Source organism: Strix uralensis, chromosome 2 (genome assembly GCF_047716275.1).
Source record: "Strix uralensis isolate ZFMK-TIS-50842 chromosome 2, bStrUra1, whole genome shotgun sequence".
Taxonomy (NCBI): Eukaryota; Metazoa; Chordata; class Aves; order Strigiformes; family Strigidae; genus Strix; species Strix uralensis.
In genome coordinates this window covers 1,715,866-1,774,004 of record NC_133973.1, presented here as the reverse complement: position 1 = coordinate 1,774,004, position 58,139 = coordinate 1,715,866, and the positions used below count along the sequence as shown (strand labels likewise).

The window sequence follows — 58,139 nt, the reverse complement described above, 5'->3', positions numbered from 1 at the left end:
CATTAGTTTTGACTCCTGTTGGGTCCCCATCTCCTCTGCGAGGATGCTCTCCCTGCGTGACGGGGTAAATAAGCATCTTCAGCTAAACCCTGGTGCAGCCAGGGAGAAGTGACAAATGCTTTCTTGGTGACAGAAGTGGCCCCATTGTCAGAAATCAGAATAATTTCCTGGTTACAGTAGCCTCCAGATACATTGATCCAACTTCAACCCCCAAATAAAGACACTGGGAGTGATATATTGGCTATTCTGTTTCGGTGACTGAGCACTCGAGAGCAAGAATGCAGCTCCCAGAGGCGCGACACAAGGGCTTGAAGAGGTTGGCTGTATTTTCTTCCACTTAAAACTGGGAGAGGTGAATAGCTGGTGAAAGTGGGGAGGAGATTGATGGCTTTGGAAACTGCAAGGCCCTCTCCCTATGTGGGACAGCTTTGGTACAGACAGTCAGCTTCCAGCCTGACCTTGCCCTCCCTGACCTGTCAGTAACCTCAACCCTGACCTTGGAAGGACCACCCTTCTCCTGGGGGAAGAAGAGTTTAGGGAATACAGGGGAAAATTTGAGTGGTGATCAGGTCAAGATTATTTTATTTTCCAGGAGAAGACAGGCCGTGAGGCATGTAGAAGCTTGATGTCCTTCTCATGCTTTGGTATTCATGGCACAGCAACCTCACGGTGCTCACACAGCATTAGCCCCAAACGTGGTCTGAGACTGACTACCTCATTACTCCTCTGCATGGAGCACCTTCTTGCCTCCTCTGCTGAGTCCCCACCTTCATTGCATTTTGGATGCCATGACAGCAGTCAGACCTCATCCCTGATGGAATTTGTTGAGTCTCTCCTTCTTCAAAAGTCATCAAGATCCCAAACAGGCTCTTTCCAGACCCAAATATTTCAGCAGCATGAGCCCCAAAACCATCTTGTAGCTCTCTGCTTCCCCCTGCAAGGAAATCACCCCCTTCCCTAGGAGCTGCCTCCTGCCTGTTTTCCCCTTCTCAAAACCAGCCATCCTTCACCGTCCTGTTTCTGTAAAATCCTCAGCACACACGGCAGCTGAGGGGGAGGGACAGAGGGGTTGGTGGAAGCCACTCAGATTTCACATTTATTTAATAGCCGTGGCTGTGCTTGTTTGATTTATCTTCACACATACGTTTGACAGATATGGTCTCATAAAATCTCCGCAGAGTAAAAACACGAAAAAGGCCTGCAGCCATACTGTGTTAGCATGCAGTCTGGCTCCAGCTCCAGAGCTAAGCAGAGATCAAGCTCGCTGCAGCTGGCAACACCCCTCAGATGGGAAACCTTTGAGTTTGCAATGCCCAAAACGCAGGGTGCTCCAAGTGTAGCTGGATCTGAGTTCCCCGGGTGGTGGTGTTTGGGTAAAAAATAAAAAAGGTCCTGGTTTCCTCTTATCTTGAAATAGCCCGCTGCACTTTACATAAATTGCTTTGTTCAAATAAACTTACATTTGGGTGGCTAATCTCATCTTTTCCCCTGAATCCTGTGGGTACAGCAGCATTCGGAATATCTCAAGAAAGCTTCTGATTCTTATATCGTTTCCAAAAAAACCTCTCCCAAGTCGCAGCAGTTAAAGAGTAAGCTTGCTTCACCCTTACCTTGCAAGGGCCTTACGAGCTTGCTGTACTTGTATTATTCCTAACATTCCCTTAAAATATTGAGGTCTTATTTAATGAGTCAGATTCATACTGTTGTGGTTTTGATAAATACATTTTCACTGGAGTGGAATCATGCCTTTGTACAATTTGTGCACAAAGCGGCTACTATACAGTTTGGGATATAGGCTCCACAAAAGCACAACCAACTTTAACATATGCATATTTCACGGTGTTTTTTTTTTAAAGGAGAGCACACCTGAAACTCTCATTCCCAGCATCAAGAGAGGCAAAATGAAACAGCTGTAAATGAAGTCACAAGCGTGTTAATGTTGCTCAAAGGTAGGACTCCAGCTGCATTCAGGTGGTGTTTTATTATGCGTATAAATAACAACCCCCCCCCACGTCTCAGAGCTGGCAGCACGGTCTGGAAGAAGGAGCCCAGGGCCAAGAGTGAAAGACCCTGTGTTCCAACCTGCTGCTGCAGTGGCTGCTTCGTTTCTTTATATGTTACTCCCATGTATAAAATAATGTTTTTAATACTCACTCGTCCCACAGAGATAGGATTGCTCTTGCTCTGTTAACAAAAGCGATGTGAAGACCTGTGTATCAGGTCCACAATTATCTTGGCTCGTTAAAACCACTGGAGAAGATTAGTGGGAGAAGTTGCGACTGTTTCTCTGTGGGTAGATAAGATACTTGTGGTTCCCCCTCTCATCAGGGACGATTTTCCCCAGATATAGAAATGTGATCTTTTCTGTTTTAGGTAAGTACCTAAGGAGGATGCAATGAAGGTTTGGAAGCCTCATGTTTTCCTGACTTCAGATAACCTGGTTTTGTTCCTGGATATCTCCTCTGTTGCTGATCTCCTCCCTGTGACACGGGCTCAGTGATCCTCTTGGTGCCATACCCACCCAGTTTTCATGGGCACACTGAGCAGAGTCACCCCAGTCACAATCCATAGGTGCAGCTCAGCGCCTGGCAGGGAGTTAGTTATTTCCCAAAGGTGAGGACTTCCGGGCAGAGGTTCTCTCTCTCATTAGGGACAGTTTTTCCCAGCTATGGAAATGCTGTCTTTTCTGTTTTAAGCAAATAACTAAGAAATCTGCAGACAACCTGCCTTCAGGACACACTCACCAGCTCTCCTGTTTTCCGAAGACACTAGACGAGGATTGCAGATACTGCTTGTCATGGCCTGGCTTTTTCTCCCCCTCTTACTCCGTGCTGGCAGATGAAAAACTTAATTCACCTTCATTAGTAGTTTCAAGGGGTGGAAGGACACACTCCCAGACCAAGGGCCAACTTCATACCACAGACTCCTTTCTGGAGTCTGCACCATTTGAAGAGAAGTCATTTGTAGACAATGTATTAATTACAACAGCTGTTGTTGTACACATCATTACACACCAGTGCCACACACATTGGGCAGTGTCCGGGCTTGGACACTCAAGCCTTGACCTGCAACAAACCAACAGTGAAGAGCCACGGTCTGACATGACTCCTTTCAGAAACAGGCCAGCCTTTGTCAGAGGCAGGACAGGACAAGCTCCCTCAGAAAGCTGTGGGCAACATGGAAAGGCAGGTCCCTGGAGTGCACAAAATGAAATAACCACGTCTGAGATCTGGTTATCACAATGGGGACTGCATCTCCTACGTATAAACGCAGAAAAGGAGTCCACTCTCACACTGGTGACATGGCCCCCGATATGCAGCATTTCTATCCCTTCTTTTTCATTGTGGATAGCTGCAGAGCCGCAAGGAAGGTACTGACAGGCAGTCAAGGAATTCAGCTGCTGGTTGGCTATGCAGGACTTGGGAGCTGGAGGGTGAAAGTGATGCATGGAAATTAAGTTAATTTTAAACCGCAGGCAAGAGAAGAGACTTGCTAGCAGTTACTTAAGAGAAGCTGCTGACTGTTTAAATACCATTAAGAAGATTAATGTCGGCCCGCAGAACCACTGAAAAATTAGGGCTGAAAGGGACCTTGAAAGGTCAGACCAGTCCATCCTGCTAACCCAAGGCAGGATCACCTAAACCTCAGACATCCCTGACAGATGTTGCTTAACTTGATCTTAAAGCTCTCCACTCCCCAGGCAGTCTATTCTTTATTATCCCTGTCATTAGAAAGTTTTTCCTAACATCTAAATTGAGTCTTTCCTGCTGTGACTTAAGCCTTCTTTTTTCTTTTTTTTCCTCTTCTCCATCACAGACAAGGCACAAAGATTATGTCCTTTTATGTGCTTAAAGACTTCAGTTCTCTCCTCCTTTGGGTTAGAGAATTTCAGTTCTTTCAGGCTTCCCCGGTAGGTAACAGTTTCTCGACTTCCGCTCATTCTCTCTGCTCTCTGCTGGGCTGGATCCAATTACCCCACTTCTCCCCTCAACTTATTTTCCATCACCTCAACACCATGACATAGCTGACTCGCATTCAGCTTTTGATCCTTTTTCTGAAGAATTCCTACTTAACCCATCACTCCCTCCTCTGTACTTGGGGAGTTCATATTGCTGCTCAAGTGTACGACCTTCCACTTATCCTTATTCAACTGCCTCCTGTTTCTTCCAGACCATTTCCCCAATTTGCCCACATAGTTTTTAAATCTAATCCTGCCCAACACCACATCTACGGTTTTATTTCATGCGTAAAACATGAGGTCCCTATGTTTATCCTCTATAACAAAAGAAAAAAAAAATTAAGCTGAACTGAATCAGACGTAGGGTGAAACCCCACTCAAAACCACCTTTCACTTGAACAAGAAGTTGCTGGCAGTGGTGCCCTGGGCGAGGTTATTCAAGCAGGTTCCTACAGGAGCGTGTCTTCCCAGCCGGCTTCAGGCATCAAACACCAAACACCTTTGACAGCCGCACGATGTTACTGCAGACTGGCCTCTCCCGCTTCTCACCTCCACCTAAAACCTCCTTTTTGTTTTGCTGTGTCTCTGTCTCGGCTGCCTTTGACCCACGCATCCTCACATTTCCCCTCACTGGGCTGAGGCCAACTGGAGGAGTTTCACTAAGGCCAAATGCCGGGTGCTGCCCTTGGGCCACAACAACCCCCAGCAGTGCTACAGGCTTGGGGAGGAGTGGCTGGAGAGCTGCCAGTCAGAGAGGGACCTGGGGGGGATTGATTGATAATGACCCAGCGGTGTGCCCAGGTGGCCAAGAGGCCAATGGTATCCTGGCTTGTATCAGCAATAGCGTGGCCAGCAGGGACAGGGAAGGGATCTTACCCCTGGACTCGGCACTGGTGAGGCCGCCCCTCGATGAGTGGGTTCAGTTTTGGGCCCCTCACTCCAAAAAGGCCATTGAATGACTCGAGCGTGTCCAGAGAAGGGCAACGGAGCTGGTGCAGGGTCTGGAGCACAGGTCTGATGGGGAGCGGCTGAGGGACCTGGGGGGGTTTAGTCTGGAGAAGAGGAGGCTGAGGGGAGACCTCATGGCCCTCTACAACTCCCTGAAAGGAGGGTGCAGAGAGCGGGAGATGAGTCTCTTGAGCCAAGGACCCAGCGCCAGGACAAGAGGGAATGGCCTCAAGCTGCGCCAGGGCAGGGTCAGACTGGCTCTTAGGAAGGATTTCTTTGCAGAAGGGGTTGTTGGGCGTTGGAATGGGCTGCCCAGGGCAGGGGGGGAGTCCCCATCCCTGGAGGGGTTGAAGAGTCGGGTTGACCCAGCGCTGAGGGATCTGGTGGAGTTGGGAACGGTCAGTGTGAGGTTCACGGTTGGACTGGAGGAGCTTCAAGGGCTCTTCCAACCCAGATGATTCTGGGATTCTGTGATTCACATCTCCCCTCAGCTCAGCCACCTCTTGCCTCCCTACCACTGTCACCTAGACTGGGTCTGCCAGCGGGAAATGCCCACCGGGACCTTCCCAGCACCAGGGCTTGGGGGAGTGCTGTGGGACAGACAAAAAAAAGAAAGAAAATTTTTTAAAAAATGGTAAAAATATCTTTTATTTCCTAGAAGTGGCTAAGGGCAGGGCCTGGGCAATAACGAAGCCCGTACCCCGGTACCGCCAGGCCGGCGGGGGGTTACCGCCCCCCTCCACCTGCTCCCGGCCCGCAACCACCCTCCCGCCTCCCCGGGGCCCGCCGGGCCCTCCCCGGCCCCGGGCTCCGGTCCCGGCCCCGTCGGGCAGCGCGGGCCGTGGCTGCCCCCTGCCGGCGCGGCGAGGCGGCGGTTGCCGGGGCTGCCGGGCCCACAGCCCGTGGGCGCCGCTAGCCCGGGCGGGCGGGCGAGGCTCCCGCCTCAGGCTGCCTCCAGGTGCTGCTCGCAGGCTCCAGGGCGAGGCGTGGAGCTTCGTCGCCCCCGTACCCGGGCGCCTGGCTGGGGGGGAGCCCTCACGCTCAGCGGGTCACCCCTCAGAGTCCCTGCGCTGACACAAAAGGTGTCCCAGCTCCGTCCGGCCTGCCCCTCGCTGGCTTCGGGTGGGCACAGAGCTGACCCGAGGAGGAAACAAGATGGAAGTAAGCTCACCTAGAGAGATCTCCCTCCTCTGCTCCCACCGCCCCTGTCCAGGCTCCTGCCGTGACCAGGAGTAATAATTAGACTCCTTTTCCCGTTTTTCAGTCACGATTCACTGCTGGGATGGGACTAAAGACTGCAGCTGTGCTTTAAGGTACTAGGGGTGGTGTGAAGGGACCCAACTCCAGAGAGCCTGCAAACAAACCGCTTTCTGCAGAGGTGGGAGAATACCAAAAGGTCCCCATGTCCAAAGGCGAGTTTCACCCCAACACAGCACTAATAACTAGAATCAGTTGACTCTCAGCAGGGAAGGCTCTGGTCCATGTGATGAAAGGAACCAGCAGAAGACTGGAAAACAGATCAAATCTTGCCGTGTGCTTGCAGAGGGAAGACTTTCCTCCAAACCAACACCTTTCAGGGGCTCTGAACAGAACAGGATTTGCACAGTCGCTTCTACATCCCTGGAAAGAGCTGCTCTTGGTCCCAGATCTGTTCCACACAGGAGTCTCCCACTCTGCACCCTGGCCTTGTGGTGCCTGTGCCTGCTCTACCCTGCACTCCGTGGCTCCCAGGTAAGGCTTTGCCTCTGCTCCCTCCAAAGGGCTCTCCTTGGCCAGGGAAAGGAGGTGACCAGGCTCTTTTGGCTGTGTTTAAACAGGGGTACGTTTCTAGTAAGCCTGCCCCACAAGCTGTCGTGACTTGCCCTGGTCAGGAGCAGTGGTTGCACTCCAGAGTTGAAGAAAGACTAGATGTCACTCCTGTACAGGGGACAGAGGTTTTACCAGCCCACTCAGGGGCCAGTGCAACCAGTATAGTAGAGAGGAGCAATGGGAACATGGGTCTTCCTGACAGCTCACTAGATCAGGGATAGGCAGGGAAAGTCAGCACCCAGCCCCCCCCCCCCCCCCCCCAATTCTTTTGCCTGCTTATTCTGAAGTGAGGGCGTTTGCTCACCCCCCTCACGGTCACAAGGCAGGAAAAGGGGAAGCCAGTAAAAAGAGCCCACGTGGCACCACAGCAGATGGGCAAGAGACAGAACCTAGAACCACCTTTGCTGTCCAGGTAGTCTGAAGTCTACCTCAGTGCCATACAGATACCTCCTCTCCATACTGCTGCACCCAGGCTCTGAGAAGCATTTTGGGCTTGCACGTTAATCAGAACAGGCTGATCTCAGCTCATTTCTAGCTCTATCTAAACTACCTCACTCAGCAAATGTCCAAGAGCACCTCCTGCCCCCGGCCCCACACTGTGCCCATCTTGCCAGCGAGCGCAGCTGTGGCTTGGCTGCCATTCCCTGCAGCCTGCAAGGAGCCCACCTGCCTGATACGGATGTGCCTCCCAGCAGCACCAGCCATGAGCACATGCAGGAGAGGACCTGGGCAGGCAGGCTGCACCCCCCCTAATTGACTGAAGGAAGAGGAACACTTGAGCTTGCTCCAAAAGGAAGCACAAGCTCCAGCTTCCCCACATTCATTTACTTGCAGAGCTTGCCTAAACCTGCAAGTAGGCGTTAGCTTGCAGACAGGCAGTTTAGAGGAAGCAGAGTTAGGCCAGTGCAAGTCAGCTGGAGGTATTGACCCTTCTGGCGGTTTGGATGCAGACCTTGGGCTCAGTTTAAACATGTCTTTCTTCCCTTCTTCTCTATCTAGAAGAACTGGCCCTTCCCAGCCATTATTTTCTTCAGCATGACTCATTCCAACTACAAGTCCATTGTATCCTTCAACACTTTCTATCCAGGCCCTGCAAAACACACCAGGGAGAACTCCACCAGAGCACCTACACCCCTTCCATACAGGCAATTCCTGGGGAGAAACAGGCATACTATCAAATATCCCATTTTTGGTTTTAACCACACAAAGAATTTACCAAAACATTCTTCATTTTTCTAGAACGTCATACGTTGTAATAGTCCAGTTTAGCTTAGGGCAAAGCTTAAGGCTAATACAAAGAGCAGGAATCTCTGGAGAACAACTGTCTGCCCCTCAAGTGATGACAGCATTAAGGTAACACTAGGTACTTCAGTGATGTGCACCAGAGCGCTCTGGTGGCAAAGCACGGAGAGCACACAGCCAAAAACCAAATCAAGACCCGGCTTCTTAAGCAAGCAGACCGAGCAAGAAGGCCAATGGGATCCTGGCTTGTATCAGCAGTAGCATGGCCAGCAGGGACAGGGAAGGGATCTTACCCCTGGACTCAGCACTGGTAAGGCCGCCCCTCGATGAGTGGGTTCAGTTTTGGGCCCCTCACTCCAAAACGGCCATTGAATGACTCGAGCGTGTCCAGAGAAGGGCAACGGAGCTGGTGCAGGGTCTGGAGCACAGGTCTGATGGGGAGCGGCTGAGGGAACTGGGGGGGTTTAGTCTGGAGAAGAGGAGGCTGAGGGGAGACCTCATGGCCCTCTCCAACTCCCTGAAAGGAGGGTGCAGAGAGGGGGGATGAGTCTCCTGAGCCAAGGACCCAGCGCCAGGACAAGAGGGAATGGCCTCAAGCTGCGCCAGGGCAGGGTCAGACTGGCTCTTAGGAAGGATTTCTTTGCAGAAGGGGTTGTTGGGCGTTGGAATGGGCTGCCCAGGGCAGGGGGGGAGTCCCCATCCCTGGAGGGGTTGAAGAGTCAGGTTGACCCAGTGCTGAGGGATCTGGTGGAGTTGGGAATGGTCAGTGTGAGGTTCATGGTTGGACTGGAGGATCTTCAAGGGCTCTTCCAACTGAGATGATTCTGGGATTCTGTAAGCAGGCTGCCTGACAGCCACCGCTCCAAGGTGACACACATCAGAGCGGTGAGTTTTAAGTGCTTTTAGTGAGTTATCAGGAAGGAGTTAGAGTTTGTAAAATGCATGGTGATGTGATCATGTAACTGAGAGCTCTACTTTCCAAGCCTCTCAGGAATAGAGGTTTTAGGTTAAAAGTTTCCTTGTACTCATTACATAGGGCAAAGTGTGCTCATCAATGACTGCAAACAGTGCCACAGAACAATGACAATGGCAGGTGCAAAGGAGGAAATGCTAGAGGCATGATAGTGCTTCAACATTTATTTTCCCCAGAGACACATAAAAAGAATCAAAACAGTTCTAAAAGCCACAGAGCTTTATAATACTTCACAATACATAAGTACTAACTGCGCTTCCTGCTTAGACTAACCAGCAGGGAGGTCTTTTGTTCAGGCCGTGCATAAAGCTGTTTCATTTACTTCAGGTACAGAACAAGTGAAGGAGAAATTTACAGTAGAGCCATTCCAGTTTGATTTAAGGCCAGGAATTTCTCCTGAGAGGGATGCTCTGCTGTTGAGTGGAAGCCACATTCAACAGATACTGCCCACATCGCGTACAGATGTCTGCAGTCAGCCAGTCTGCCATAGTCCCTGAGCAACGGCACAGAGGCTGTGCTAGGCAACGGGGTTCCAAAATAACAGGTACACTGGAGTGGGAGAGGGAAAAAGAAAAGCAGGAAAGCTGACTCATGTTTCTGTTAGAGGGCATGGTGTTCTTCCACCCTTCCCCTATGCCAAATCCAACACTGCTAAGTGATTTAGCTCAATGCACAAGTTTCAACAGAGCAGTCAGCTCCACTTAGGAAGGCTACTAAACACCAGAACAGCTTCATTTACTGACACCTTCCCTCCACTGACAGTGTGTCAGCCAAAGGTTATGGCCGCATCCTTACACTGTAGGATTTTTTTTTTTTTTGCCATCCTGAAGCATGGCAGTAATGCAGGCACTTGGACCTCTTCTGCAACACCTGCGTTATAAGACAGGCCAAACCACTGCCCCACACAGTTCACTTCGGCAGTGAACACTACCCCTGCTTTTTGGCAACTGAAGTACGAGCCTTTGAACCAGGAACTGCTGTGACTTTATTTTGGTGACATTAAAGTATGGTTTCAGAGAGAAAAGATACCCATTCCCCGGTAGAATATATAACTGATTTGGAAAGAAGAGAACAGATAATGTATGTTTCCAGTCCTAGATATTACACTTATACCCGCAAGGTTTGTCTTTTCCACCCAGAACTGTCAAAAGCTCTTTAAAATAGTTCCTCTTCTGGGGACAAAAAGGAAAAGGTGTCTGTATGTGTGTGGAGGGACTGAGAAACCATTTGTGGCATTACTCTTCCTTCAGTTATACCTGGACCATTAGCATATTTTATTTCTAGTTACAAAGGAGCTATTCCTGGGCTGTAGTGACAGACCCCCAGCTGTGGGGGACAGGCTACAGTGGGGCCTGGAAATTCTCATACAAATGAAGCTGTCACAAGGAACCTTCTATGTCTGGGCTAATATGGACACTTCTGAATCCATGTCAGGAACCTGATAGCTGAAAAGCAAAATGGATTTCAGAGCACCTACATGTCCTCCCTTGTGGTCATCTAAAATCCACAATACTTCAGAGAACTGTAGTCTAGTTAGACCAGTGGTTAAACCAGTCGTTCAGCGTAACACTACACACTGCTGTCTGCATGTTTGTAGGCTTGCAACATACAAGTAAGTGGTAACATCCTTCAAGGTAAAAACAGAACATCGCTGTCCCAGCTTACCCAAAACACTTCCAGTGCTCTATTTCATACAGCAAATCAGAGGTCTTCTGCTCTTGAGTAGCTGGGTCCTCCTCTCTGGAGAGTCTCAAAAGTTTTAGGAAGTGAAGTGGGAGATGTACACACGTTCTGAAGGGCATGGACATCTGCAATCAAAACACGAGTCACCTGAGTTCTCAGGGAAACACATCCCCCTCCTTAGCAGGAAAATTTGCATGGTATGCAACTGATTTCTTGGTGCACTTAGAAGACAGACATTAATGCAGTGAACTTTCTGACCCTTGTATAAATAGAGCACAGAGTAATCCCAACTACTTTACACAGGATGAAAGAAAGAGAAACCAGAGTTGTTTTAGCTGAGTATGACAAGAGATGTCTGTGACACTCTGGCTGCTTTTCCACCTTGTAATATCCCCTCTTCGGTTTTCTTAGAAACAAGCTAGAGGGTAGATTTGAGGTATCAGTGGGATGAAGGAAAGTTTCCTATGACTAGGTGAGGTGCAGGGAAAATAGAAAACGTAAAACACCCATATGCTGTTGTAAGGACTAGACTTGCCTTGACGCAGCAGTCACAGCAGACAACACTAAGAGAGAAAAGTTCCCAGCATTATCATTTGAGTAAAGCTCAGCAGATACCAATACTGCAGCTAAGGATGACTTCCCCACAGAAGGCTTAACTTGTGATTGTGGCACAGTCACTTGATGGGAAAGTGAGCAAGCTTAGAACTCCCCTCTTCAGTTTGTCAGCCCTCCTATTTATCCAGGTTTAAGTCATCTGAAATGTGTCAGCATCCATAGCTTGAAGGCTTTATCTGCAAACGCCTGTTACTTTTCACCCAGCACTACCACCAGACAGTTACTCAATTCCCAGTGGTTGTTTACTTGTTGCTTGTAATCAACTCAGTGCTTCACCACTGCTTCAAATAGACTTAAGTGAGTCTTAATGAGCCTGAAGTTCCTCTTTTCCTCTGCCATGAACAGAAAACCTCTGACAAATAAGTGGATACAAGTAGGTCCAACTCCATTCCCTGTCACAGGGTCTGGAGTTCACTTTTTCAGTCCTCAGCAGAAGATTCTGGTGAGGATCCTCTCCCAGAACCTGCTCAAGCCCTTGACTGAAGTTAAATCCAACCTTTAGAGCAAAATGCAGAGTGATCTCAAAGAAGTTGAATCTAACATTTGCACAGTAAATTTGGTTATTGCTAGCTTAATACTAAGAGTTAAAATTGAGATACCACTTCAGAGGCAAGTTTTTCACATCCTCTGCAGCTGTAGACACTTCAGCCTGGCTTGTGCAGCAAGGCAAAACTGAAGGGCTCAGCAACCTGTTCCTGTCCAGTACCACAACTGTTTGAATACTGAGTATGTTCAGCACTGTTCTTTCATTCTTTTCTCCCTCCCCACTCAGTCCTTTTGTACCAGCTCACCTGCTGCAGAGGTAACAGCTGTAAGGCCACTTAAGAAACATCTGCTTATGGCAGCTGAAACAGATCTGTGGAAAGAAAAGTTACTTGTGAATGCAAATGGGAAATATCTTTGTACCAACAGTATCCACTGCCTGCCAAAGAGCAAGCACATAAACCAACCTTCTAAAGGCTTTAGATCCACATACAATAACAGAGGTCCAATAAAGGATAGCAAAGACACAGGAATTAAAAGCTAAAAAGGCAAAAAAAAATCTTACTTGTAGGCCAGTGTTTTTATGATGCAGAGGTTTGGGGCAGCTGCCAGACAACAGGAGTTTAAAAAAAGGCTCTTGAGCAAACAATAGCTGTATTGTGCAAGAGTGTAACAGTAGCTAGTTAAGAGAGAGGGAAGAAGAGAGACATTCTTTGAGGTAGACTGCTGCAATCCCAAAGAGATTAAGTCAGGGCAAATTTGAATCCAATCCTGAAGCAAAAAATGAGTCATAAGGAAGTTGATGAGTCGCTTGAACTTTATAAAAAAGAACACATTCATAAACAGCTGGCAGTCAGAAGTGATATTATCTTGAGAAGCAGAGCTTGAGAAAGCTAAAAAAACTTCAGCAGCAAGAACACAAAGGGGGTAAGAGAGCCATTTTAGAATAGGCAGAGAGCATGCAAGTTAAAGCAGGGTTGGTAAATGAGGTGAGAAGAAAAGAAGGATTTGGTCTCAGGAGCATCAGATTGTGGAAGTAGCATAGCTCTGCTAGTAGAACCCTTTGGCTCTGTCTATACTGCTCAATAAGTGAGGGCAAGAAGCTGACCCCTAAGCCAAGTAGCACGGACTTCCTCACATCTGCGTTGCAGAGGGCTTGTACTCACGACATCTGCTCTAGAGGGGCTGGTTACAACACCCCCTCTAAAGGGGACTCGGTGAATAAGCCAGCAGTTAAGCAGAGGGGACAGCCAACAGCCCTGTGCTGCGGGTTAGTCCTTGTACCCTTCATCTCCTTTGTGACCACTCAGCAAGGTGGTTTGAGAGTCAGCACAACTCAGGTGTGGGAGCCTGAGTTAAGAGCCTTTGTATCACTGTTTAGCCATATCAAATTCCAAGTAATTACTTTGTGATTTCAGAGCTGGCCAACAGTCACGGCAGTCAGCTCTCCTAGTGTGGAAATAACAGACAGCAAGTATCAAGCAAAGGCTCGTTTACTTTGTAGGCAACTTACACAGCTTGATTAGAAGCCATCAGGGCACAGGTATTATTTTTACAACCTAGGGCTAAACTCAGGTCAGCTGGATGAACAGAGTAGGTTTAGGCAGAGAGCACCTCAGCAGTTGAGCACTGAGGGCCAGGAAGCCAGCCAGCTTTTGAAAAGACAAGGACAGGACAAAGAGAAGGAGAGGAAACATACCTTTGCTCTTGGAAAGACACCATCACTACCTCCTTGGGAGAAGCCTTGCCCTTCCAGCCCCACCATTGCATATCTGGTTCCAATCAGCTCAGCAATGGTTGGTGACGGGCACTTGGTAGGAAAGGCACAGTCCTATCCAAAGACAGAAGTTAAGCATCAGAGAAAGCAGAAACAAGCTGATATTTGGGGAGGTCATCCTCACAACTGGGTCCCAAAAGGCTCGGGAGCATTTGTCCCCAAAACTCAGTTTTGCCAGTGATGGGAGAATCAGTTGACTCCGACGATACTAGTAGAGAAACTACTACAGGGGTTTTAGTGGTTGTTACAGTTTTGAAGCAGCTTTCTGACACCTCGCTAGGGAAGCAGGTCGCTTGGTCACCACAGTAGTTAATACCATTTCCAGAGCCAGTCTGAGGAATTCTACCCTTTGGTACAGACCACAGCACAGACAGCACCCTGGCCCCTCCTAGGTACAGGATCCCTTTCCACAGCACAACACTCTCCTGCCTTCTCTTCCCCAAGACCCACTGGCCCCACACAAATGGCAGCTATGGTCTGGTGGTCAACCAGGAGAGACAACAGTGCTTTTATCCCCAGGTGGGGAGCCCAACCCACCTGCAGCCCCTACCACACTGTTGAACATGGAGTTATGGTCAGTTTAGAGTCTTGCCAGGGGTGGGGCAGGGAGGGATGCAGAAGGAAGGGAGACCAGGGCACAGCACACCTTGTCAGGGCAGAACAGGGCAAGGCCATGATTCAAAGGTTGCACAGAAGCACGCAAAACCCAGCATTGCTGCCCCAACAGTCATTGAGCCTGACGACTTCAGTACAGCATACATTTAAAAGTCACTGATGCTGAGCTACCTACGTTTTGTCAACCACCTGTTCCCTTTACTGAAGCTTACAGGATGTTTGTGAACGTGTCAGAATCTAGAAATAATGAGGGAAGAGGGAGAAAGCAGGACAGGCCCATTGCCAACTACAGTCTGCTTGAGGAAGCCTTGACGGACACTTTCAAGTAATGCAGTGGTATTTTTCTCTTCCTGTATGAGGAACAACTTTATTTCATCATTCAAACTGGGAAGCCTCCACAAGGACCCTACAGCATTCAGTTTTCTTTTAAGCTCTCCAAGCTTACATACATGAGCCTAGTATGGCCTACGATAAAAACCACAGAACGTGCTTACTGCTTGAGGATCTACTGCTTGTGCTACTGTATGAGGATCAAGGTGCAAGCTCTGGTCGTTACCAGATGTATCAGACCAGGCTTGCTAGACTTACAAGTTCCTTGCTTTGAAGACCTCTCTCTAAAGATTTGGACCTTCCTCTGTAAGGAGGCTGCTGCTGTTGGCCAGCATTCAGGACACCATTAGGTTTAATGTCTCCTAGTGTGGGTGCGCTCATGGGAGGATATGTGCTATTTGCAGCGAGACCTGGATAGGAAGAGAGAGTTTTAGGGTGCAGAAAACCAACTGACAGCTTCTACGTACTCACCCCAAAAGCTGAATGCTCAAGAGCACTACAGTGCCTTCCAAAGGTAGCAAGGCTTGCATCCCTCCCCCTCAACGCCCATCAGCTCAGATCACAAAAAACAGGGGTTACAGTAATTATGCTTGTCAGTAGGCCGTGATGAGGCTTCATTAGCACCATTTAGTTTAATAAAATCAAGTGGTGTGCTTTGTATTTGAACATTCAAAACACTCATTTAGCTTTTACTGTGAATTCCAGTTAGGCCTTTGGGGACATGCTATCATTGTTTTGAAGCTGCAGCAGCTAGACAAGCTTCAATCAACTGCAGAGGAATGGTTTTCTAAGGGCACCTCCCCAGACTCGTTACTATGTGTTGGAGCTCCTCCTGTAAAGTGTCTTCAGCTGATCAGAGAGAGCGCGTACAGTGAGCCCAACCTAAGGCTTTGGGAACCCGGCAGGCCACTGTACTTTGTCACCTGGTTTAGATGCGCAGCTAGAAGTACACTGACCTGTGCTGTTGCAGGATACTGCTGATGACCTGGCTGAGGCAAGACAGGTGCTGGAGGGCAGCTTGGGAGTGGTTTTCTGTAGACCAGAGGACAGGATGTTCTTAAGCTGCATACAAGAGACACCAAGCCTCAGAAGTGCTGCAGCTAAACAAAACCCAGGATAGCCAGGGCTGACCAGAAACGTTCAAAGCTCAGCCAAAAGTGGAGCAGAGAGAGAAATCAGTGTGGTACATTCAGCAACTTTATATTTCAAGAGGTAATAGCAAGTTAATTCCCCCTGCAACCAGGAAGCTCCAGCCAAGCTAGTGAAATTTCAAATTCATCTGTTCTCTCTCTCACCCAGGTTCACTTGCAGATACGAGTCCCAAAGTTTCACCTGTTCAGGAACCAATTTCACAAAATACTCCCTATACAACTCTCGAGTACATTGAAACCATTTTCTTGGCTCCAGCTCACATGTAGCAACACTGGAGAACAGTTCAAGAGACCATGCCCCACTAACCCAACTCAAACCCAATGTTGAATCTCAACAGCACCGTTTCTAGCTTCTCTAGAAAAACAAAAAACAAATTTGGTTATATTACTCTCCATATGAAGGTCCTTCTAGTTTAGCAGTAATACATCAACCACAGGGTTCTCAAATGCTGAACATTCCCACAAGTAACATGGACTTGTGCAAATATAGCTAAGATTTTTCTGCTTTTATTAATACATATCCGTTTTTCTCAGTTAAGCAACAGCATTTCAGACAGAAATGTTTACAGAAAACAGATTCCTGTTTGTATGCCAGTGCATCTGTGCTAGACATGATGTGTTAGGGCTTAAGTTCTGTTCCACAGAATTTCTGAATATGCTCAGACTGAATCCCAGAACCAAGCAGTCAAGCTTTTCATGATCAAGCCAGGAATTAAAGAACCTGAAGATTGTATCATGGTTTATTGAAGAATGGTGCTCCCAAAATTGCTCCACAGGCAGAAGAGTGGGAATTCACCAGTGAAGTTAATGATTTATTTTCAGGAAGCAAGTCTTCCTTCCACAAGCTCACATACCACATGAAACACAAATACATCAGCACATCTAGCATCAAATGCCTCGCTGTGAGGTAAGTGTGGGAATAGTTCTGGCCCATATTGGCCAACTCTCATGCATATTAAAACTTCTGCAGGATCTAGTTTTAAGAGACCAGAGCAGACCTTGGTTCTATAGGTTGCAGTTATGCCACCAAAAAAAAGTGTTTAAATATGGTATGAGCTTCTGTAAAGGAAAGGACTTCAGTGAACCTAATAGTACCACATTCGTTCACTTTTGAGAGACAAGATTGCCCACACTAGGATTTGAACCCGACGTTCCAGGCTATGTGTGTGTGCAGATCCAATGCCTGAAGTACTTCTGCCTCTCAGAGCCCTTTCATTTAAAGCCTTACCTGAACGCCTGGTCCCAGCTGCTGTGTTGTAGTGTTCACAATTTTAAACTTGGTACTGGCATCTTGGAGGGTTAAGAAACTATTGCTTGGAGATTTCAAGGCAATATTTGGTGCCACAAGCATTTCTGCAGGGGAGAGGGGGAACAAGCAACCCCATACATACAGACAAGATAAGATACTCTGCTGTGACAAGAAAATGACAAATCTTATACCCACACAGAAAAATTTGAGATTTGACTAGACTTTGTCCTGGTAGTTATATAATCTTTTAGTTTTAGGTGATGGTCAAAATCCTGTTCTCTCACTTCGTGGACAGACAAATTTTAACATCCATAGAAAAAAGGGTAATTTGAAACATCTTTTGAGTCTTAATAAGCCACAAACAGATTTTCTAGGAAGATCTGTTCTCATGCCATACCACCTCTATCACACAAAATTTGCATTCACACCTCCCTTGCATTATACACACTATGGAAGAGATAAGTTGGCTTTCATTTCAAAGGCCATCCATTATTTTTAGTCAACACTGCCTTCACTTGCATGCTTGATAGGTCACTTTGCAGCAGGTACCTTTGGGCCTGCTCCCATTGTCCCTTGCTGCTGCTGACCGAAGCTTCCATGGTCGTTTTATTTCTGCCATGAGCTGTTCATGCCAGCTGGACTCCCTTGGCACACACTCTTCCAGCTTCCTCTCCAGCACCTGCAGGCAAAGCACAGCACCAGAAAGAGCCAGTGGATAGAGCAAGGAGACCAGTGGTCACAAAACCACTCCTTCAGCAATGGCACTGGTTTACAAGTGCCTCTCACTCAAGAGGGCACTGGGCCCTGCACACAAGAGACACATGAGAGAACCTTTAGATATGCGTAGTAGAAAACTTTGGCAACTCTCAAATTTAAAACAGAGAACTCCAGGAGTACTTTCAGGACCACAAAATGTTCCAAATGGAAGAAGCAGTGGAGGAAGTAGGGAGATCAATCATCTTCCTCCTACAGAGATGTCACCTCCCATTTTCCCAACCCCTTGTTTTGACAGGAGAGTCTGCCCAACAGTTAATATGGTTAATATATCTCCATCCCAAATCCAAACTAGTATTAAGACATTAGCTCTATATTCCTAGAAACTGTCCCATCAACTCCAGAATCATCTTGGTTTGCTATCATTAGATGCAGCACCAGGTCACCTACAGACTTTAGGTGAGGCTTGGGAGCAGCTACATCAGCTCTGGGGGTCCTGGGGCTTTGATCACCTGAAAGAGCAGAAATGATGCTTAAGCACTAGTTCTTTCCCTGCTCCTAGTACACCCTCCCATTCAGTGGCACTGTGAATGACACAAGTCAGGATTTGGGGATGGGGAAGGTGGGGAAGGCATAAAAAAAACTGAGTTGGAAAGCGTAGAATGATGAGGTTTACTTATATGGTTTTTGGTAGAGACAAATTTGCTTGTGGCAAACTAGAAGCAATCAGAAATGTTGCACAGCCCTTTGAGGCTTGCACAAGAAGCATACAGCCTTCTAGCCCCAGCAGCTCATGGACTGCTCTGAGCAGCCACTGGAGAACACTGTACTCAGATTTTAATGTCAGGAGTGATCCTGACAAGCACCATGGTCACATCACACCCATCAGTGAGAACTCAGCTCCAGGGAGGAGAGTCACTGAATGGGTTAACACAACTGTAACAAGAACTGTAGCAGCAGGCAGCTGTATGCCTAAGCTAGAGTCCCAGAGACTGGTTTACAGCCCTACATAAACTACGAACAATAGCAAGATAGAATGGCAGGGCAGGTATTCATGTGAGGCAGACTGTCTCCCTCATTGAGCCCCGTGCTTGCTGCGTAGGGGAGAACTGACAAAAAAGTCAAGTTGCACATGCATGTCTTTAGCTGCCTTGTTCTCTTATTCTTACTTTGAGGCTGTGCCATTTACTTTCCAGAACACATAGGAGTGCAGGTAGAACAACACTACAGCTTCCCACACTAGCTGTGCTTTCATTCATTTGCAAATTAAACTACTGTTTGCTAGGGAAGCTTTAAAATAGCTTTGCAGATGGGGAAATCCTCATTTAAGAGCCTTCACAAAGACCTGAGCAGTAGCACTCTATGCTTTCTTCTAGCATTCATGACTACTACTCTTTAAACGTGTTTGTGCTTCTTGTCGACCACAGAAAAAAATTTAAAGAAAAAAGAAAATCAAGACCCAGTTCATCCTGCCACCTTGAGTTACAATTCTGTACTGCACAGTCCGTTGATACACACAGTACATTGCAAGGAACACAAGTAGTTATGATGTATTTTCTCCTTTCCACTACTATTCACTTATATATCAATCAAAATCTCTCCAGAGAAATGTCAAAGCCTTGTCTGAAGGCTGGAGCCACAGTCAAGACAAGCAAGAGCTGGGATTTTATAGAGGTGCATGGTTTAGCTGAGGCTTTTAAACCCCCTGCACTTTAGCAGCGCCAATAATGAGAAAAAAGCCGATGTCTAGTGTGGTATGCAAAGTTTTCACTTTTCAAAATAGCGCTCTTTATTACAAGCAGAGTTGTGTCTCATCTCCTGCCAAGACGTCTGTTTGCAAAGCACGCCAATGCCACAAAGCCTTATGCCAATGTTTTAGATCTGCTCATCATTCCCAGCTCAAGTTGCAGCAAGTGAACAGTGTCACAAGCCTTTAGAGACACCCAAGACATTTTTGTATCTGGTCATCTTCACCAACCATCCACATTGCTGGCAGCCCCTACCACCTGAGTCAGCAGGGCAGCTGCTCCGGGCAGGGGCTCAGCTTCTTTTACCCTGACTAAACTCCTGCAGTAGCTCACATACACTGCCTAGAGGCCTCTGCCTGCGGCTGAGCAAAGGACTTGCTCAAAAGTGCTTTTGCACTTGCATGCATCCCACAGCACCAGGGAAGGCAAGGCAACTAGTAAGAGATGCCAGGCACAGCTCAGCTCAAGGACCCTGGGAGGACACAAGCGTCCAAGGTGGAAGGCATAAGCAGGCAAGGGTCTGTTTCATGAAACTGTTGCGTGCAAGGCAGCGTAATCGCTCCAGGGAAGGGAGTGGCTGGCCCCTGGAGGGACAAAAAGTTTACCACCCAGCTTCATGAAAGCATGGCTACCCCTGACTTAAAAAGACATCCACAGCCTCACTGGAACAGGTTGCCCAGAGAGGTTGTGGATGCCCCATCCTCATCAAGGCCAGGTTGGACGGGGCTTTGAGCAACCTGGGCTAGTGGAAGGCGTCCCTGCCCGTGGCAGGGGAGTTGGGACTAGATGATCTTTAAGGTCCCTTCCAACCCAAACCATTCTATGATTCTACGATACTGAAAATGAAGCACTTGGGTGGACAAAGAGGGCAATCTAATGTTGAGCTGGAGTGAGAGGGAGACCAGACACTTCTGGACTTGGGAGTACCTTTGATAAAGACAGGTTTTGGAGAAGAGGTCTCAACAAATACCGCTTAGAAATGAGGTAGAGCAGGTGGTTTCAAAGTTGTCCGTTGACTCTAGCCACTCACCTTCCGAAAGGTGTACCTCTTGTGCTGAATATCATCCAAAAGTAATTCATAGGGAGAGCAGATACGTTCTGCTGGAGGTGCGGGACGCTGTGGTCGCTCAGCAGCCTTGCGCAGCCTCACACCTTTCTGCAGTTCATGGATGACACTGGGCCACGGGGATGCCTTGGAGAAACCAGTGAGGGCCAAGTCAACAGCTGGCTAGAAGGCCCAGAGCACCATCCCCTCCTTCCATGTAATAGGGCACATTTAGCAACTGAAGTCGTTCAGAAACACAGAAATGTGTCCTTAACGCCCCCTTCAACTCACTTCCAGATCAGGGCACAGTACCAGAGCAGAGAATTGCTTCTCTTTGCAGAAGTTAATTTACAACAAGGAACCTGGGAGCTGGCTCACCAGGCTCATTCCCAAATTTTGTCATTAACTTTATGAATGTACTTCAGCAAAACACAGCTTCTGCTGCCAGGTAGCTAGACCCATTTTCTTGAATACCTACTTCCTGCAAGTGCTCCAGGTGCCAGAGTTTTTTCATGTTATTTGATCCTAGAAAACACTGGGAATGAAACCCTAAATCTTACCATTAAAATCCTCTGAACTCTCAGAAACTAAGGGTTGAAGAGCCCACAGACAAGAGGCAACAAGGGGAAAGGGATCTCCTGCTTTAACCTCCACAGCAGCATACGTTAGCAGTTTCAGCCTGGAGACACAAGCTGATAACTCTGACATCTGCTCATCCTGTTCCTGTGTTAATATCTAAGGATGCTCAGGCATGCTGTATAACCCAACAAAAGTTAAAGACAGGAAAAGAAATAATCAACTCAATGGCATGTTTAGACAACATTGTAATGGAAGCGTTAAGTCGACAGCTTATCTGGATCCCAACGGCAAATTGAGTAAGAACAAGTGATTGTATTATAAACAGTGAAAGGGAAGCAAAACACTTTAGAAAACTGCCTCAGAACAAAGTTTCTGACAGACTCCTCTCCCTTTCCCACTTACAGTATGAAGCATCTTCTCTCAACTCACCCTTCAGATATCTTGGTATAATATCAGAAGAATCTTATGCAAGCTCCGAGTGATGGCTGCCTTCAGGAAGATGGATTTTTTTTGTTGGATTATTTTAGCCTGGCTTTGATACAGTCATACCTCAACTCCAGAGAACTAGAACTGTCAGTGATGATAGACTAGCCATATCTCCTAGGCTGTATTTATTACTGTGTAGAACTCTGGGCAAACTGATCAGTGTTAGAGACCTTTGAAATAGCTTATCCTGAGCCATTTGCACTTCCTAGAGTTGTATTTCACATGGGGACAGAACTTGACTGAAAGATACAACCTGAAGAGAGACTTCTGTACTGTAATAATTGCCACATTAGTTTTGGGACAAGAATTGCCTTCAGCTGGCCATTTCAGAGCATCTTGTACACCCAAAACATTTTTCAGATGTAGGTGACATTATCACTCATACTTTTCTTTCCCAACTGATTGGATCACTGCAATTATTCTACTTGGGCCATCCCATGTATTGTCAAACTCCACATAAACTTCCCACACCTGTGCAATGGGACACAAAATGCTACAGCACTCCAAACCCACAGCATTCAGTTCAACAGAGGAGTGGCAAGACAGCTGTGTTCCTAAGGGGTCTCACTGCTTAGATTTCAAGGTGAAGATTGTCTTGTGACATGTCCAGATAGGCTCTGCTGAAATTGTACAGCCCTGCATGCTATCAGGCCGTGGCCTACGTTTCAGAAGGCCTGTTTTGTAGCAGTCACCATGAAAAAGTCTGGTCCATAGAGAGCATTAGCTACTTAGCACCACTCAAGGCATCAGCTCTAATCTATAGGATCCCGGTGAAGTTGGCATCCTGGTTATTTTAAACTCAAGGGTTTGTCAGAACAATGCAATCAACTGGTGGTTAGGGACTTGGAAACTAGAGGCAGAGGATTTGCAACAGACATCCTGCTTTTGGAATTCATGTCTCCTGAAGGAGCAGAGGCCAAACACACTGGCCTTCAGGCCACACGGCAAAGCCCATGTATTTATTCATGTATTCCCTGCAGAAAAGAGCTATAGCAGTTGATGAGTTTGTGGTTTGAGATAGCTTGCCAGTTTATTTTAATAGATCACAAAATTGAGAATATGCCCAAACACACATTTCACAAACATTTTCATACGAATAGTTTGAGCACGCTTCAAAGCAAGTGCTATTTAGACAAAGGGAGCAAGTCCACAAGTCTCTCGGGGCTTGCCGTTTGTCTCCACAGACTCCAGACTACAGTGCATTTGTTTATGCTGGGCAGAGCTCCAGCCAGAAGAGCTATTTGTTTCTGATTGAGCCCTGACTCCGTAGGGCCTTGAAGAGAATAAGTTGCTTTCTCTGCCCCAAACACAGTCTAAGATCTATGGAAGGACAGAACGGAAAGACAAGAAAGGCAGTGAGCAGAAGGTAGGAGCTACAACTCCAATGTTGCTCACCCTCCTTCACCCCTTTGAGCTGCTGGAGCTGCACAACCACAAATATGGACAGAGCTGCTGGCCTTCAATCCCCTCCAGCCCTGAACCAGCACAGACCCCACATAATAAGAGTGAACTAGTCCACCCCAGTACTACCACCAACAGAACAGTTTTCTGGGAGTTTTCAGTCCAGCTACAAAAAGGGAACAGATTGCTTTTGGCAGGTGTCAGTTCCTGCCAAGAGCTGGAGTTTGGGGCTTATTTGCAGGAACAAACAGCCTGAGTAATTACTTGTGGACACTTACTCCAAAGACTGCCTCCAACTTCATTTTTAGAACCGGTTTAAATTGAACCACAAAGACAACCTTTGTGTAGAATAAATGCCCACATGAGGTTAACACACAAAACAGTTTAACTTCAAGTTCACTCCCCAGCTTGTTTTGCAGACAAGTCTTTAACTGCTTAAGCTCTTGAACAACTTAAATAGTTTTGTTTGTGTTCAAGCTCTGCTTTTCATAGAAGAGTCAGTGGAAAGCCTCAGAGAGCCAAGGTAGACAAAAAACCCCAACTCCCCATAATGAAGCAATTAAATCCCTTACCCCATGTTTTTCCTTCTTCTGAAGGTGATTTTCCACCAAATCTTCCACATCCATTTTTCTCAGACTCTGAGAAGCAAGCACACCTTGCACTGGTCAGTGATTTCCTATCCATCCAGTATAAATTACTAGATTATCCAGTATAAATTACTAATCTGAAAAGCCTAGAGGCCCCAAACACCCAAACTTTCCAAAGCTACAATAAATTACTAATATGGTGCAGAGACAGTAGCCTTTCACATTGTGAAAATAGACCTTCCACTAGGTACTCCATTTCTGGGGCAATGGGAAGGTTACTTTAGAACTAGGTGAGTGTGTGAAGGCAGAGGGAAGAGCAGCTAAGGGGTGAACCCAGATGTACCTCTTTGGAGGTCTGGATGGTGATCATGAGCTTCTGAAGTTCCATATATTCAGTAAAGAGACTCCTACAGGTCATTTCGTAATGGCTGGTAGCCTCAGAAGGCCTGGACAAGTGCTCCTCACAGGCCTGAAAGAAGTGCAGCTATTTAAAAGAGATCTTGAAATGAAAAAAACACCATAGGATGGAATAAAGCAAGATTTAGTTTTCTCAATCCATGGCTAAAACACATCTTCCTCACAGTCCCTTTGGGGGCCAAAAAAAAAAATATCTTTTTTTTGGTTTTGTTTTCTATTGCACACGCAGAGTAACAAAGAAGCAAGATGTCCAATCTTATATGTACAGTAATGTAAGGAGCTGTGTAATTTATATATCTTGTTCTCCATAGGGTGTGCTTTAAAATAAGTACCTGGAAGGGGCAGCCTCCAGCACAGACAAAGCACAAAAAAACCACAGCAGGTGGAGTCACTTGCCCTGATCAGACTGAGGGGTGGGAAGTTTCTCATGCCTTTGATTACGGTTGAGAGAAAACTATGTTTGAGACATTCAAATCCCAGATCTTGCACAACCTGCATACTATGGACAAGTGACTTTTTTGCCTTCTAGGCATCAAATTTGGAGACTCTGTACAGAAGGACTTTGCAGACACAGCTGTGAGAGCCATGCTCAGTCTTCCTTCTTAATTCTTTTTCATAGGCATTTGCACACACCTAAGATGGTTTTGCCTTTTTCCTCTGATGGGAAAACCATGAGCTCCCTCCATGTCCTCCCAACAAGCTACCCAGCTTTTTCCAGAAATGGTCGTGCCCCTTGGTTAACAGCATTGTTCCATGAACTCCTCTAAAGCTGCTCTATTTACTAAGTGGGAAGAAGGAAACCTTGATAACATCCTGCAGAGTGACTGCTGGTTTCACTGCCTCCTCATCCAGTTTCAACATGAGGCACAGCAGTTTCTCCAACGGATCACTCAGTTCTCGCTCCACTTGGCTGTCGATTCCCCAGTCCAAGGCTTCATAGATCACCACTCCCAAGTACTCCAACAGCTGCAGGCAGAGACCAAGGAAGCAGTGCGGCACAAAACATTGTGGAGAACTTTGCAGCTCTCACTTCCCAGCCATACATGTACCCTCGACTGCCCCTCAGGGCTGAGCACATCTCTCAGGATAAGAAGGGCCCAAAAGCTCATCAGGGAGCCTGAGATACTCCCTAAATCAGCTGGTTTAAGATTTTAAAATGGCCTTATCTAGCACCTCTAAGTTATCTGTTATTAAGACAAAAAAGACTGTGGGCTATTCCGCAGTAGGCAGCATCTGCGCACATTGTTTCCCAGGCCCATTGTCTTACTTGAGTTCAGCCCTAGCATTTTGTTTCATTTTCCAGATTGCAGAGGACAGAGTCACTCTCTCAGGGCACACCAAATTTAAGCACCTTGATAGTTTCCAAAGACACCTGTATCTCCTGAGCTGGCCTTCTACTACAGCAGGATTATATCTGCACACATAACGAAGGTGAAGACACAGGCTTACCTTGTCCTCTGACTGCTGAATGCTGCCAACATCTGAAAGGGAAAAAAAGAGGCAAGTGGAAGAAAGATAGGCATTGATAAACAGCTTTTAGAATCCCTGTTAAGAGATAGAAACAGGAAACATTCTTGGTAAAAAGGAAACAAACCCCTCTGACTAAGGTCAGTCCCACCTGGGGAAAGTATGTGTATATTTGGGGACTCCTGGAAAGCAACACAGGATACTCTTCTTACTGTGAGCATTAGTCCCAAAGTAACTGCTGCTGGGTACTATCTTTGTTTGCTAATAGATACCCAACTACAAGGAAGGCACTGGATCTTTGTCTTCACTCTATTACCTGCTCTTGTCCCTGAAGAGCAAGCCTAGCACTGACCTCTGCAGCAGTGCAGCCGAGCAGTGCCTTAGACAAGCTTGTTGCCACTTGCTGCCTGCACATAGTGACAAAAAAGAGAAACTGTGAATCATGATTCAGAGAGTTACTATACAAAGGAAGATTGGAAGACAAACAGAGCAAGACTTATAATAAAGCTTCAGACTATTTATTTCAAATAACAGAACCGATAATAAACTTTCATCCCAGCTATTCCCTAGAACCAAGTGATTCACTAGAGCACTATTAGAAAAATCAGGAGGTTGTACATCTGTATTATCAGTCATCTACAGTCCTTTGAAATGAAGCATAAGCAGTAGAATAGCTTCATGACAACATACCAGGGGGGGGAAGGAAAAATCCCCAATTTATCCCCACATTTCAGCCTGTTACAGGAACAGCCCTTGGCATCCACAGCTACCTGTGCTCTTACCAGACTTGTGGTACACCTTGAAGGAAGCAGTACCATCAGCGTGGATAAAGATGCTTCCAGTACCTTTTATGAATACAGAATGGAGTGGTGGGCACAGCCCCTGGGCCAGCTGCTCCATTCTACAGCAACACTGAAAGCAGACAGCCCAGGCTTGCTCCTCACTTATAGGATGTTCAAAACATCTCAGAATCTCGGCTAGAGAGACCTTTGTGACCATCTGCTCACACCGTGGAGACTCCATTTTCACCTTTGCCCCTCCACTCTTAGCCTAGGAAGCTTAACACCCCCTTGCCAGGACAGGCAAGTGCCAACAGCTGCCTTTTATCTGTTGTGCCTCCTGGTTTTCTCTCACTTCCCTTCCCTACAGGTGTGGTCATTAATGCCAATTTTGCTCTACCTTCTTAAAGGGACACCACTTTAATCTGTATTTGTGTGAGGGTCCTTGAAAGAAAACAGAAAGTATACAACAATAAAGGAATCTAAAGAGAAGACTGCACCAACATCATGCTTAATTTAACTCCATTGTTTCTAACGACTATATTAATTGGAATACCAGTGTTGGCAGGTAAGAAAAGAGTACATTCAACTTCAGGCAGAGAAGGAAGGAGGCAGGAAATAATGTCTTATACTCAGGAGAGTAGAACTCACAGAAGACCACAAAAATTCAGTCCATTTGATGGGAAACTGTTCTGGGAGCACTAATACATTACAGCAACCAACTCCACGGGGCACCTACATCCACCACAGGCCCCACTCCTGCCTGGCCTTGACCCTTTGGCCCTGTCACAGCAAATCCCAACAGCTGGAGCTGGGAGCAATGCATGGAGGGACCAGGCAGGCCGGGCGGGCACCCAGGGTAAGGGCAGCAAGGCCCTTCCTTGTTCAACACACTGATACAAATTGGTACTTTTGAGAAGCATTCGACACAGTTCCCCATAGGATTTTCACAGAAAAACTGGCTGCCCATGGCCTGGACGAGTGAACGGTCTGCTGGGTCAAGCACTGGCTGGATGGACGGTCCCAGAGAGTGGTGGTCAATGGAGCTAAATCCAGATGGCGGCTGGTCACAAGGGGTGTTCCTCAGGGCTCAGTGTTGGGACCATTTCTGTTCAACATCTTTATTGATGATCTTGATAAGGACATAGAGTGTATCATCAGTAAGTTCGCAGATGACACCAAGTGAAGCGGGAGTGTCGATCTGCATGAGGATAGGGAGGCTCTACAGAGAGACTTGGATATATTGGATCGGTGGCCAACATTGACGGGATGAGCTTCAACAAGGCCAAGTGTCGGGTCCTGCCCTTGGGCCACAACAACCCCCTGCATGGCTACAGGGGAGGTGTGGCTGGAGCTGTCTGGAAGAGAAGGATTTGGGGGTTCTAATTGACCAGCAGCTGAACATGAGCCGGCAGTGTGACCAGGGGGCCAAGAAAGCCAATGGCATCCTGGCTTGGATTAGAAATAGTGTGGCCAGCAGAAATAGGGAGGTGATAGTCCCCCTGTGCTCTGTGAGGCCACACCTGGAGGGTTGTGTCCAGTTTTGGGCACCTCAATACGAGAGAGATCTCGAGGGGCTGGAGCGAGTGCAGAGGAGGGCAACGAGGCTGGGGAAGGGCCTGGAGAATAAATCCTGTGAGGAGAGATTGAAGGAGCTGGGGCTGTTCAGTGTGAGGAGGAGAAGGTGAGGGGAGACCTCATCACTCTCTACAGCTCCCTGAAAGGACATTGTAGAGAGGTTGGTGCTGGTCTCTTCTCACAGGTGATTAGTGACAGAACGAGAGGGAACGGCTTTAAACTGCAACAGGGGAGGTTCAGACTGGACACAAGGAAAAAATGTTTCCCAGAAAGAGTGGTCAGAGAGTGGAATAGGCTGCCCAGGGAGGGGGTGGAGTCCCCATCCCTGGGTGTGTTTAAGGGCCGTTTGGATGAGCTGTTGGGGGATGTGGTGTAGGGGAAAACTTTGCAGAGTAGGGCTGAGGGTTGGACTCGATGATCCTGAGGGTCTTTTCCAACCTGAATGATTCTGTGATTCTGATTCTGTGAAGTAAGCTCCTCAGCTTTTTTTTTTCACTCTGGGCTCTGCGTGTGTGTGATGGGAGGGGACAGTCGCATGGCTTGTGGTGGAGGTCATCCCCTGAAGAACTCCTGCTGCCACAGCGCATCACGGGGAACCTCAGCTGCTGCTGCGCTGGCTCGGAACAGCCCAAGCTCTGGAAGCACACCCTGAAGAACTGCAAGGTTTAGTGTGAAACGCTTATAATTTATGTTTCTTCCCTTCTCACTTATGACGTTTGGGGAATGCAGCACATCAAGAGTCAGGCTCTGGGCTTTGGAGAGGCATCCAGGCCAGCGTGCCTTGGGGTCACGGCGATGTGTCCCACCGTGGCCGGGGGGCTCACGGCTGGGTGATGTCTTCTGGGCTGCCCCTGTTACTGATTGTTACTGATTTGTTATTAATTTGAGTTGATTTTTGGAGATTTTGATAAGGAATGATTAGGACTAATCAATTAAATGGAATCTCACAGAAATACTGTTTTTTATAAAAGATAGTGGTGTAATGTTTTAAGTAGTCATAGAGATGTTGTTTAAAGTAACCATACAACCAGTTACGCTGCTAGACGAGGTACCGTCGTTAGACTGCTTGGTGAGGATGATTTATTGCCCTGCAGACCAGGTATTTTAAAAGCTGTATTGTGACAGGGCCTTGAAGCATGTTAAAATTCCAATGTGAGCCAAAGTCCTTGAGTCAAGGACATTGGAGGGTCTTTCTTTTAGGTCAGTAGTCTGTGGTGGTCCCAAAAGCAGCCCCTGACTCATGACCAGAAAGTGCTGGGAATATGAAAATGAGTTACAGGAATAAGCATGTTTATGTATGAGAACTTGATTAATATGCATTACTGTATTCAATATAATCAGCATCCTACACGAGTTAGGGGTGCGTTGGTGGTGAGACTGAAACAAAGAGCTTCACTCAACAGCCGGGATTGAGGGTAACTGTTCAGCAGGGGTTCTTTATTCGCAGCACCGGGGATCGCTCCACCACAAGTGCCACACTCACTAACAAAACTCTCTGACTAATATACACAAAAAGCATACATGTGCATCAGATTGCTTAGAAAAGGCAGTCTTACGCTAATGGCTTCTAAGAATTCATTTACATAGTCTGAGCATGCGTAGTAAAAATAGAGCGAGGGTCTTCTCCCCTCCTTAGGGGTCCCCACAGCCTTTCTCACACTGTCCCTCAGTGAACTTTAGGTTTCTCGTGTCCATCTGTGGTCAGAGAGTTACTTCATCCGTCCTTCAGCTCCTCTTTGTTCCAAGGAGGTTAGTCTAGATCAGCTTTCAGTCACTTCTCTTGACACTGGCTCTTCTTAGGCCCTTGTTTTCTTTAGGTTCCTGCTATCAGGGATGTACTCGGGGAGTTTTTCAGACTGTCCAAGGTCTGTGTTATCTTTACCAGGCAAAGAGTTAAAGGTTTCAAAACATCTTACAAGTGGGTAACTGGGTAATGACTAGAGAGGGTAGTTAGGAAAAAGTATAAATGAAATTATATACATTACAGTAAAATACAGGAAAAATACAGGGAAAATAGCTAGTAAAACATAAGTGATGTCTAACGTTAAAACTAAATGTCTTATTTTACAGGTCCCTGTACATTAGCAATTTCAAGATACTTTAGCAGCTTCCCTTCAGGACGGCTCCCCTGCGCACCCGGCCGTTGGTGAAGGAGCGTCTGCTCCTCCACACCAAATCCGCCGCGATCAGTTCTTTTATCCCGTTTTGGTGACGCCGAGGCCTTCACCCTGCCCCAGGCAGCAGCCTGGCCGCGGTGCCCGGCCGGGCCCTGAGCGGGGCCTTCCCGCTCCCCCAGCAGTGCCGCGGGGCTGCCGGGCCGCGCTTCCCTCCCGCGGCTCCGGGGTGCGCTGTGCGGGGAAGGGGTGGAGGTCCCCGCGCCCCGCCTCCACCGGGCCTGGCGGCCGGAGCCCCGCCGCCGCCAGCAGCGCGCCCCCACGCCGGGGTGACTTGGTCCGGCCCGCGCCTCCCCCCTCCCGACCCGCCGACATGGTCCCGCCCCGCCCGGCCCCGCTGCTGCCCTGCGCGGCGCCGCCCCGCACCGGGGAAGATGGCGGCGCCCGCGGCGGCGTGGAACCGGCTGGACGTGCCGTGGCCCGCGAGCAGCGCGACGGTGACTCTGGCGGCCGAACACCCTGCAGGTCCCCGGCGGGGCCCGGGGGGGGGGGAAGCTTTTAAGCCGCTCCCGGGCGCCGCGCGCGACCGTTGGTCAGTCGGGGCGGGCGGGGGCCGTCGGGGCGCTGAGGCGGGCGCTGAGGCGGTGCCCGGTTCCCGCCCGCAGTGAGGCGGCTGCCGGCGCTGCGGCGGCGCTGCGACATGGCCGGCAAGCGGCTGTCGGGGACGGGCCTGGCCGCCGAGGGACGCGTCCTGCGGGCCGTGCTCTACGTGTACCACAGCAGGCTGCTCCGGCACCGGCCCTACCTGGCCCTGCAGCAGGTGAGTAATACAGGGGTTTAATTTTCAATTAATTGTAATAAGGGGGGGGAGAATAATCCCGGGCTACTCTAGTAAATAAAAAGTGAGCTCCTTACCAGATTTCCAGTAAAGCGACTGTCAGTATCTCCAAGTTTCCAAAAAGTTTGGCTTTGCTTATGCATTTGTGTTCCTGAAAGCCAATACCAAAGGCCACTGTATACAGCAGGGGAAACCGTGCAGCACCAATTCACCCTGGCCTGCTGCAGCCCTTCACTTAATTCCATATTCATAGTAGCGTGACAAAGGGATCATTTTCATCCGAGTGCAGATATAGAACATACCAGAACATTCCATCATGCAAACCTGCAATTTATGCTTTTGAACTGATAAGGGGAAGGTATCACTTAATATGGTGACAGTTCTTAGATCAAGGCACCCCCTTCTCTCAAAATACCGGTCAAGAGAGGTTTTTTTCTAGGTGGAACAATGCTTGAAGCGCCTGTGGAAAATGAACTTGGTGGGCTGCATTGAAGCTCTGGCAGAACTGATTCCCAGGTAGGTGTCATGATCCTGTATGTTTTACTAGCTATTAACTCAGTCTGCAGAGCTGAAGGGGGGAATGCTAGATCATAACCATCTCCTCATCCTTGTGTCAACACAGGAAAAATACATCCCAAACCCATGCAGAGTGTTTAGTTCCCAGCCAGCCTATGCTGGAAACAGTGGCTCTGAAGGTTTTGGGAGGTTGCAAGCTCATACTACGTCTGCTGGACTGTTGCTGTAAAGCTTTTCTGTATCCTTTTTTCACCGTTCTTACAGTTCACGAGCAGCGCCTCACGAAACCAAAACTAGGTCTGCTGTAGGCCCTGTATTGCTGATGGACTCAAATGTGCAATTCGTATGTGCAACTCCAAGTTTCTTTGATAGCCAAACATTTTATTTTCAAGTTATTATGTAGGAACCTCAGGCTGTTTGATGGCTGCTGTTCCGGCCTTGAGCAACGCAAAGTTTGGATACTCATCTCCCAAATTATCCAGGCTATTGCCTTGTGAATTGCCTCTAGTTGGTGCATTCAGCAAGTCTCATTACATGCTGTTTATTTTTCATCCTTAACCGGCATAATCTTCAGCTTGTCCGTTCAGCATCTCTGCTCAGAAGAATTCATACTTTTAAACACTGTAGCTTCAGGGTTGTTGAGCCGGCTATGGTTTGTGTATCCAAAATTCTGTCTTGTTTGTTGTCTGTCTGCTTGATGTGCCTGTCAGGGAGAAGGGCTTGTAATTAGGCCTTGCTGCTGAGTGAGCTTTATTCAGTTGGGAGGAGGGGGTGTCCCTGCATCCTTTTGGACTTGATTCTAGCACCTGAAGAGTTGTGTAAGTGGAGAGAGACTTCTTACATGCTGTTACAGAAGGCTTTGTTCTTGGTTCACAGCAAACTTTATGTAGCACTAATAAAACCAGCGTTAACACCAGCCTGCCGCAAACCCTAACATCTGGTGCTCTCTGCAGTGAGCAGTGAGTCCCGCTGCATGCTGAAATGGAAAGGCTGCGATAAAGTTCTGTAATACTGCTGAGTTTTCCAGGGAGATCAGTGTTCTGGTCTCTCTCGGTACAAGAAAGTAACTGCTGCCTGTAGCTGAAGGAGTAACAGCGTTGTGTAGAAGAACTCAGTAAAACGTTCTTTGGCACAAGAATTGTGTCTCCTCAGTAAACAGAGCAGGCGATTGTACAGCAGCAGTGCTAGCACCATCGTCCTGAGCTGGTACAGGTTGCTTTTGGGGGAAGATCTCATGCCACGTGGTTTGGATGTGACCTGAGAACCTGATGAGTCCCAGGTGTGGTGCTCAGCAAAGCTCTAGAGAAGCAGAGGGGCTCCTGATCAGGCATTTACCAGTCAAGTCACTCCTACATTCTGATCTTAAACAGTTCCTTAAAGCTCAGACTAAAGGAAAGCATGATGATGGAGTGTAAAAAGATAAGCTTGTATTGAAGGGGAATAGGGAAAGGGCAGCTTGGAATCTCTTCCATCAGCTCATCTACTTGAGCTGAAGGCAGCTGTTCAGTGCACGCGAGGTTTTGCTGGAGACTCCATACCTTTCTGTCTTCTCCCGTCAGGATTCAGCACAGGTGTGTGCTGCAGAACCTCATGTCCTTGTACAGCACGTTGTCAACATCACTTCATCTGGTATCCGAGACCCAACAGATGCCTTACATCAAGGGGTTTACCTTCCCTTCTGATATCAGTAACTTTCTCGGCGTTAACATTTCTTCTGAGATGAAGAAGCAAAAGGCTAGAATGCTTACAACAAAAAAAACTACCAGCTGGCTGAAGCAGCTCATCCCGGCAATGTCAGAGGTTGGGAAAAAGAGAAACTTTGCGACCTGCATGAGTGCTGTGAAAAACTGTAGCATCCCATGCCCCGTGGACATCGGAGAGCCAGTTCTGGTGGCCAGAGCCAGCAGAGGTAAAGCCTTGTGCCACAGTGCTACTGGTTTCTGATGTCTCAGAGACCTGCTGCAACTTCTGTCTAACGGAGCCGAGCACTTTTTACTACCCACAGAGTGCGGTTCTAGTACACACGCCCCTCTCCTGTCCTTGGAAGAGGAGGAGAATGCTGCATATACCCTTGTCTTTATAAAACTGTGGATACTGTCAGTGAGGTGTTTTTCGGTTTTTTTTAAAATGTGATACAGTCCAGAGAGAAGCAGGTTTAATGAATGCAGTATAGAAGTCCTGTAAATAGTTACTCATGTTTTCCTGCTTCTGCACAGATGGGGCCCAAGGATAGCAAGGGAAGCTAAGAGCACTGTCTGCAGTCCATACAGGAGTAGATACGGTTGTAAGGACGGGATGCAGGTGTCCTGTGCTGGCCGGCTCTGGGCCGTACCTAAGTCTTCCGCTGCAGTCAGGGCTGTGGCCAGTGATGGCAGGCATCCAGGTGTTTGCGTGAAGCTTTTGCCCATTAAGTTCCTCTTTGCACCCATCTGTAAATCTCTGCATGCTCTTCATCCTTTGCCAGCTGCCAGGCGAGATGAGTGTAGTCCCCTTGAGTTTGCCTGGAAATGCTGAGTACAGGTGTGAACCTGCTGATACAGCAAGAGATCTGACAGCTCCGCAGGGCGAAGCGTAGCGGTGTCTCTGTGCAAAGACTTAAAACTGTCTTTACTTCTTAATGGGAACTCTCCTCTCTCTTTGTAGGGAAGCACCTGGGGCTTGACGTGAAGAGCTTACTTAGACCATCCAGACCTTCAGCGCAAGGGGTTTGTATGGTACCAGTTTACTTTTTTTTTTTTTTAAAACTTTAAAGACCGTAACACTCAAAACATGATATACCTGATTGAAAATGTCCCCCTTTCCCGCCTTATTTTTGCTTGTCTAACAACCCAAGTTAGTGTGGAAGCTTTGCACTGAAAATCGCTAATTTCTGTTTAGGAATTTGAGCATTTTTTGGTATGTCAAGTGAAATGACCAGAGAGCAAGTCAGCAGTAGACAGGAATACAAATTCTAATTATGTGCCTCTTCGTTTTGTGGAACACAAAACAAGACTGCTCTTCCACTTTCTCCTTAGGAAACAAGGAACATTCTCACAAAAACCTCAGTGCTCTGCTCCTTTCCAGCAGAGAGGATCAGGCACATCATGTTATTAAAAGACTACTTCTGTTATTCTTTATTTCAGGGTATAAGCATTGCATCAACACCTTTTAAAACAAAGTCGGCATTGCTTTCCTCTCGTATAGCCAAATCAGAACATACTGGATCTCTCGTACAGATGGTCCAAACAGCTGCGTCGTTTGGGGAACTGTCAGAGGCACTCAGAAAAGCTATTCTGTGGTGCAAAGGCAACAAATTCAAATTGGAAGCTTATTTTCTGCGTAACAAGTTGTTGAAAAGCAACCGGCTGCACCACGTGGAGGCTCAAGGATGCAGGTAACTTTGCATGGGTGTGGAGTTTCTGGATCTGACACTTTAATATTATGTATTTTCCTACAGCGTAGTGAAACGCAGGGGTCTAACCCATTCTTTTTAAACTCAGATGGGATCACTCGGGTTACTGGATGCTCTGACATAAACATTCAGTTTAGCTTCAGTCATTTGTGAAGGGATTTAAAAGGCTAAAAAATGCACAAATATTTAAGAGGGAGGATGAAAAGGCAACTTAAATCATGTGCATGTTTAATGGTAACAATTATATGATGCAAGAGGTGTTGTCTTTCTTCAGAGTGCCCTGGCTACTATTGTACAAGGTGCTGTTCCATCTCCTTGGTATGACAAGGAAAATGGTAGAGAAGGCTAATAACCAGATCTCTCCAAACCCCAAATGAAATCACACTTTAGCAGCTGATAAAGTTCTGTTTGGTGTGCTTCCTTCCCTTAAGCTTGAAGAAAAAACTGTGCTGTGTCAAAACATCTGTCCGTAAATACCTCCTGTACGGGTCACAAAACGCATACTGGCCAAAGCAGTACCTGAGGGCACGGTTCTGTCGAAGGAGGATCAAATCATCCGTGCGTCTGAAGAGAGCTCTTCGGCAAAAACCGTCGGAGCTTTTTGGGGTCTGTGGGAACAGCACATCGCTCGCCCTCCCAGCTTACCAGGATGGGCCTCCAGGTGGGGAAGGACATTCCAGTGCTGATAGAGGCCATGTCAAACTAAGCACAGCAGAGACCCCGAGGCGGCTGCTGCTGGAAGGAAGCCCTGGCCCTGCATGGAAAGAAGCTACTGAGAACATGGATATTGATTCTATTTTTGCAGCAATGGGTGTCTGACCCTGGACTTGCAAGGACGAAAGGGGTCAAGTCATTCCAATTATTTTATTTTTTTAAAGTAAAACCCTCAGAACCTGAATGGTGTCTTGGTAACTCACACCCTAAATTCTGCTAATAAAGTACCAACCATTTTATTATACTTTTATAAAACAGCTTTTTTTTTTTTTTTCATGGAAGGGTGTTCCAAACAGCTGAATAGTCTTCATTCTTTTACCTAGCCTTGTCCAGGAACAGTGACTTTGAGTTACCCTTACTCAGTACCTCTTCTCTACTGCTTGCCAGAAGTGCTGCTGTGAAAAATAGTTACCATCCATGGTGGAAGGCTGCAGCTGATCACTCACTGCTGCTGTGGCTGGATACCAGGTGCCCAGCAAAGCTGCTCTGTCACTCCCCTCCTCAGCTGGACAGGGGAGAGAGAATATCACAAGAGACTTGTGGGTCAAGGTAAGGGCAGGGAGATCACTCAGCAATTGCTGTCATGGGCAAACAGACTCGGGAAAAGTGGTTTGATTGATTACCAATCAAATCAGAGTAGGGTAATGAGAAATAAAAAACAAATCTTACACCTTCCCCTCACCTCTCCCTTCTTCCTGGGCTTAACTTTACTCCCAAGTTCTCTACCAGCAGCACAGGGGGATGGGGAATGGGGTTACGGTCAGTTCATCACCTGTTGTCTCTGCTGCTCCTTCCTCCTCAGGGGAGGACTCCTCACACTCTGCCCCTGCTCCAGTCTGGGCTCCTCTCGCCATGGGTCCTGCCACGAGCCTGCTCCAGCATGGGCTTCCCCCAGGATCAGTGTCCTCAGGTGCATCCACGTGCCTCACCATGGGCTGCACCACGGGCTGCAGGGGAACCTCTGCTCCAGCACCTGGAGAACCTCCTCCTCCTTCTTCTTCACTGACCTTGGTGTCTGCAGAGTTGTTGCTCTCACATATTCTCACTCCTCTCTGGCTGCAATTGCACAGGGTTCCCCCCACCCATCTTAAATACATTATCCCAGAGGTGCTACCACCATGGCTGATGGGCTCGGCCTTGGCCAGCAGCGGGTCCATCTCGGAGCCGGCTGGCATTGGCTCCATCGGACATGGGGGAAGCTGCTAGCAGCGTCTCACAGAAGCCACGCCTGTAGCCCCCGCACTACCAAAACCTGGCCACACAAACCCAATACAGCTGCCTAGGACAAAAGACTTGCCACCACTTTTCCAAGGAAGCAGTCTTCTATCCTTCCTTCTGCTTGTACAGGGGGCAGACAGCCTCTACTTGCAGTATGATCTCTGCTCAGCATTTGTTATCCTTCTCCCGAAGCGAGGTGCTAACATACTGCCTCTGAGCTGCTCCAGAAATAGGGGAAAGCGCAGCCGTGGCCTGCAACAGTTAATTCCTGACTGGTGAACGTGTTTCTTGCTGTCCTGAAATCTTTTTAATCTAAGTGCAATTTCTGCCTGCTCGGCAATGTGAGGCACAGCTACTCCAACATGTATTAATGAAATAACGTTAAACAAGCAATGAGGTTAGTGCTTTCTGCCAGGCTCTTGCTTGGAACCAAGTCCCAAGATCAGGATCACCAGGAAATACTAAGACAAAGTTGTCTCAGAATGAAGAACAGGAATCTGCTTTATTGTAGATCACCTGCCTAACAGGGGTGAGGAAAGGCTGTAAGTGCAAGTAAATCTGGAATAGGTTAACTTCAATTTCCTAGGCTTAATACTGGTAGAAAACAAAAAAGCTGTGCCCTCGGGGACAGAGGAAAAAATAACCTTCCTAGCTAATGAAGTGCTAAAACCCCTGTATTATGCACTTTGTGTGAATTGATCAATGTAAGTTTAGTTATGAGGAGTGGGCACAAACTTAAAATGTTTTATTCAAAGAGCATATACAGAGCAAAGAGCAGAACATCCATAGTAGTTTGGGCTTGAAGACTTTGTTCAGTTAACCAACATCTATTTTCTAGGTTTCCTGTCACGGGAATACCCAATGATAATTGAAATAGGTGTAGAGAATCACCCATCATAAGCCCTCTAGATACCTGGATTCGACACAGTCCTACTTCAGACAGACTTCCTGCCACTACAAGAATCTTTAGAGCTCTTAGTTAATAAAAGAGTATAAAAATACCCAAGTATACTACATACAATCAGATAACATTCAGCCACTTGAGTACTTCTCGGGAAAGGCTGGGAGCGAGGGCAGACATCCCAGCAGTGACCTCCATCCCAATAACCCCTCCAAACAACACACATGACGTTCTTTCCTTTCGGGCAGCAGGTGCCCAAGTAATGCCCCAGTGCAGCTTGTGCACAGAATCAAGATCCATAGTTTGCTTCATCAAAGGCCTTTCTGGCTCGTTTCAGTTCTTCATTCATAGTTAGGAGGTCTTTAACTCTAGCAAACTTCCGGGGGTCCTTGCGTATTAGAAAGACAATGTCCTCAACCTGTACGCGACCCTGCCGCCCAATTGACATGGCCTTGTGCGTCTGTTAGAGGAAAAGAGGAAAGTCAGCAGTGTTCCTTTGCCCCCTCACTTTTATTTTTTTTTTTTAAAGCTCTAAATTCCACTTTATTTCCTGTCATTTTATAATCAAAAAGTAAACAATTGCAGGATCTGGGCACCATCACCCTAGTCACAAGAGAACTTCCCAGTAAACCATGGACTTACTGTGGCTCTGCTGTCCCCAGCTGCCTGTCACCTAGCCCCAGCACATACCACTAAATGCACGTAGCAGTAATGGCATCAAAACTAAAGCCAGGTTACATGCAGGACACCCAGCCTGCAGCATGCTTGAAGATGAACAGCATCAGGCAGAACTTGGAAGCAATGTGAGGTAGCTATCACAGGACAGTTTAGGGCATTCTGATGACAGAAGGCAAAGCCAACCTTTCAAAAAAAAGGGGATCCACAAACAGTAGGAGTAACTTTTTTCAAAAAACAACAACAAACTTTCAAACAGGATCCAAATATCTGCAAGAGTGATGGCTTCAGGCCGCAGAAACTTGCATTTGTTTTGTAGCACAGAGCTACGTTCCCATCCATGTAAAGACACCAGAACACAAAAAGTTGATACTGAGCCTTGTGTTTTGTCAGCTGCACATATAGTGATGGCACTGTGAACCCCAAAGTCAACTGTGTATTTTCCCCCGTACAATGCTAATCTAACGGCTGTTTAAGGACTTCAGACACTGTTCTAAATCCACACGGAGCAAGATGCATGAATTCTGTCTTAATCTTGGAGAAACAAAGTCAAAGTTTAGTTTTCTCCTACTAGCATCAGAGCTTTGGGCCTGGGACAATGCAGTATTTGAGTCAGAGGTATTAACCTCCAGAAGAATAAAGCCTTCATGAGGATCTTTTGACCATGCTGCCTACAGCTGACTTACCATTTCTGTGATAAACTCTATTACCAGGTCCTCAAGAATGTCCACCGATTCTGTGTAAGGGTTCTGGTCATCCCCGAATCCATACATCATGCATCTTACTGCAGAAAGAAACACTCGGCGTGAGGCTTCTTTCATCCCCTCAGCGCTGCCAGCTGCAGGCATCTACAGAGCTCACCAGCCTACACGTCTGTGCACAGGGTGGCCCTCCTGTCTGTTGGGCAGGACAATCCTCGAGCAAACATACACGAAATAAGCAGGTAGACAGAAGCCAACAGAAGCCTAGTGCTGCCTATACAGAAAAGCATGTCTGATGACAGACTCCTTAAATACACATTGAGCCCGCCGAGTTCTGAACATCGGCTGACAGCGTGACTGCCTTCTGGCACAGTCAGGTTCAGACGATGCCTTGGCAATAATTTGGGGGGGCTCTACACGACAGCTGTCTCCACTTTCAGCCAGGGCACAGAATGAAAGCATCTGTTTTGCTAAGGAAAACTGAGTTTTGGAACTCGGCAGCCGCCGCCTCAGCGTTTCAGCTGTGTCTGGGGGAAGGACATCGTCCTTAAAAGCCACGGGGAGCGCTGGGCAGGGCTTTCTGGCCCGGCTCGACTCACGTTCTTTGGAGAAGAGCCTCTTCCTCTTGCCCTGCCCGCCGTCCAGGCCCCCGCCGGCTTCCTCCGCGTCTTCTTCAAACTAAACGGGCACAGCGGAGGAGAGGCCGCCGTCAGCGCCCGGGAAGGCGGGCGGACCCCTCCCCTCCCGCCCCAGCCGCGGGGCGAGGCCAGGCCTGGGCCACCAGCCACCCCTCCGCCGCACACGAGGGCTGCCCGGCCGCGGGTGGGGCGGGATGAGGGCCGGAGGGTCCCTCCCAGCCTTCCCCGCCCTCCACCGCCACTCACCGGCGCGTCCTCCTCCTCGTCCGCCATGGCCGCCGGGCCCCGCCGGCCGCTTCCGGGAGAGGCGGGAGAGCTTCCGCTTCCTCAGCGCCGGCCCCGCCGCCATTTTGTGCTTCGGCGCGGGGAGGGCGTTGGGGTGACTGTTTCCGTTCCGCTTCGCCCCTGCGCTCCGCGGCGGGTTCCGGGTGCCAGTGAAACAAAGAGCTTCACTCAACAGCCGGGATTGAGGGTAACTGTTCAGCAGGGGTTCTTTATTCGCAGCACCGGGGATCGCTCCACCACAAGTGCCACACTCACTAACAAAACTCTCTGACTAATATACACAAAAAGCATACATGTGCATCAGATTGCTTAGAAAAGGCAGTCTTACGCTAATGGCTTCTAAGAATTCATTTACATAGTCTGAGCATGCGTAGTAAAAATAGAGCGAGGGTCTTCTCCCCTCCTTAGGGGTCCCCACAGCCTTTCTCACACTGTCCCTCAGTGAACTTTAGGTTTCTCGTGTCCATCTGTGGTCAGAGAGTTACTTCATCCGTCCTTCAGCTCCTCTTTGTTCCAAGGAGGTTAGTCTAGATCAGCTTTCAGTCACTTCTCTTGACACTGGCTCTTCTTAGGCCCTTGTTTTCTTTAGGTTCCTGCTATCAGGGATGTACTCGGGGAGTTTTTCAGACTGTCCAAGGTCTGTGTTATCTTTACCAGGCAAGGAGTTAAAGGTTTCAAAACATCTTACAAGTGGGTAACTGGGTAATGACTAGAGAGGGTAGTTAGGAAAAAGTATAAATGAAATTATATACATTACAGTAAAATACAGGAAAAATACAGGAAAAAAGCTAGTAAAACACAAATGATGTCTAACGTTAAAACAATGTCTTATTTTACAGGTCCCTGTACATTAGCAATTTCAAGTATGATTGTAGCAACTCACCTTCAGTTGCCAGGGGCTCTTCCTTCCCTTCAGCAAGACTTGCACCTGCCCTTGTTGAATTTCATAACGCTGCTGTCAGCCCTTTCCTCCAGCTCTTCTAAGTCCCTCTAAATGGCAGCCGGGCCCTTGAGCATGTCAGCTGTTCTCCCCAGGTTGGTGCCACACGCACATTTGATAGGAACAAATTTCCTGCCCTCCTCCAGACCACTCGTAAGGATGTTAAACTGGACACATCCCAGGATAGACCCTTAAGTATTCCCCTTGTAACTGCCATGCAGGTAGAGTATGACCCACTACTACACTCTGAGCCCAGTTATCCAACCAGTCTTTACTGATCTAGTTGTGCACCTCCCTGGACTGTAATGTCCTATTTGGGATACAAGAATAACGCAGGAGAGTGTGAAAAGACTTGTCAAATTTGGGGTATATGACATCCACTATTCTCCCGGAATACAAAAATCCAGTCATTTTATCATAGAAGGCAGGCAGGTTGCTCAGGCATCATTTACGCTTGGTAAATTCATGCTGACCCCAAATCCTTTCTTCTGTTTCACATGCCCCGAAATAGGCTCCAAGATCACTCACCCCATGATTTTTCCAGGGACAGAGGTAAGGATGGCTGAACCTGCAGATCCCTGGATTGTTCTTTTGGCATCTTTGAAGATGGGGGCAGCGTTTGCTTTCTTCCAGTCACCAGGGACCTCCACATTGCAAGGACATTGGCCAGCTCTCTCAGCACCCTCAGATGTGACCTGTCAGGTCTCATGGACTTGCAGGGGTCCAGCTCTTTTGAGTAATCCCTAGTTCAATCCTCATCCACTGCTGCCAGCTCTCCTCTTGAACCCTCTTACATAGTTCAAAGGCCTCTGAGACCTTTTTTGTAAAGACAAGCAGAGGTATTGGGAGGTATGACCCACTCCACTCGGCAACAGGCCTACATTTCTCGTGTTCAGCTTTTTACTACGAGCGTAACTGCAGAAGTTCTGGTTGCCCCTGACATCCCTGACAAGTCTCAACTGCAGCTGAGTTCTGGCTTTCCTCACACCATCCCTACGCACCTGGGGAAAGTTTCTAAATTCTTCCTTTGTAGCCTGTCCCTCTTTCCACTTCCTATGTGCTGCCATTTTAGGTTGGAGCTCCATCATGGGTTCCCAGTTCAGCCAAACTGATCTCCTAGTATGCCTGCTTGTCTTCCTGAGTATGAGGATGGCCTGTTCTTGTGCTTGGAGGATGCTCTCATTACAGACCTGAGCTTTCCTGAGCTCCTTTACCCCAAAAAGCCGCCTTCCATGGGATTCCACGTAGTTGTTCCCTGAGTAAGCTGAAGTCCAGGATCTGCTACTCTCTTTCATCACTCCCCTCAGGATCTTCTTCAATTCCACTATTTCATTGCCACTACAGCCGAGTTGATTACCACGGTCCCAGTGAGCTCTTCCTTTGTTAGTGAGCAGCAGATGCAGCTGTGTGTCACCCCTGGCTGGCCCATCCAATACCTGTATCACAGAGCTGTTCCTGACACCCCACAGAAATTTTGGCTGCTTGCGTCTCATCATGTTGCCCTTCCAGCAGATGTCAGGGAGGTTCAAGTCACCCATGAGAACCAGAGTCTGTACAGAGACTTCTTGGAGTTGTTTAAAGAGGGGAGAAGTGTTCATCCGCTTTCTTACCCTGGTTGGGTGGTCTGTAGCACACTCCCACCCCTCTGTCACCCTGACTGGCCTCTCCTCTTGTCCTGAAGCTTGTGAAGAAGGTGCATTTATCCTTGCGACAGATAATTCTGGAACAGCTAATGTGAGAGAAACTTCCTCTTTGCCTTTGGTTGGCCGTTGGTTTGTGACTTTAAGCTGAGTTCCTGTGCACTTGTAATATGTTGAATATAAATCTGTGTATCCTGCAGATATGAACAACAGTGGATGTGCTGTATCAAAGCTCAAAACCAATTTCAATTTCTGACTTTCCTTTTAGGAAAAATAGTGCTAGGGTGTCACATGGAAGTCAGTGGGCTTTTTTTTGTCCTGGTACTCAGAAGTTGAAAGATTGAAGGTTGCTTCGTGACGGGGTTTTCTTGAAAAAGGATCTCAAATGAACTCTGGAATTTCTCTTTCAGATCATCCATGACTTGGGAAAGAATACATGAACTTTTACTGATGCCCAGGTCTGGTCAGGAGAAACTGGAGATGAAACTTAACAATATAAGGTAAGATAATGGGTGCAGTTACAGCACAGAGTTCCTTGCCCTGTCAGGAAAAGGCTTCGTGGAAGTAAACATCCTTGTAATCTTTATGAATTCTAAATACTTAGGACTCTACTAGCTCTTAGAATATTAAAAAAAAAAAAAAAGTGAAAATAAACTTGTGGGGTTTTTCTACCTTTTCTAATGGCATTGGTACATGCTCTTAAACATGCTAAGGTTGTAAATACGGGCTAACTTTAGGTAGAAGGGGAGAAGATGACAGCTTGTCTCATCGCTTGCATGTGGAACCAGTATGGCCTAGCTGAGACAAAAGACTGGGATTTATTCTTGTCTCTGCTTTTAGCGTGATTTTGGGTAAGTTCTTCCTTCCTGCTTTACATGCATCCATATAAACAGGCATCCATGCTTGGCAGGTGGTTCGAATTTGAGCACTGTGAATGAAGAGCATTTGCTTTCTAACATGGTAAATTATTTTAGATCAAGATTATGCTTTTAATAATAGATAACATACAGGAAGGGGAATGGGCTTAAGTCTTTTTTTTCAGCGAAGTAACTGAAGTTACTTTTTTTCAGTGAAGTAACTCTGAGAGCTGAAGTACGCTAAGGGCAAAGAGCTGGTGAGTGAAACCATTGGCAGTTGTAGAGAGATGTAATTAAATGTTCTTGGTGTTCTTGACAGTGGGGGTAGAAATCCAAAAAGGAAATATGCTCTTCTTGAGCTCTGGAATTAAGGAAACAGGAATGGATGAGTAGCCTTTTCAGTTTTGCCTTTTTGCAGCTCTCAGTACATCACAGATTGAAGCACAATTGCCTGACTATGACCAAACAACTTGGAAACCGAAGGTAATCCCCACAAGCATGGCAGTTTCCCACGGCCACAACTTTGAAACTGAATTTTATTCAGAGGATAGAGTTCACTCTTTCATCAAAAGCAGGACTTGAATCAATGCGAGTGTGTTGTGGTAACTTCTGTGCATGCTGCTCGCTTCCCGCTGTAACTGAGCGTTCAGCGTAGGAGCCTGCATCAGCATCGCTGCCCTCACTGTGGCAGTCCCTCACTGTCAGGGCACCACGCACAGCTCAGAATGACCTCCCCTGAGCCAAAGAACAAGTACATCGTGACTCATAAATCCTCTCTTCCTTTTTATATAATAACACTTGATTTCTGTCAACATTTAAACAAACCATTCTCTTTTTTTTGGTGATATGTTTCTTGCTGTTAGCCCAAATTAGGTCAAAAATGTCAGAGGAGGGGCACACAAAGATCAGTTGCTTAAGGAATGCACTCTTCCAGGTAGGTTATAAGAGAAGGGCCTGTGCACCATGCCATTTATTTTGTATTTGTGCTTAAGTTCCCACCTGGAGCTGCAAGGAGAACTGTGTTTCTTAGTAATTTAACACCTAAGGCTTGGACAAGATTTATCCCCACAGCCTGGACACCTGGTAGTGTTTCTTAATGTCTTAAAGAAATTTTAACATTGAATATTTTATACTGAAAAAAAATTAATTTTATTGCTTTATTTTTAAGTTAAGTTGCTTACTGTACTCTTGATATTGTTGGTGAAGCTCTTAGAACTACTCCTTTAGAGTACTAGGGTTAGAACAAAGGTCTTAGTTATGCCTTGGAAGTCATGTTGGAGAGCCACTAAGGAAGGAATAAAGTAAATATTTTTCTATTACAATAGTCTTTAAAAATTGTCCAAAACTATTCCTTTATCCCTATCCCAAATGTTGTAAATACTTTGGCCACCTGAACCCTGGCTGCTATGGGCCAAAGCTGTCAGCAGTACCTTCTGACAGTGTGCAAAACTGTCGCTGTGTTTGGCTTCTCTACCTGCCAACTCTTCCCCAAGGTTTGCAAGGGAATGCTACTGTTCCTTATTTTATTTTTTTCCATCATTAGTTTCTAGAATTTCTGAAATGTCTCTTGTAATTGGGGCCGAGTACAAGGCTTCCCACACCTATTTTTTTGGAAGAAAAAGAATCTCTAAATACCAGCACAATGTTTCTTATCATGTTTGAGCACAAAGGCAGCTGCGGTTCTGACGTCCTACTGAATCTACGTGAGCCTTGAGCTGAATGCATTTGTTTTACCCTGTTAAATAATATTTCTGAATTGTACAATAGCTTACATCCTTCATAAATTGTTGTGAGTGGTTTAGCTAGTTTTGCTGATGCTTGAGAAATACGAGTTTCTTGTGTTTCTTTGTCAGGTTTTGGTTTAAGAAAAAGTTTTGTCTTGAAAAAGTTTTCATTTATAAAGAAAAATCCGTTATGTCTCCAGTAGAAGGCTCACTCTTCCAGTGTACTAAATGCCTTGATAAACTAGGACTGAACAAAGGTTTTTCTCTAGGAAGCTGAAGAAGGAAAAGGTGCAGACACTGGAGAAACAAAAACTGGAAAGTAGAGTCAGAGAGAGTCTTGATGAAGCACTGAAGGATCTTTAGTAAGGCCTTTGACACTGTTTCCCACAGCATTCTCCTGGCGAAACTGACTACTCGCGGCTTGGATGGGCACACGCTTTGCTGGGTAAAAACTGGCTGGATGGCCGGGCCCAGAGAGTTGTGGGGAACGGAGTTAAATCCGGTTGGTGGCCGGTCACGAGTGGTGTCCCCCAGGGCTCGGTTTTGGGGCCACTTCTCTTTAATATCTTTATTGATGATCTAGACGAGGGGATCGAATGCACCCTCAGTAAGTTTGCAGATGACACCAAGTTGGGTGGGAGTGTTGATCTGCTCGAGGGTAGGGAGGCTCTGCAGAGAGACCTGGACAGGCTGGAGCGATGGGCTGAGCCCAACTGGAGGAGTTTCACTAAGGCCAAATGCCGGGTGCTGCCCTTGGGCCACAACAACCCCCAGCAGTGCTACAGGCTTGGGGAGGAGTGGCTGGAGAGCTGCCAGTCAGAGAGGGACCTGGGGGTGTTGATTGACAGCCGGCTGAACAGGAGCCAGCAGTGTGCCCAGGTGGCCAAGAAGGCCAATGGCATCCTGGCTTGTATCAGCAATAGCGTGGCCAGCAGGGACAGGGAAGGGATCTTACCCCTGCACTCGGCACTGGTGAGGCCGCCCCTCGAGTGGGTTCAGTTTTGGGCCCCTCACTCCAAAAAGGCCATTGAATGACTCGAGCGTGTCCAGAGAAGGGCAACGGAGCTGGTGCAGGGTCTGGAGCACAGGTCTGATGGGGAGCGGCTGAGGGAACTGGGGGGGGTTTAGTCTGGAGAAGAGGAGGCTGAGGGGAGACCTCATGGCCCTCTACAACTCCCTGAAAGGAGGGTGCAGAGAGGGGGGATGAGTCTCTTTAACCACATAACAAGTGATAGGACAAGAGGTAATGGCCTCAAATTGCACCAGGGAAGGTTTAGACTGGATATTAGGAAGCATTTCTTTACAGAACGGGTTGTTGGGCGTTGGAATGGGCTGCCGAGGGAGGTGGTGGAGTCCCCATCCCTGGAGGTGTTTAAGAGTCAGGTTGACCCAGCGCTGAGGGATCTGGTGTAGTTGGGAACTGTCAGTGTGAGGTTGATGGTTGGACTGGAGGAGCTTCAAGGTCTTTTCCAACCCAGATGATTCTGGGATCTGAAGGAATGAATTCAAAAGACGTGAGCACAGCACCTTTTGGTGTCTAAACAGCCTTCCCTGGTGGATCTGGGGGCTGGGGCCAGCCCAAGACACCACATTCAGTGCTTGCCTCGGGGGCAACAGTGCAGCAGTGCTGTATTCATCACACAAGAACCAGTGGAGAATAACTTCTTGGGGAACCACATTAGCAAGAGCAGCGCTAAGATTTATTCCCTGCCCCACCCCCACCCCCTTACTACTTACTGGCATAATATGTTCTCCATCATTCTCAATGTTTTTCACAGAAAACGCTGGTTTAAGTAGCTATGTCTGTGCAACTGTCTTGTATAAACTTTGTAAATGCACCACAAGATGCACAAATGCCATTATGGGTTATTAGAATACAAACATGTGAATTACCTTCCCTGAAAAAATCTGCTGTATATATAACTAAACAGTTAATGGCTGCTCAATAATTAGCTAATTGAGCAAAAGTTTTCTATGCTTAAATAAGAGATGCTTAGAAGTAGACTAGTTATATCTGAAGTAGCTGGAGATTAAGTGTTTAAAAAGTGCTGGACAGGGTTAAATCAGTGTTAAAACAGATCTGTGCATACAGGCTTAATGCTGTGGTTCGTTCTTAGGAGCAGATCTGATTGCAGTTACCAAACCCAGTATTAAAATCACTTGTGCAGATAAGGAAGGGATGCTTACTTTACTTTTAGCTGTATCTAAACCAGCTGGCTGTAAATGCATCAGATGAGAATAAAAGGAAGTTACAGGACTGGTTGTAGCATATTGCAGAGAGGTTGGCTTCTCACAGAGAGCGCTGCAGAGGAGAGTCACGCCTCTCAATTTATTAATGAGTCATTTTCATTTTGGGATGTGATGTAAGATCAGTTTGCCTTTTCTTAGTTCTGTTCCTCATTGCGTGCCCAGTTTGTAGCATGGGACAAACCCCACAACTTACTCCTCGCTCCTTTGCCTCTTCTGTAAATGGGTTCTGGTCTGTCTCCAAAACACTTAATCAGGAGAGCGACGTAAGAAGCTGTACGTCTCCCTGGGTTTGTCCCAGCTTGCACAGAAAAAGCTACAATTTCTCTTTAAAATACAGTATCGTGTAATAGCTGGGATAAGCAGGTACGAAAGTAATCTCAAGCATGAGTAGGATTAGCCAATGATACAGACATGAGCTGCTGGTAAAATTCTGTTTCCTCTCTTGACAGAAACTTAGATAGCTGAGGTAGCAGTATCTTGCTTCTCATGGGCAGCCACCCAACTTTATGCAAAATGACTTGTCTGTATTCAACACCTGGCACGTTCTGTTTGGCATCCAAAATTTGTTTCATACGCTACCAAAGAGCTACTACTACATCCTAGTTCCGAGCACAGTATGAAAACATTGCTGAGCCCAAGGAGCAAGACACCTGCCAAGATAAAGGGTGAAAGAAGGCAACGAGTCAATCTTCAAAAGTTGTCAGTCTCGGTCCAGCCGGGATCGGGGCGACGTGCAGAAGACAGACAAACTCACTCCAGTTTGTTGAAGGGGGGCATTGCCAAGAGCAAATGCTGCTGCACTGTGTGCCAGCTCCCAATTTATTACCACCTGTTTACACAGGTTCGTTTTTAACTTTTACATCCTACTGACCTTCAGGTTTTGCCTGTTTATTGCTCACACGCTCACCACACTCTGCAGGTGGTGTTTTTGACTGCTGCTTTTCACACAACACGGTGTTACATAACGCTGCCTCAGTTTCCCACAATCATTCTTCTTACCTCAAGGTCAATTCACATTTTGCTAACCACCAATTCTTAATTCCCACACAAAGTGACAGTAAACACAGCTCTTTCTGCCTTAGCACGTGTTGCCTCTCTGTGTAAATGCCTGAGAGAGGCTAAATCTGAAATACCTACCTGCTAAACAAAACACTCTCTGATTTTTAAAATAACCCAAGAAACCTGTTTAGCTTACTTCATTAATATTGAATAGAATTACTTAGGTCCCTGCAAAAATTCATTCTGTGCTATAGTGTCTCTAGGGGACTGTTGCAAAAATACTGGCTTTTTTTTAGCACCAGGGTTATGGTGACAGACTAGACCAGACACAGTAGAGGAAGAAAAAGGAGAAAGTACTGCTGAAAGGCCAGAGAAGATGCACAAGCTGTAATCTTTTCCATAGAAGCTAGTACTCAACATCATTTCTGTAAATAACAGGGGCAGAAGAGGCAAAGCTTCGCAAGGTAATGCTGGGTGCCAGCAGTGTGGTGGATGCACTGCAAACAATTTAAAGCATTTAAAACACAAATGATCTCTACTGCTTCAGTACACTGCCAGGCCCACCCCTGATCAATGAGTGGGGAAAAAAAAAAGGGAGAGCTTCTGTGTCCCTGGCCTGAGAAAGTGCAGTTCCTCACTCCACAACACAGCACGTTTCTTAAGAACTTGACAAGAAAAGTCTGCGAGTGTGTCTGACACCTGTGTACCCAAGGCATGTTTCCATGAAGGCACTTAAATGTAAGTTTAAGTGTTTAAGTGAAGGAGAGGACTTAATTTTGTTTACTATCTTACCTGTCACAGGGGCGCTGGCTCTTGAGTGCAACTGGTGTTCTCCCCTGCAGATAGCTGAGTGAAATGCAAGTTATTCCAGTACCTGAAGCACTTGTGAATGAAGATCTTTTGACCAACACAGCAGAAGACCGAGATGTGTCCAGAAGTAAAGCTGGTTCTTCAGGATAAGACTGTACCTACTGTTTCTAGTACAGTTCTAAGAAAACATATGACCTCGGTCTGCATGGCTTCCCCTAAGGACACCTCAACTGTACACACACACAAGGAGCACAGGGTCCAAGTCAGAGTCTGTTGCCATTTCAAAGCACTTTTTAGACAAATGGAATTACCAGACGTACTTAAGGTATTTAAGTGGTTAACAAAACACTTCCTAGCACTAAGAGGTTTTGTTCTGAAGCGGGACTGGAAACAGAATTGCACTTTTTTTACACATTTACATACAGGCTTATTTTCAGAGGCTCTTCAGTCAAGGCTGAGGCCTTGAAAATGACAGTCCTGACAAAACTGACTGTGAGAGATGACTTGTAAAAACAGGTCCTGAAAGAAACAGGCCTGCGAGAAACAAAGACTGAGAAAAACTGCCTGAGAAAAAGGATAGTGGGGACAGTGGAGGCCCTCCGAGCTAAGGAATGTCTCAAACACTCCCAAGTAACGAAACTCCAGTGCCGGGGTGGATGGTGGGGAGGTCGAAGCTGATCAGGCTGCCCCAACACCACAGGATGCAGCTGGAGGGGGGAGCCCTGTGCAGACAGGACGGTTCTGCTCTGGGGCACCTGGTGACATTTCAAGGGCCATCTGGCCAGTGAATGACCTTTGTTTCATTATCCACAAAATGTATATTAAACATCCCTGAATATGCTAATGAAGATTAACAAGATCATGCTAATTACATCATCCCATGAAACACCTTACCCCTCCCCAGACACGGGATACGTAGGTATGTGGGTCTCGACCTAAAGGACAGACCCAAGGAAAGTGGGTATAAATTGAGGGGGGGTAAGGAGGGGGGGTGGCCAGAGTGTGAAATGAGGCAAAGACGACTGATGCCTCCTGGAACCCTCGCTGGTGGGATCGACACCGGAACCCAGACCTGGGATCTCTATTCCTCTATTCTCTCCATCCCCCTCCTTCCCTTTTCCCCTTGTCTCTCACTACCATTATGTGATGCAAGGCACACTGTACTGCTTGCCACAACTCGTTATATACTTAGCCAATTACTGTGTGCCCAATTAGTAGATTGTGGGAAGTTAATAAATGTCTGGACTTTGAGCCTTGTCTCACTGTTTTCCACTCCGTTGGGGGTTTACGAATCTGAGTCACTTGTCTCCCTCGTCTGAGTGGGACGTGACACTGATGCTTTTGGAAGATCCTGATTTTAAGATAGTAAGAAAAAATTATTCCTGAAGTGTTCACTTGCACCTGTTCCAGCTGTCTAGGTACTACTGCACTTCCCCCTAGGATCAAGCATCCCGCAGGCTGGTTTGCTCTGGAGCATTTTGGGATTAGAGGTAAAATATTAAGAGAATTACAGGTTTGATCTCTGCTGAGATGTGGGAACGAGAGATCCACATCTTTCTACTGCATTCCTCATGCCCCCCACTTCTTACATGTGTGCTGAAAACAGACCTCACCTCAGTTTAGTTCCAAGAAACCTCATTATAAAAGAAAACGCTAGAAATATCACCTTCTCACCCTCAAAGTGGTTTACAAAAGAACCGCCCTTTCTTGAGGTTTAAACACTTAATGTAAGTAACTCTGACAGCTGCATATCCACATTTGGCAATGTTAAGATGTGACAAGACCGAGTGCCAGATTGACATAGGCTTTGGTCCAAGTTCTCCGGTACAACAACTGCTGCTGATGGCACTCCTTTTGTCCCATTCTGGGACAAACTGGACAGCTTCAGGTGCTCTCAGCCAGACACAGCTTCTGTGGGACACGGTTCTGCGAGCTGCTACAGTGCCCCTGAAGAGTACAGGACATCAGTATTGTGCTTCAGCTGCCAGGGTAGAACAGATGCAGATAATTGACGGCGTGTCTCATCTCTGGCAATTCATCTGACTGCAGCTGCAGAACTTTGCACTGGATTTAAAACGGAAGGTAGATGCAGCACTCACTGATGATAAAGAGCAGAAGGAGAGAGTTCCTCTTGATGTCAGTCTTTTATTCCACTCTGTTTCAAGCCAACAGTGATCAAAAAGCAGACCCTGTGAAAGATGTGTCCTTTCCTTCATCCACCCGGAACAGGGACAACTTGATGTATGCAAGCGAGGCTGCTGTCACGCTGCACCTACTGAACACACAATGCAGAAGAGTTACAAAAGTAAAATATACAAGATATCCTGAACACTCCTTCACAGACACGTTGGCTATTTCCGCTCTAGATCGCCTTAGAGCAGGCAGGTTGCACAGGTGCTAGTTTTTGGTCCTGCTACATCAGCTGAGAGAAGTAAACCTCTGTATTATTCAACTGGGCAGGTACACTTTGCTTAATGTTGGGGCTATAGTTCTTCTTTTCTAAACTAAATGCCTTTTTATTAATGAGATTACTAGACCATCTTTAGTATCCTAAATATAGCAGAGCTTAGGAGTGGAGGCATTTTGAACATTTATCTGGAGGGAGAGGAAATGCTGTATTAAAACTTAGCTTCTCTTTGGAGGTTCTCTTTGCTTTTTTCTCCTTACATATTCATGCAGGTTTTATAAACCAGTTTTATAACAACCTGGATTCATTCATAGCGCAAACTTCCTGAATTGATTAATTTATTAAAACAAAAAGCTTAACCTTACAAATATTAATTTATCCAAAAATAAATTCTAGTACCTCAGGTTATTTACAACAAAAATCCAGAGCTCTAGTTCTGGTACCTTTTATTTTCTGGCTGAGCTGAGCAGATCAGGAACCAGTCTCTTCAGCTGACCTCTACAGCAGGCAGGTTTCCAGTAACATGGGCTACAAAACACCTCAGCAAGTGAACCCCCGAAAACTTCAGAGAACTGTGAAAACAAAGGGGTGGATTGTTCAGTGCCAGATGCTGCTGTGTCTTGGAGTAATACAACCAAACTCAGCCACTGGCTGTATTAAATTACATCTCCTGAAGCGCAGTACAACCAAAGCACTTCAGCTACATAATCAAACAACTACAGCTTGCTACTGTTACCACAACCTTAAATAGAGTGGCAAAGCCCACTCGCATGCAGCACAGGGACTGCTGCCCCCCTCAGAGAAAGGCCAAAGGAAGAAGCAGCCTTGAAAACTGAACTCCTCTTGCTTGCAGGAGGGGGCAGAAGGGGCGTTTCCCCATCAGCAGCCCACCTCCATCTGTGGGGCACAGAGAAGTGCCAGCTCTAGAGCAGACAGACCCGCTTCAGGCAGTCTGCCCTACTGAAATCATCACCTGAAAGGGAACGGCAGCAACGGAGAAGAGCTTTACCTGACCAGGAATAGCTGAGGAAAGCATCCCTGAGTCTTCCCCTTTACAAACTCCTGGATCTCCAGTACATTCTTTAACAACAGCCCTTTGGAAGCTCGGTCAATTTTTGTTAACACCATCTGCAAGGATCCAGAAAGTGAAGATTAAGAGAGGAAAAAAAAGATTATTTTGCTGCTAGCCTGGAACATCTGTAAGAGTCCTGGACCATCTTGCAAGGCAGGCTGAAAGCTCTGGGTCATATCTAGGGGGAAAAACAGTGTAACACAGTTCACCAAAACACTTCCATAGCCTGCATAAGGAGTGGACCCTTTCAAGCTCCTCAAGCTGAGCACTGACAAAAAGGTGTCAATTTAATAAATCGAGCAAAAAATCCCTTAAATCCCACTTGCCCCCCACTCCCCTAATTTAGGCCTATTTTATTAGCAATAAAGGGGGGGTGTTACTACTTAGGTAGGACAACTTGCATAAGCTCAGGTAGAGGGTAACCACCTTTATAGATTATCTGTGCCTTATAACCACCACAAGAATGAAGCATTACCTACCACGTAAGGAATCCCAAACTCTTCCAGCATCTCTACTGCAATATGATCTGTTTTCTGGAGTCCTACTACACCATCAACTAATAGAAAAGTCCTCTTCAAGCTGCCAGAAACACAAGCAACAGAAATCACCACCATTATTTCACACCTGCTCTGCTACTTCCAAATTCATAAGCAAGAACAAATAACACGGGTTCTGGGGATAGGAAAAGCCAAGAAAAGCCATGCATGGGAGCTGAGGGCCGGCATGGAACAGCACCTCAATCTTTCCTGCTGTTTTGATCTGTCTAAGCATGAATGAGTGACACCACAGAGGTTCTGAAGGAAAACGACTTCAGAACTAATCAATACTATCAGTGGAAGTAGCTACCTCTCCCACATTTTTCCATGTAACTACATGACACTGTATATAGGTGTCCAGCTTTCACTGCTCTGTGGAGGTACAGCTGAGTCTCTTACTTGTGCCGTTCCTGCAGATAGGCCTCCACCATCTCCACAAAGTCTTGCGGGGCACGGTAGCCATATCCCGGCATATCCACCAGAGTAAAGTACTTCCCTACTTTGAAGAAATTCATCTTCTTGGTGTGGCCCTGGGGAGAGCATTTATTTAAAAAAAAAAGGAGTAAAATGAAGGAGGGGGGGTTTAAAAAGTTGCTTTAAGCAGTGGACTAGGAGATGCCCCACAAAACATCTCTACCATTACCCTGCCCGCCCGAGAGGGCTGCAAAAATGCTACTGTTGGTTTAAGCTGCCGTACCCTTGTAGCAGTCCTGTGTGGCTCTATCCTTAAAATAAGACTAAAAATACCTCCACGGGTCTCTGTGCTTGGTTCTTCCCAAAAGGCTTTACATCACGTCTGCTCAGCTTGTATGACAACTCCGCCTGGCACGCGTGCCAGTCCTGGTCGAAGAGCTAAGCTGGGCTTTTTACTTTTCCTTTGCGAGAGCAAGGCCTGCGCCAGCCCTGGGCTAGTGGCCGCAACGGCTGGCAGGTTCTCAAGCCGCTTCAGCTTACCCAAGAGCTTGTTTGCTCCTGCCCTTCTCAGCCCTATCCCCTGGGTGGGCACCAGCTTCTGACCAAGAGGCAGGGAAGGTAAAAACGTCACTCACCGGAGTTTTTGACACTCTGACCTCCACTTCTGGAGACAGCGAGAACAAGGCCCGGATTAAGGAGGATTTCCCCACATTGCTTCGGCCGATGAAGCACACCTGCAGTGGGAGAGTGATTCGTGGAAAAAGACTCTACAACTCAAATAGAGTTACACAGCAGGTATGTTTTACTCCGGCCGGGGTGCAAGGGGATTTCTCCACAAAGCTTGCACACCCACAGCACATTTTACCAAAAACTTATAGAGTGTGGATATACACATTCATTGGATTACATAACACAAATATCCACATGCATAAGCGAGGCTGGGTTAGTTCTAGAGGCCGGTGTCAGCAGTTTATGTTCTCTTTGCACCTGCGCATTGCCTCCTGGGGGGCGTCTTCGGGGGGGCTTTTGGAGGAAGGCTCACAGTCCTCCTCACCTTGTACTCTTCCTTGGAGCATGTGCAGATTCTCTTGGCCAATTTCTTGAAGAACAAGAGTGTTTTGAGCCGGTTTACTCATTCTATCTTATCTAAAAGTACCAGTGTATCCACTTCTACTGTCCGTATATGGCTATCTTATTCATTACCAAGACTAAACTAGTTAGAGCACATCTGTTTTCCAAGGACAAAAACATAGTATTTCGCTGAACACTGCAGTTCTTGGTAGATTTTCACAGCAAACTGCTTTGTTTTGATGAACACAGTAGTCCTTGGTAAAATTCCACAGAACAGTCACGGCAAGCAGGATTATTAAGCAATATTCAAGAATACTGTAAGTAATACTATGACTTGCTATAAATAAGTAAATAAGTTGCTAAGCAGTTTGCTATAAGTAAATAAGTCTCAAAACAAGTAATCATTTCTCTGTATCAAGAGGCAGGGAGAGGATTTCTATACCCGCCCGCCCCCCATATCCAACATGCCTGGGCAGGGGGTAACCCCCACCCCCCCGCCAGTCCTGGCCCTTTGGCAGCCTTTGCCTGGGGACGGCGATGCCCTGCGCTGCTGCCCGGGTCGCAGCAGCCTGCCGAGATGTACAACACAGCGAGCAACAACAAATAAATGATTAAAAAAAGAGCGGCGATACACGCACCACGCTCAGACACCTCCCCCCCCCCCCCCCCCCCCCGCAGCTTGTCTCCGGCAGCTCAGGCCGGACCGGCGGGAAGCCGCTGCCCCAGCCCGGCCCCCGGCTCCAGGCGGGCGGGGAGCCCTGACCTCGGGCAGGGCCGGCGGCGGGGCGTGGGCCATGCGGACGGCGGAGCTCACGTAGTCGATGAGGTGGTGGCGGTCGGACCTGAAGAACGCCTCGGCCCGCTGCAGGGCGGCCAGGCCGGGCTGGAAGAGGTGGAACCGCGCCGTGTCGGTGCCGGGCGCCACGTAGCGCTCCAGCTTCTGCAGCGGGAACACGACGCCGATGCGGCGGCTCCGCTCCAGACGCAGCACCTGGGACAGGGCGGCCAAGGCCGGCGGGGAACGGCCCGTCCCGCCGCCCGCTCGCGGCACCAACATCGCGGCCCAGGCCCAGGCCCCGGCCCCGGTCCAGGCCCCGCCCCGGAAGGCGGCGGGGCCTGGCGGGGCCTGGCGGGGCCTGGCGGGGCCTGGCGGGGCCTGGCGGGGCCTGGCGGGGCCTGGCGGGGCCTGGCGGGGCCTGGCGGGGCCTGCCCTGGTGGTGATACGAGGAAATACTCACCTGCTTTGCAACTTTATTTACTTCTAGCAACTTATAATGATTTCTGAATATTGCTTCATAATCCTGCTTGCCCAGACTGTTCTGTGGAAGCTTACCAAGGGCTACTGCGTTCATCAAAACAAAGCAGTTTGCTGTGGAAACTTACCAAGAATTACTGTGTTCGGCAAAAATGTTTCTTTTCCTTGGAAAGCAGATGTGCTCTAATTAGTTTAGTCTTGGTAATGAATAAGATAGCCATATACGGACGGTAGAAGTTCCATTGGTACTTTTAGATAAGATAGAATGAGTAAACCGGCTCAAAACACTCTTGTTCTTCAAGAAATTGGCCAAGAGAATCTGCACATGCTCCAAGGAAAAGTACAAGGCGAGGAGGACTGTGAGCCTTCCTCCAAAAGCCCCCCTGAAGACGCCCCCCAGGAGGCAATGCGCAGGCGCAAGTGCAGTTTTAAAGATTAAATTACTTACATAAAATACTAAGAAGCTCTGCATTTTCTATTTGGGGTAGGGGGGAGATGTCTCTTTCCTCAAGAAGGAATTCAAAGCCACAAATCTCTCAAGGGCTGGACATTCTGAGACAAAAAAAGAGAAAATTAAAAAGTAAGAAAAAGTAAAATATGCAGTAGTGGGAAGGTTTTCTAAAAGTTCTCGAGTAAAGTAATGGAAGAGAGAGGCATTATTGTTTGTGTGGCAGCCAACGCTGCTAGTCCTAGCTGAAGAGTAGTTCCCACTAGCTTCACAAAACTGAAATTCTCTTTTTGATATTCACCTCAAATTTGATGAATCTCTTCCATTTGTACCTGGTCTGACCTCTGCTACAGAGTTTGTTTTTGCACTTCAGCCTTTGAAGAGAGCAGAAGACTGAACTACTCATTCATTTTCTCAGAGCTGGTCATTAGCACAGGAAAGTGCTGTGAATATGCAGAAGAGGAGGAAATTCTGTGTCTGAGTTAGAAACCTCTTGAATCTGGCCTGAAAAAATAGAAATAGTGCAAATAACACTGTCTGGTGAGGACACTGACAAATGAAAAATCTCCCCATGATCGGTGCAGGTGGGATGGAGAACCATGTAACCATTACATCAAGAAATGATTTGAGAAAAACTTTTGTTTCCTTAACACTGGTTGCTATGGCCATGACCAGGACCATGGTAGCAGCAGGTAGATCTTGAAATAAAGGAATTGGGAAAGAAGGAAGACAGTGCCCTGCGTTTTCTCGCCAGTCTTGCTGTGCGTCACCATCCTACAGTGATTTTATGGCAGAGACAGTCAGAATATCAGACAAAGCTACGTGAGGACACTTCTGTACTCCACATCGTTAACCAGGTTTATCAGCAGAGCGCCTGCCTTCGTGCAATCTTCATACAGTCGTATCTGTGCTAAAACAGTGCAGTGGCATGAAAAAAAAGGCTCAATGTAATTCCTGCTACAAATTTCCAAGCAAAGTACCAGCTTATGCAAGAACCTGGTGTCGCGTGGCTGAGATCCCGCAACATACCTTTGTTTTGTTTATAATAGTAATCTAGAAATGTAATCTTACTACCTCATCGATAGTTTTGGAAGTTTCTGTGGGCATAGGATCCATGCGACACAATTCAGGGGCACTGATGGCTCACGTAGCCCACAGTCCTGAGCATGACGTTGTAAGAGCTGGTGGGGATGGGCTCGTTCTGTTCCTTGCAGATCTACAACACGTTTGCTCAGATTACAGTGTTCTCTAATGATCTGCCCCAAAAGCATTTCTGATGCAGGCAAAGTGTTTATTTGATAATTTATAAATCCAGTAATAGCTTCAGCAAATGCCTTCCTCTTCACTCCCAAAAGGAAATGCCCTAGTTCAGGAATTACAAATGCTCCACTTAAAAGTTAACCCAAACTTACCCCATCAATACTAGAAAGCAACAATGAACATCCTTGAAAGTAAAATTTTCTGTTTTGAACACGATACAGTTAATCATTAAAAAAAAAAAAAAAAACTTTTCAAGGTGAGCGTTGTTGCTTGCTTTGACCAGGAGATGGGGAGGAAAGCACAGCTAGAGCCTGGGCCCTGGCAAAAGCCCTCACAGAGGGACTGCACAGCAGCAGCAGCAGGAGCAGCGCGAAGCCAACGTTTGCAAAACTCTGCTCTCCCAGGGGCTGAGCCACTCGTAACCAGTGAGCAACCACGTAGCAGCATACTCTGAAGCAGCCGGGGGGAGCTAAAACCAGCATTTGGTACCTCAGTAACTGGGAGGGAGGAGGGGGGAGGCCAAGTCCCTCTGCTGGAGGTAAGATGTACACATGGAGCCCTTACCAGGGCTCTTGCAGAATGGCAAAAAAAAGTATGGTAGCAAGCAAGAAACGTCACAAAGGAAACAGGATATCATGCAGTCGTTCATGGTACTCTACAGCTTCAAGTAAAACCGAATCTTAAAACACAGAAGTCTTCTGAGCTGAGGAAGAAACAATCTAACAGCGAAGGACACTTAAAACCAGCTGCAGGGCTGTGCTGGAGGTGGATGGAGAACCACCAGGTCCAGCAGCTGCATGGAGCACAAGGGTGCCGCGGTATTACCGTGCT

The 58,139-nt window shown here is 47.3% G+C and overlaps 4 protein-coding genes and 2 long non-coding RNA genes across 11 annotated transcripts; 2 read left to right on the top strand and 4 right to left on the bottom strand.

The window, feature by feature from the left end:
- Positions 1-9,154: 9,154 nt before the first annotated feature.
- Positions 9,155-26,300, bottom strand: LOC141940050 (protein spire homolog 1-like). Its single transcript, XM_074860817.1, has 17 exons — positions 26,060-26,300; positions 25,260-25,291; positions 24,612-24,776; positions 23,737-23,862; positions 23,379-23,444; positions 20,322-20,523; positions 19,404-19,428; positions 17,998-18,043; positions 17,383-17,512; positions 16,813-16,937; positions 15,390-15,465; positions 14,692-14,843; positions 13,411-13,542; positions 12,020-12,084; positions 11,149-11,176; positions 10,596-10,738; positions 9,155-9,479 (listed from the first exon to the last, which is right to left on the bottom strand). The coding sequence occupies exons 1-17, from the start codon at positions 26,298-26,300 to the stop codon at positions 9,308-9,310; spliced, it is 1,926 nt and encodes a 641-aa protein (XP_074716918.1). The 3' UTR covers positions 9,155-9,307.
- A 2,743-nt stretch (positions 26,301-29,043) lies between these two features.
- On the bottom strand, positions 29,044-30,078 carry LOC141940049 (uncharacterized). Its single transcript, XR_012627859.1, has 2 exons — positions 29,734-30,078; positions 29,044-29,510 (listed from the first exon to the last, which is right to left on the bottom strand). It is a non-coding gene; the product is annotated as an uncharacterized LOC141940049 (long non-coding RNA).
- An 86-nt stretch (positions 30,079-30,164) lies between these two features.
- On the top strand, positions 30,165-35,462 carry RMP64 (ribonuclease MRP subunit p64). 4 transcript variants are annotated; one of them, XM_074852658.1, is made up of 9 exons: positions 30,165-30,273; positions 30,414-30,568; positions 31,026-31,102; positions 31,209-31,340; positions 31,677-31,754; positions 32,662-33,011; positions 33,746-33,807; positions 34,225-34,475; positions 34,925-35,462. In XM_074852658.1, exons 1-9 carry the CDS (start codon positions 30,183-30,185, stop codon positions 35,310-35,312), a joined length of 1,584 nt encoding a protein of 527 aa, XP_074708759.1. In that variant the 5' UTR covers positions 30,165-30,182; the 3' UTR covers positions 35,313-35,462. The 4 variants fall into 4 exon arrangements, with proteins under 4 accessions (XP_074708759.1, XP_074708754.1, XP_074708764.1 ...); XM_074852653.1 differs by having other exon boundaries at positions 33,746-33,816; XM_074852672.1 differs by lacking the exon at positions 30,165-30,273 and having other exon boundaries at positions 30,500-30,568; positions 31,010-31,102; positions 33,746-33,816.
- A 1,687-nt stretch (positions 35,463-37,149) lies between these two features.
- TAF13 (TATA-box binding protein associated factor 13) lies at positions 37,150-39,695 on the bottom strand. Its single transcript, XM_074852708.1, has 4 exons — positions 39,587-39,695; positions 39,302-39,380; positions 38,688-38,785; positions 37,150-37,786 (listed from the first exon to the last, which is right to left on the bottom strand). The coding sequence occupies exons 1-4, from the start codon at positions 39,611-39,613 to the stop codon at positions 37,616-37,618; spliced, it is 375 nt and encodes a 124-aa protein (XP_074708809.1). The 5' UTR covers positions 39,614-39,695; the 3' UTR covers positions 37,150-37,615.
- Positions 39,696-39,701: 6 nt separating this feature from the next.
- Positions 39,702-49,034, top strand: LOC141935990 (uncharacterized). Of its 2 annotated transcripts, XR_012626674.1 has the most exons (4): positions 39,707-39,812; positions 40,465-40,660; positions 42,616-42,705; positions 48,837-49,034. It is a non-coding gene; the product is annotated as an uncharacterized LOC141935990 (long non-coding RNA). The 2 variants fall into 2 exon arrangements; XR_012626675.1 differs by lacking the exon at positions 40,465-40,660 and having other exon boundaries at positions 39,702-39,812.
- Positions 47,048-55,449, bottom strand: GTPBP8 (GTP binding protein 8). Of its 2 annotated transcripts, none has more exons than XM_074852686.1 (7): positions 55,109-55,449; positions 53,910-54,008; positions 53,260-53,390; positions 52,804-52,903; positions 52,262-52,380; positions 51,696-51,824; positions 47,048-51,120 (listed from the first exon to the last, which is right to left on the bottom strand). In XM_074852686.1, the coding sequence occupies exons 1-6, from the start codon at positions 55,400-55,402 to the stop codon at positions 51,740-51,742; spliced, it is 828 nt and encodes a 275-aa protein (XP_074708787.1). In that variant the 5' UTR covers positions 55,403-55,449; the 3' UTR covers positions 47,048-51,120; positions 51,696-51,739. The 2 variants fall into 2 exon arrangements, with proteins under 2 accessions (XP_074708787.1, XP_074708797.1); XM_074852696.1 differs by having other exon boundaries at positions 55,160-55,449.
- Positions 55,450-58,139: the final 2,690 nt, after the last annotated feature.

Bases quoted from the DNA above. Each gene is read 5' to 3' on its own strand.
- LOC141940050 (XM_074860817.1), bottom strand. From the start codon at position 26,300: ATGGAGTCTCCACGGTGTGAGCAGATGGTCACAAAGGTCTCTCTAGCC. The intron at 13,543-14,691 runs GTAAGTCTAGCA...GTCTTTGGATAG, and splicing joins GTCTTCAAAGCAAGGAACTT to GACTGTGCCTTTCCTACCAA. The intron at 12,085-13,410 runs GTATGTTTCCTC...TTCTTTCCACAG, and splicing joins GTGTCTTTCCAAGAGCAAAG to ATCTGTTTCAGCTGCCATAA.
- RMP64 (XM_074852653.1), top strand. From the start codon at position 30,183: ATGGCGGCGCCCGCGGCGGCGTGGAACCGGCTGGACGTGCCGTGGCCC. The intron at 30,274-30,413 runs GTCCCCGGCGGG...TCCCGCCCGCAG, and splicing joins GGCGGCCGAACACCCTGCAG to TGAGGCGGCTGCCGGCGCTG. The intron at 31,103-31,208 runs GTAGGTGTCATG...GTGTCAACACAG, and splicing joins CTGGCAGAACTGATTCCCAG to GAAAAATACATCCCAAACCC.
- TAF13 (XM_074852708.1), bottom strand. From the start codon at position 39,613: ATGGCGGACGAGGAGGAGGACGCGCCG. The intron at 39,381-39,586 runs GTGAGTGGCGGT...GTGCCCGTTTAG, and splicing joins ACGAGGAGGAGGACGCGCCG to TTTGAAGAAGACGCGGAGGA. The intron at 37,787-38,687 runs GTAAGTCAGCTG...TTCCTCTAACAG, and splicing joins TAGAGTTTATCACAGAAATG to ACGCACAAGGCCATGTCAAT.
- GTPBP8 (XM_074852686.1), bottom strand. From the start codon at position 55,402: ATGTTGGTGCCGCGAGCGGGCGGCGGGACGGGCCGTTCCCCGCCGGCC. The intron at 54,009-55,108 runs GTCAGGGCTCCC...CTCCCACTGCAG, and splicing joins CGCCGCCGGCCCTGCCCGAG to GTGTGCTTCATCGGCCGAAG. The intron at 51,825-52,261 runs GTAAAGCTCTTC...TTGTTTTCACAG, and splicing joins CCTCAGCTATTCCTGGTCAG to TTCTCTGAAGTTTTCGGGGG.